Source organism: Pinus tabuliformis, chromosome 7, assembly GCF_031772625.1.
Source record: "Pinus tabuliformis cultivar Carrire ecotype Pingquan chromosome 7, CPIR1, whole genome shotgun sequence".
Taxonomy (NCBI): domain Eukaryota; kingdom Viridiplantae; phylum Streptophyta; class Pinopsida; order Pinales; family Pinaceae; genus Pinus; species Pinus tabuliformis.
In genome coordinates, this window is record NC_142293.1 from 267442254 (window position 1) to 267514342 (window position 72089).

General features: G+C 40.7%; 1 protein-coding gene across 1 annotated transcript; it reads right to left on the reverse strand.

Annotated features, from left to right (window-relative positions):
* Positions 1 to 14040: 14040 nt before the first annotated feature.
* On the reverse strand, positions 14041 to 15787 carry LOC149246898 (putative F-box protein PP2-B12). Its single transcript, XM_089455783.1, has 3 exons — positions 15406 to 15787; positions 15192 to 15313; positions 14041 to 14982 (listed from the first exon to the last, which is right to left on the reverse strand). Exons 1-3 carry the CDS (start codon positions 15709 to 15711, stop codon positions 14448 to 14450), a joined length of 963 nt encoding a protein of 320 aa, XP_089311909.1. The 5' UTR covers positions 15712 to 15787; the 3' UTR covers positions 14041 to 14447.
* Between the last annotated feature and the right edge of the window lie 56302 nt (positions 15788 to 72089).

A 72089-nucleotide genomic window follows, 5' to 3' on the forward strand; every position in this document is an offset into this window, starting at 1 on the left:
TTTTGGGCCATAACACCCAGTGGTGTTCAGGGCTATGCAGCGAGGAGTGATGACCTGCAGAGGAGCATGGATATGCATGGTGGTATGCCACAGTGTACGGGTTTACATTGTGGGGTAGGGGGAGTGAACCACATCGTATTGAGTACCTATAGGGAGTGTCGGGTACAGTGACTCAAGTAGGACACGAGATGGTATAGCATGGTGTAGCTGTAGTTGGGGGTATCCAGTGGTGTATAGGGACAGGTTGCGGCATACAATGGCATGTCAAGGAGTACAGTGATACTTGGTTGTATGTAGTGACACATGATACAACGCAGGTGACTCTTTGAGCATTCCCTCCAAGGAGACTTATGGATTGGGGCATTGGGTGTACCATTGGATACAACTCACGTAGGATCGATGAGGACATTGTCGAGCATCTAGGGACACCATGTCTAGTGGATACAAGGCTTTGAGGGGGTTATTAACAGATCCAAGGTGGAGATAGTGTTGTTCGTAGGATTACTCTTGAGCATTCCAATAGACTTTTGATCATACCCTTTGGGACATACCTGCCCATCATCCTCTAGTGTTGCTTACAATAATAGAGTGTTTGGTTATTACCCTTGACACTCTCCATTCAGGTAGTAGGGCATAGGAGGCTCACCCTAAATGGTTGGTTGAGACATCATCTGTCATAATTCGGGAGGAGACTCTCTAGTTGAGACACTAGGTAGGTGTACAAGTTGTCCAATACAAGCTTAGGGATGGTGTAGTTGATTGCTGAGGTAGCATATGTTCCACCCCTAGGCTCACACTTGAGGGATGGTGGATGGTAGACTTTGTCTACAAGGGAGTACCCAGACTCCGAGAAGAGGCTAGGTGTATCAACGGGAGTTTGGATAACGGATTTCACTGTGTGGTCTGGCAGGAGTAGGGTAGGTTTGAATGCACGGGACATACTCTTGATACTTGGGGTCTTCCTAAGGAATACATACAAGGATCAGAGATGAGGGCCATATGGGTTTTAGAAGGTAGCAGTGATACACAACAACATCCTATGAGGAGTGGGAGTTATGAGCTCCTCGTATATTTGGGGGATCCAGGGATCTAGTTGGAAGGTGGATCACTCCACTTTGTGATGAGTAGGGTCATGGTAGAGGGTGATCTGGTTCACTTTGGGTTTGACTCATGGGGGATCACTGAGGCCTCCACTGCATGGCGAGGCAGACTTATCCTGTTATGGCTCAGGGTTGAGATTAGAAATGGAGGGTAGATATTGGCATCATGGAGATGCCCAGGCAAGATGAGCTTGACTCTCACATATTTTTTTCCACTAGGACTCAAGAGGGGAGGATACAATCTGCACATGATGTGGAGTATATTATAGTTAGAGTAGCACAACGTCACAATGGTGGAACCACTTTAGGACTAGCAGGGGACCAGAGCATCACAACTATTCACAACTCAATAAAATTTAAGGATGAGCTGGCTACTATAGGGGAAGATCATGCAAATCTTCCATTGGGATTTAGCGAGTCACTAATGGAGTGGGGAACTTAGTTTGCATGACAGGTGGGCAACCAAGAGGATATCAGGAGAATCTCATGTCAACAAGATGTTATCTCTACAGGGATTGGGTGGTATCTTCAAGAGTATACTCTTGGAGTGCATGAGATGGCCTACATCGTAGGACAACTTCACGAGGGGTTGGGAATAGTGCCACATTATCATGAACCCCTACTCATTGATGGTATACAAGGGACTTCTAGTACTTGCACCAGGCAAGATCATGAGTGGAGCAAGGGGAGCTTCACGTTGGATAGGATGGTATGGGATCCTAGTATTGGAGGATTCTTTCATGTCGGGGCAATGTAGAGGTCAGGGATGATTCAGTGGCACATTTGGGACCCTGACGCATTTTTAAGTGACAGTGAGAAGAAACAGCTAGAGAGGATGCTTATTCAGGCATTACTTGAGGACAAGCAATTTTTTGTGTGGAGGACTGTGATATTCCCACTTAGCAACATTGTTAAGGGAAATATCAATTTTTGGCGAGTTTTGAATTATTTTGCATTAACACTTAGGAATTGTGGGTTTAGAGGCCCCACATATATTTTTGATCAAGTGTGAGCCCAAACATTAGAGGATGGAGGAGAAAATCAAGCCACTAGTGGTACGTGGGGACCACTCATAGAGAATTGCAACCCACATGGGCAACACGCTCTCATTGGAGAAAAGTTGGTGGGGGAAAGTCGAGCTGGGCCCACATGGGCATCTTGGAGGCTCTTTGATAAAAAGAGAAAGAGACACTCATTTTCATCATTCATTCATCTTTGAAAAAATTGTCTTTGACATAACACACTTGAGCGGAAGCCAAGTCTGCAAGTGTTGTTTAGCACATGAGTGTTTCTGAGCAGAAATATCAACTCTTGCCTCAGCGGAATTTGAGTGCTAGCCCAAGGAGGGAGTTCCATCTATTCTCTTTCATACTAGTAGCAAGGATTTTGAGCTTGTGGAGAGGCTGTTATAGACATTTTTGTGCCTTACAGCATGAAGCATGAAATGTCGATAATCCGAGGGATCCAAAGTCCCTAAACATGTTGTTCCTACCCCTAGAGGAACAAGGTCAGCAAACCACAGCACTAAAAATCAGTTCTCCACCTGAAAACACTCAAAAACAAGCTAATTCTGGATCATGTCAACTGCTCCACTGAGCATCTGCACTGAATGTCAACTGCTCCACTCTGTACCTGCGCTGAATGTCAAATCTAATGAAGGCTACCTGCGCTGGGCGAGATTGGCCAAGTGTCACAGTCATTCTGCAAGGTGTCAAATGCCCAGGAAGCTTCCAAAATGACACTTGGATCAGGGAATTCGCCTTGTGATGAGTAAGAGGATCTAGATCTCCAAGTGGAAGCAAGAAACTCCAAGTGGACTCAAGAACTGAAGTATAACTGAAGTGGGAGAGGACACTAGTCAGCTTCATGCCAAACTCAAGCTGACTCATCCTTTCTCCAAAACTCCTATATATAGAGCTCTCTCATGAGGTCTAGGGAGGCTGGAATCTTGTGAATGTAAGGAAGTGCTGTTGGTTTGAGTATAGAACTATTGGGTGATTGCTTTGAAGGAGGTGAAGAGGAGATTTCTTTCCGCTGGGAGGTGTTGCTGGATTGGGCCTATTATGGTTGTAACACTCTCAGAACTTTACTTCTTCCATTAATAAAGCATTTGAGGTTCTTCTATATGCATGTGTCTTTGTGGCGTATTGATGCTTGTATATTTGATTTATTCTAATCCTTGAATCAATTATGGATGTATGTTTCTTGTAGTTTCCCTTTCTTGTGTTTTTGCAGGATCTTTGTGTAGCTGGGCCAGTGAAAGAGCAAGGAGCTGGGAGCAAGTAGCAAGGAGAGAAGATTGGATCAAACATTAGCGGAAGACAACGGTTAGTGGATCTCTCTCTCCCCTCTCTTACATCTCATAAAGAAGTAATTTTGAATAGCTTTGCATTCGGTTGTTGCTGAGGTACTATCACCCTTAGAGTGGGATAGGGTCATTCCGTATTGGATACTTTTCCCAACAACAAATTGGCGACTCCGCTGGGGATCGTATCTTGTTGGTTGTTTGTGTTTTTGCTATTCATTTCATAAACAAAGGGAGTACCGAATCGAACTACATTTGGATCTTTCAAATGCAAAGTAGAGGGCAGCTACTCTAGCTCAGTTTCTGGGCAAGTTTATGATTTGAAGAGCTGATCCACAAGGACTCTAATAAGCTCTTAGTGATAGCGTTTCATCCTCCTTGTCATCCCTTAGTGTGTCCTTGACTGATAGCTTCTGATTTGGCCAAAAACTGTGAATTTTTGAGCAATCTGTGACCTGGAAACCAAGAGAAACGAAAGTTTCGTTCTTCAGTGCAACTACTGTGAAGGCTGTCTGCATTTCAGCGCAGTTCCCGAAGGGGCTACCTGCGCTGAAGGTCAAACAGACAGTGTCCCACCTGCGCTGGACCAGTCTTGCCTTGTGCTACTGGGGTTTCCTGCTGTTTCTTGCCCTGTTTTCACCCTTGTTTTTGCTGCCTATTACCAGTCAATGTGCCTATCTGAAACCAACTTTCCTTGCCACTATTCCGCCTCGGTTGTATAAAGAAACTGTGTTTGTTCTTTGTGTATTTCTTGTATCATTTACAGTTTCCCATAACGAAAGTGAACTAGTCTTGCTGTGGCCTCTTAGATCTAGACCTGTGATAAAGTGTCGTTTTGATCTTAAGAGTTAGTTTGTTTGCTGTTCATAGCTGATTGAGCTTTTCCTTTCATCATATGGTTTGAATTTATATATTTCTAGTGTCAAAACAAGTAAATCTTAAGGTGTCTTTTGATTTTGGACAAGCTTGTTTGCTTTCACTTGAAATTGAATTCAAAGTTATACAACAACTTTCTTTCTGTGTCGCACAAACATTAAGAAAGGGAAAAGAAATACTTGCATTGTGCATGTGCATTATGACAGCTTGCATGATTGATTTAGGAAAAAGTGCATTAGTGTGTGCTCTATGATTTGTGTGAAAAGATGTTATCTTTCTTTTCCCTCAGTAGTTAAGATTTTCAAAGTTGAAGGATTGAAAAGCTTGCTTATCATCTTAGACTGCATTTAGGAGTGTTATCATACATCTCGTGGTGATCCATAAAGGCAAACTGCTAAACAAGATCAACCTTAAAATAAATTGAACTTACATAACAACGCATTGAAACATAACGCAAACACATAGAGGTCTAAGCTAGAGACGTGTTCCGGCGTCGTTAAACGTGATATCTTAGCGTTGAGTGGTTGGGTGATTCCTCCACGGTGAAGCGATAAGTATCAATACAGACTTGTGCTCCCACGCACCGTCGCGTATATATTGGGAGACCCCTATAGGAACAAAGCCTTTATCCAATAGGAAATCGTGTCGGCCGCCCTACTGATCGCAATGCAGTGAACACAGCATTCACGAAGATCGACCACTCGTACCGTAAAACGTATTCTGTGGTTTTGCGAAAAGTTTGGCACACCCTCTGCCTAGAACTCCAGAGCAGTTTCTTTTGGCCTTTTTCAAACTCTATAACTGAAAAAGTCCATCCGAGCATTTGTCACTTCGGGCTCGTTAAAACATCGAAGGAGACTAGAGTCATCTTTAGCTTTTTCTCGACTCTTAAAAAGTGAAAAAGCAAGTTGTGTCTAAAGCGTCGTTATAAAATTTATTTTAAACGGAACATAATCACCTCCTATTCCCGCGTTGATCTGTAGGTTGAGAACATGGAATGCCCCAACTAAGGAATTCCACAGGATGGAAATCCTAGTCCTTTCTCCTCTTGGGGAGAAGTTGGTGCGCCCCACATGGCCACATTGTCGCTTCCAGGACTGACAATTGGCCTGCCAGTTTGGCTATTCTCAACCAATGTAGTTCAGAACACCATGGTTCCTGAACAGTCGAGTCAACAGTTAGATCAGTCTAGAGCTGCCCACCAGCCTTCTACTTCTTATAACTCTTCCTCCAATCCTTCATCTTCGCAGGGTAGAGCCGGCAAAAGCCAAGCTCCCATGGAGAAGAAGGAGAAGAAGAAGAAAGAGAAGAAGAAGAAGGAGCCTAAGGCGACTGGGGGCAAGCAAAAGACATCTGACAAAAATCCACACACAGCACAGACCGGGCCTAAATCACCATGTGTCATATGTAGAGGAGACCACTTCCATAGAGATTGTCCCTGTATTCCCCGGATACTAAGGGACTGGTCCCCTCGTTTGCACAATTCGGGAGCATCAACCTCTGATAGCCATGTTGATTGCTTACCGTCAACCAGCGAAAGTGAAGGTTCAAGACAAAGAGGGGGAGCAAGATCCCCCTGCAGACTGTGTGAAGGTGATCACGCCATCCACTGTTGTCCCTTCTTAGACGAAGCGAAGAGAGTTTTGGAAGATCGCCCGGTTTCACCGTTGAGACTTCCTCTTGGATACAAAAAACTCGTGCCAAGTCCTTCGTTGGTTGAAAATACAGCTGGCCCGCTCAAGTGGTCAGCTGAAGCGTCAGTCATTGAAAATGAACCTACTGAATCCAGACCAGACGAAAGTCTAAAGGTCGATACGGCAGTTGACCCGGTTCTTCCTTCAGAGGTTTCATCTTCAAATGACACCGTCACTGAAGATTCATCTTCAAATGACACCCTCACTGAAGAGAATAAGGATGACACCATCCAGATTCTTTTCATCAACACCGACTCTGATGAGCATCAGGGCAATGCACCCATTCCTTTATCGCAGGAAGGAACATCGTCAAGGTCATATCCGGCCGTGTATTCGGTCCCACCACCAAGCAATCTGGTTGTATCCTTTGATTGGAACCAACTAGGCAGGCCCCGGTTACCAGCCAGTATACCATTCAGAATCATAGTCCAAATTTACAGGATGGTAATGGCTGGAACTATCATTGATGAAGGGGCATCTGTGAGTATCCTTTCCTCTATTGCTTGGAAAGCACTGGGTTCCCCAGAGCTTTTGCCTGAGATAAGAAATCTCTCGGGTTTTGATAAAGGAACCAGTCGACCATTAGGGATCCTCCCCAATGTACCTGTTACGTTGAAAGGGAAGACCGTTCAGATGAACGTGATGGTTGTTCAAGGACCCTTGGATTATAACCTACTCCTTGGACGAGACTATATATATTGCATGGGAGCTATAGTCTCCTCACTCTTTAGAGTAATGTGTTTTCCACACGAAGGAAGAATGGTCAAGCTCGTAGACCAACTTTCATTTCCGGGATCACGCATAGCAAATAGTCACATACCAACCCTCAATGGTCTATTCACCCAAGAAATGTCTCCACCCCCAGTCCTCCTTCCCGATGAGTGCGAGTGATTCGGAAAGATGGGACTGGAACCCAGGGGGCATGCATCGTGGTCTGCTTTGGGCAGGGAAAACCTTGGGTATAGAGTAGATTTCCGCGGGAGAATATGACTAGTCCGTACCCCGTCCGTCTAGGAAGAGGGGTTGTTCTAGAATAAGATTCTTTTGTCAAAGTTATGTGAGTGAAATAATCTGTTTTCCACCCACCTTTGTCTATTTCGGTAGACATCGCCGAAGAAGTGTTCAGTTTGAAAGATTAACAGAACAATCTTTGGGTAACCTGAAAGAGGTAAGCCTCACCCTTTAAAACAAATGTTTTATCGGATAAGTAGGGGCAGCCTTGAAATTGTATTTTATACCTGGGGGCATGCAAACCTTTTGGAGTGCAAGCAAAGAGCGGTTATTTATCTATTTTTTGGATTAGTCGTTTCCTAACTTGCATAAAGAAAGGATGTGGGGCAAAGGTCAAAATTTGCCAAATTAGGAGCATAGCTTCGTGAGATAAAGCTCCATAAAAAATAGCTATCTCACAGGAGACATTCTTATCTTACGACTGGTATAATCGAGCAGTTTTACCGCGGAATTTATGCTCGTTAAAAAATAGAAAAGCGAGATCCGAGCAGTTTTAACGCGGAATTCATGCTCGTTAAAAAATAAACATAAGCATTGAGCAATGTTTTGGCACATTCAAGATCTTTAAAAAATGAACCCAGTCCCGGTAAATAACCATTGTGACCGTAAATTTATTAGCCATAAAAAGCCTTGGTCGTGTTTGCACCCGCCACCTCCATTTCATTTGGCCAATCGTTCACCTCCATATGATTGTTTACCTATTTTGAGGAACAGCTGCGAAGAGTGATTTCACCTAGCCATCCTTGTGACACTGCCGTGATTGGAAAATTCCAACCTGTACCTGGAATCTGCTGCTATCCCTCTTTATCACTCGTTCCTCAAAAGACGAGTCTTCTTTGAGCTCTTTTCATCTGACTCGTAAAATATGAAAAGTTTGCCGAGTTTTGGCCTTCCAGCTCGTTAAAGTGACCGGAAGAGCTATCCCTCCTCTAGATTTTAATCTTTTTGGACCTGAGGGATTATTACACAAAAAGGTCAAGCGCTTGTTTTATTCGGCTCGTTAAAGTTATCGAAAACTCATCCCTTCTGTATTGTTTTATACTTTTTCGGACTTAAGGGATTAGATGACGAAAAAGGAATTTTGGAGTTAACTTTCTGTACCTTTTCAGACTCTCTAAAATTGAAAAGGACCGAGTTTTCCTTGTTGTTAGACTCGTTAAAATGATTAAATAGCGACAAACTTGTCTTTAGACGAGAACAAGTTTCCCTATCGCTAGGCTCGTTAAAACATAGCGATGGGCTTGCCCGAAGGGCAGGTTATAGAACAAGCATATGTTATCCTCCTCAAGCTTGACAAATATAAAGAGGTACTGGTCAGAAATGACTGGGGAAAAATTGGGAGAACCTCAAAGCTTTAATGGTAGCAAGTCGCTCTTGAACATGACACTTTGTCCTCCGTATCACATCGGGTTGGGTTGTTTCATTCACCGGTCTCATCACCATGGTCCTCGCCAAACCATCCGCATTTGGGGTAATGCTACCGATCCATCACATCAGTGTCATTATATGTTCAAGAGATGTTGTTCAGAAAGAGTCAACCGTGTCCCATCCACTACCATACATTATCCTTCATCCACCCATGATCGCCACCCTGAATCATATTTCACAGATTGTTTTCACCTCCACTAAAATCATTAGCTCCGTTCCGTGTCACTGATGTGGGATTCATTAAGGCCCTCCTTTGACGGATCGCTTCTTGTCGACTTCAGCTCATTATCCAAGAAGTTGATCTAGGAACAACCCCCTCAGTACTTTGAATCTTGCATGCCTCAATGGCAAGTTTCTCACTTCCGGCGACAGGTATACATCAATGACCTTCGACCAGAAGATTTTGCGTGGTGTTCGACGCCAAGTCCTTTATTCACACCACGTGAATTGTACTGCAGTACCTTGAGGATCATTGTCATTATTGGTGATTCCTCTCGCGCTTGTTAACGGTTTACATTATTGACCAGTAATCAAGCGATGTCTTTCCATGTTCGACTTCAGCGTAATTCTCACATGGATCGACTTGTACTTAGAGTGAAGATCGAACGAGTTTGAAGACCTCGGATCTAGTTTCATCCATCCGGGCTGCGGTATATATTCAGGAAATATAAAGACATTTGACATGTACATCATTGTAGCAGATGATCATCCTACTCAAAGGATGATAATTTCAGCAGAGAATTATCAGTCTACCATCAGACGATCGTCTGTTCTATGTACTAAAATGAATTTATAAAGCTGAGCATGGGAATGCCCACCTCAGCTAGATCATGAAAGCAGAATGAAAAATAATGTATTGTATTGTATTTTATTACAGGGCACCTCTCAGCGATTGAATGAACTTCGGATCCTCCTGATAAAGCATTTCACCCGATAAACGACCTCATACTTTAGGGGGCAACTGTTATAGACATTTTTGTGCCTTACAGCATGAAGCATGAAATGTCGATAATCCGAGGGATCCAAAGTCCCTAAACATGTTGTTCCTACCCCTAGAGGAACAAGGTCAGCAAACCACAGCACTAAAAATCAGTTCTCCACCTGAAAACACTCAAAAACAAGCTAATTCTGGATCATGTCAACTGCTCCACTGAGCATCTGCGCTGAATGTCAACTGCTCCACTCTGTACCTGCGCTCAATGTCAAATCTAATGAAGGCTACCTGCGCTGGGCGAGATTGGCCGAGTGGCACAGTCATTCTGCAAGGTGTCAAATGCCCAGGAAGCTTCCAAAATGACACATGGATCAGGGAATTCGCCTTGTGATGAGTAAGAGGATCTAGATCTCCAAGTGGAAGCAAGAAACTCCAAGTGGACTCAAGAACTGAAGTATAACTGAAGTGGGAGAGGACACTAGTCAGCTTCATGCCAAACTCAAGCTGACTCATCCTTTCTCCAAAACTCCTATATATAGAGCTCTCTCATGAGGTCTAGGGAGGCTGGAATCTTGTGAATGTAAGGAAGTGCTGTTGGTTTGAGTATAGAACTATTGGGTGATTGCTTTGAAGGAGGTGAAGAGGAGATTTCTTTCTGCTGGGAGGTGTTGCTGGATTGGGCCTATTATGGTTGTAACACTCTCAGAACTTTACTTCTTCCATTAATAAAGCATTTGAGGTTCTTCTATATGCATGTGTCTTTGTGGCGTATTGATGCTTGTATATTTGATTTATTCTAATCCTTGAATCAATTATGGATGTATGCTTCTTGTAGTTTCCCTTTCTTGTGTTTTTGCAGGATCTTTGTGTAGCTGGGCCAGTGAAAGAGCAAGGAGCTGGGAGCAAGCAGCAAGGAGAGAAGATTGGATCAAACATTAGCGGAAGACAACGGTTAGTGGATCTCTCTCTCCCCTCTCTTACATCTCATAAAGAAGTAATTTTGAATAGCTTTGCATTCGGTTGTTGCTGAGGTACTATCACCCTTAGAGTGGGATAGGGTCATTCCGTATTGGATACTTTTCCCAACAACAGAGGCTCAGTAGCAGCAACGCAAATATTGCACAGTTCTTGGAGGAGGCACGCCGGGAGGTTGAGGAGTGAAGTGATTTTGGGGTTAAGACTTGAGGTGGAGTCTGAGGAGGTACTTTGTTGGATATTACAACTATTTTGGGGATTTCTTCCAATATGTTGGAGGAGAATCATACACCGAATCTATTTTAGGTTACTCTTCTACTTATGGAGGAGGGCAAAGCATTTAGGGTCAATTTTGGAACTTCAAAAGTAGGATAAACCCTTTCTGGGTTTTTCTAGGTTTATTAAAGAGAGACTAAGAATAATTTGGAAGAATTTTATAGGGATATTTGAGGGGTCAAACAGGGGTTCCAACTCAGTCAACAACTAGAGGAGGTATGAGAATTTGGGCCGAAATTCCAAGGTCAACATTTGGTCAATTCCTTCATGGGTCATTCTTGGTATTTGGTGGATAGGCTAGGGGTATTTTCCAAGAATTTTTTGAGCACCAAAGGAGGGCCTAGTAGCAGATCTTCTCACCCATTAATGTATTTCTTGGCAGTTCATTGCAAAGCCAGGAGATAGAGCAACAACGTACCTGAAAGGGATTTCTCATTGTTCATTTGGGCTTAGATAGCTTGCCTTGACCAAACCCAGGCTCACTCTTTCCAACCCCTGATTTTACCCTCTAAAGGTTATGATAAAATGGCTCAACAATGCAAATTTTGGTGCATTTATGTGGTCTGATTCATGTGTTTAAATTTTGTGGCTTTTTGTCTATGTTTTCTTTGTTATTTACTGTAAAAATTCTCTAAGAATATTAAATAGAAAGATAGAGGATGAGAGAGAGAGGGAGTGACAAGGGAGAGACTAAGAGAGAGTGAGTGAGAGAGGAGAGGAGGGAAGAGAGAGAAGAGGATAGGAGAGAGAAAGGGAGAAAATAGAAAGAGAGAAAGGGAGACACAAAGATGGAGGGGTGAGAGAAGGAAATAAGGAGGGAGATAGTGATGAGGTGGAGGGTAAAGAGAAAGAGAGTGATGGGGAGGAGAGAGAGAGGGAGGTGGAAGAGAAAGAGAGAGAGAGAAAGGAAAAGAGGGAGGACTTGAAAGAGAAGGAGAGATGGAGTTGTAGGGGGGGAGAACAAGAAGGAAAAAGAAATACATAAAGATAGAACGCTAGAGAGATAGAGGGTGATGAGGGGGAGATGGAGAGAGTGTGGGGGATAGAGTAGAGTGGGAGGGGAGAGAGAGAGGGTGACAAAGGAGAGATGTAGAGAGAGTGGGGAAGAGAGTAGAGCGAGAGGAAAGAGAAAGAGAGAGAGGAGAGTGAGAGGGAGAGATAGATCCAATCTAGATATGGTATGTGTGTATATAAAATCCATCCTAGATCCATTTTAACCCTGAATCTATCAAGTGTCGAGAGTGATCAAATCTATTTTCACTTTAAAAGAGGTTTGTATCTCAAGAGATTTGATCCCTCATTATGGGAATTTTGAAGTCTGAAATGGGCCTCCTAGGAAAAATGTACAACCAAAATAAACTTTATAAGACCAATAGGATTCAAGGTAATGATGTAATCCAAGGAGTACCCATGTTGCATACTTTAGATGGACACTGCTACAAGAAAAAATGAGAAATACATGAAAAAACATTCTTGCAATCACGGTTTTCACATATTTCTCATTTTTCATGTAGCAGAGCCTGCTGAAAGTATGCAACATAGGTACTCTTTGAATGATGAATCAAGTTTTGCATCCGACGAATGTTTCCGCTTGAAATTTGAGTAAACCCATAAGGAGATAAGTTGAAAATATGAGTCAATTTTTTTTTCCTTTTTTCCCTCTAAAATTTGATGGTGTAATATAATCTTATTTTATTATTTCAACTATTATTTTATAATTTCCTTAGGAGGCCCATTTTAGACCTCAAAACTCCCCTAATGCTCCACGTGGGTTTCACTTAATGAACTTCTGACATAGCACGTGTGTTCGTGGCATACTAAACAATACCCTTAGTTTGACTATATAATGGAAAATGCTTCTAAAAATCATATTATTTAACCCCACGAACACAATACACCTTCCCAATTTAAAAAACCCCTACTTTCACTAAATAGTGTAGGTATCCATTTTTTTGATTAATATATTTTATATCGTTTTATATTTTTTCATTAACTTTGAGCTCCATTTTTTATACCTACCAATATAAAAAGCCTTTACCCCCTATTATATGCTCAATATATTATGTCATTTTTTCCTCAATATATATCCCCCAATATTAATGCACGTGGTATGGTATTTCTCTCCAGTGAAGCCCTTGTGCCTAGGGTTAAGATGGATCTAGGCTGATTATTAATAATTATTAGGTGGATGGTAGGGATTTAATCTCCATAGAATATTTTTAGTAACATACACAAATAAAAAACTGAGATTTATTTCCAATGTACTTATGCCTTTTTTTCCCCTTTAATTAAATTCATTAATTAAAAAAATGTCATATGAACAAGTGTCATATGAAATGAGTTGTGATATATGATAATTGTTTTGATTCTTGTTATGAATTGATACTTATCTACATTTACCTGTTATATAATATAGATGGCTGCCTTAGTTATTTTTTAAATGTAATGTTATATGACAAGATCTTCCTCATCTTGGATTGGAGGGACATCAAAACACTTGTCTCATCACAGATTTCACATTGTCAACATTAAAAATCCTAAAAATAACTAAATTATAATTTTATTTTAAATTATTATTACTATTAATTAGACAAAGCATTGATAGATTTAGAACAACATTCATGTCTATTTTATTATGAAAACCTTAACCTATAATAGACTTTGTTACAACTTATCAAAACAACATGTTCAAAAAACTATAACTCATTTCATAGTCAAAATATTTTATGTACATATATTATTCTAATTAATTTTATAATATAATGCAAAAAACACATAAATACTTTTAAAATAGATCTCAAAATTTTATGTGGGTTATTATTAAAAATATTTTGAATATTCTCTAACATCTTGCCATTATTAAAAATATTCTCTCCCATCTATCTATTAAATATTTAAAATTAAATATTAAGCTGGAAACTCCAAAAAGTCTCACATATAGACAGCTCCATTAAGTACCATTCACTTATTAATTATTCATAAATAAATTAGGCAGCTTTTGAATTGTTTTTTATAGTGAAAATGGATTAGACACCATCATAAACTCCATTGGGTACCCAAAACCTTGAACCTTACAACTTTAATGAGGATTTCCAAAAATTTCTGTTAGAAATTTTCAAGATCAGCAAGATTTCCAAAAAATTCTGTTATATTTTTTTAAAATCTTGCTAGAATTTTCATGGTTTTCCAAGCTAAATTAAAATGCTAATAATAAATTCTAAAATAATCCAATCTCAATGGACCCAATCCCAACAATGTGATTAATCAGATATATACATTATGGATCACAAAAATCTTAGATCTAACATAAACATACCTATCAATATAATATATTACAAATACAAGTAATATTGCTTCACTCAATGTAATATAATACATTACGTTACCTATGTCAAAATTGTACTTGTGTAAAACTCGTTAAATATAATATTAAGTATTACAAAATACACATAATTTCCAATCAATATAATACATTACAGATGTCAAAGTTGTATTTCTGTACAACTTAATTTGAGGATTTTTGAGAGACAATCACACCCAACATTTTCAATCGATGTAATGCCTTCTTTCACAACTTGTTCCTAGTAAACAATCTGCACCCAGCAGCGTTAGGTTAAGTGTTTTCTTCAAACATACGAGGAATGTTGAACGAAACAGGCCACCGAATGCCAGTATTGCGATATAATTTATGCTCAAACATCCTTCCTCCACATGAATGATGAGGCCCACTTTTCCAAGAATCAAATTCTTCCCACCAAAATTCCAAGTGAGGAGAAAAATCAACATTTTCTTCATTTGCTATCGCTCTCAATTCAGCTGCAACCAAGAGTGTGATAGAAGAAATGCCTTTAAGCATATTTGGGTTCGATCCTGACTCCATCTATAAGAAGCCCGCCTTTCCAACGCCCCGAATCAACTTCTTCCATACAAAATTCTATGTAAGCCGAAGCAGCCGCATCATCACAATAATCTTCTCCTCCAACACTGAACTCCCCTGCAACAACTTCCAGCCATCCGCCATCATAATGACAATAATCAGCATCGCAATAAGCACCATCTTCATCGTCGTCTTCAGATTCTGCAGAGGAATCATTTACATCTCTGTGTACCCTTCGTCGTCTACTTTCCAGTAAAGCCCGGCTCATTTCAAACACTTGTTCATATCTCGTTGTAACAGAAAATTTAATTGCCACTTCACTGGTTTCTCCATCTGGCGTCGTGATCGAAAACTTAATTGGCAGTTCTTTCCAACCGAAGGAACGTTCTCCAAATTTAAGTACAAACACCACTCTGTACTCTGTATTCGCAGATAAAAGGCCGCAGTACATTCTACCCCGGACCTCCAACCAGCTAACCGCTCTTAACTCCGCAAGCTCACTGAATCTGTACTCACAATACATAACAAGAACAACATTATGTCATCATCCTATCTGGTACAATGTAACAAGAACAATATTATGTTTTCGAATCTGATTGAAGCTTTAAAAGCAAAAGAGATGTAGCTTAAATGTGTTTTCAATTTGTAAAAATCTGCTATCCTTATCTCGCTTGTAGCTTATGTGGGAAAACAAATTTATTAGTAAAAACCAAACCTGGAGTCGGGAAGAGAAACCCAATGCCAATGTTCATATTCTTCTTGGGCAAAAGCTATAGATAATTCTCTTGCAGAGAACATGTAGCCTATTTTCCCACTGGATCGGTCGAGCCAAAACATCTGTTGTTGATCCACAGTAACATGAATGACATGGTCATCTGCCAAATCTTGTGACCAAAACAAGTGAATAAGGGATATAGAAGTACATATACCTTTGTTCCCCCATCTATCAGAATTGGATCGCAGAGACAAAAGTAGAGTTCTCTCTTTGAAGAGAATTCTATTGGAAAGATGACTTCTGATAGGATGTGGTGCAGGCATTGTTGAGTGAGGAATTTGTTCCAGAGAGCGTCGGAATTGGCGGCAGAATTGAAGAGTTTGGAGACGGCTGAGAGTCTGCAAATGTGGCGTGGAGTAGTGAAGGAGAGAATGGCAGATATACAGCCCTCTGGTAACTCCGGCAGATTGGTCTCATGCTTAGGCTGATAGTGTACCAATTGTGCAATTAAATTCCCCATGGCTTGTTCCAGTGAACAGCGCTTCTGCTGAAAAAGTGCAGTAAGGTGTAATCATAATGGCAAGGGTAGAATATAGAATGGGTTATTTGTCAGTAAATTCATCGCGTGCATGATGGTGGTTATTTGTATCTGTCAGTAAAATCATAGCGTGTATGCTAAGAAAGTAATGTGGGGGTGGGGGCGCTTGGGCCGCTTTCTCAGGGGTGGCTCCTCCAGAACAGGCCAAGGCATATACCATGCAAACATGGAAAGGAAGGTAGCAATGAGCATCAACTTTCACCAATAATGGTCGGTATGGCCGTCCCGCAGATTGATGCATCTTTTTAAAGGAAGAAAACGTTGATCCAAACGATTGGAGATGCATGGGTCCATTTTTCCAAAATGGAGGACATCTTATTCGTCACTGAACTATGGATTGGGCCCCTCCAACGAGTTTTGTTTTTCGGAAACACGCACTTTGCGTTTGTCTTAAGCGACTGAAGGTCCAAGAACGAACAGAGATAATCTGCATAGAAAATGACAGGATATTCGGTCAAGAGTAACTATTGAAGAGTCACTATCAAAGGATGGCAGCCTTAAAACAAGCTGCGAATTTACAATCAGAATGTTTGCGCAAGTATTTTGTGCAAATTTACCGAAATTATACACGCAGATATCTGTTGTACCCTCCAGCACTTTATCATCGTAGTTAATAAGTCGCACCATCTTTTCAGTAAGTAGCATTTACATAATAAATCACCTTTTATCCACAAAGTTACATTTTACTTTGCATAATAAACCACCCACCCTCATGAAAGTTACTTTGAACCTTACACCTATATTTATTTTCATTATAAATCGCTTTTTTAGTCATGACAGTTATGATTTACTTTACAACGATGTTTACTTGCGAAATTATACATATTGTAAATACTGGAAGGAATATATATATATATATATATATATATATATATATATATATATTTTTTCTTAATTTTTCTAAAATTTAATATTCCCAAATTTTCTAACAATGGGTATTAAAGAGGTGTTTGTCGCACTTTTAATGTAGGAGAGTTTATTTTACATGTGGCTGCAATTGAGTTGGTAATTGTCACGGCCCTACGCTCTAGAGCGTCAGGCGTATTGTGTGGTAATGGTGAGATTTCGCTTCAAGTTAAATTACTTTTTCCTGGACTACGTCTAACACTTCATTAAACTTTTTTTTTATGTTAAATTATGTAGCGGAAATAAATTTCATTCAATTCACTTTACTTTATTTACATTCAATTGCATAAAAGTGAAATAAACATAATAACAATACGATATCGCAAATACAACAATGAAAAAAAATCTCTACGATGGGATGGGGCAATTTCTCAAAGTAGTTTGCCCTTACTTTTATTAAACTGTTCCAAATAATATACAACAGTAATTTACATGTACAATGGGGTGGAATTTGCCTAGCCCAAACCAACAAACTCATCCACCCAATCTCACAAGTCACACAGTCCTCCCCTGCACTCTTGACCTCCCCAAAAACCACAAGTTATTCGCCCCAAAACAAAACCAACAAATTTTCCTAGTCATGTAGGCTCACTAGGAGGGCCCCACCTTGCATGTGCCCTCATTTGCTTCATCCTTCTGCAATGTGCGACCTTCTTGAGTTTCTACGATATCGCAGACTCACTCCTTCTTATGCGACCTATTTTTGCGATCTTCCTTACTTGGTCAAACTTGCTTGGATCTCCCCTTGGTCTGACGCCTTCTCTCTAATATATACACGTGCTCCAAGTTGTTTATGTGGGCCGATGCCCCTTAATTCAATGAGTTGACCCTTCAACTTTTGTGAGTGTCCCTTCATAAGCGAGAGCGCCACTGGGCCAACCTACCTGTGGGCTTGCAAGTGCCCCTTTGCTGGGTGAGTGCACCCTTGCCTTGGTGCTCCGCTTGCCGTGCACCCCATGCTACCTCTTCTTGTCATTACTGTGTCATTCACTCCATGTCATGCGTTGCCCCTCACTCGCTATGTCATGTCACAATAACACTTCCTTTCCTTGCCCACCATGACGCTCAGGTGCCCCACCTTGGGTGTGGGCGCGCCTGTGTGTGGAGGTCGCCTAGTTGGTTTGTCGTTATGTTTGTGCTTGTGCTCTCCTCCGCATGCTCTTCGCCATGTTGTTGGGTAGGCACACCCCTCATGATGTGCTCGTTATGCTTCGCTCGATGCTCCGCCTTCGTGTGGGCCCGCCCATGGCATGCGCCCCTCAACTCATGCACATTGCTCATTGTTGTCGCATCGACCTGGGCACCCCTTCTCCATGTGGGTTGCTCATCGCACTTGGGCACTCTTGTGTTGTGCATCCCAAGTCTTTGCTAAGTCTCTACCTCGTCACATGGGTGGGCACCTTGCCTTGTATCTTCGTACCTTGTCATGTGATCTCCCCTCAACTCGGTTCCAATTTATTTTTTTGCCACCTCCAAGTGTTCATGGGCAGTCATGGGCACCCATTGGCCTTGGTGCCAACTCGGGGATCTGACATCCTCCCCCACTTTAGAAAGGTTGTCACCCTGAACAACACCATATTAGCAAACTCCTTTCCAAAGTCTTCCATTCTCATTGAAATAATCAAATAGCTTCTCCTATGACATTCTCCATGCCCATAACCTGTTGCAACCCTGAAAGAACATCATGTGTTGGATCCCCTCATGTTCGTGACTATTCAGGTAGCTAATTCGGCCATAACACCTCCTTCACAAGAACATATGCATCTTGGAATCATTGCAAGTGTCATCGCATCTTGCTATCATACAATCCTCCATCTACATTGCCACTATGGTCTGCTCATCACTTCAAGTTGTCTCATTGCCTTGAGCAGATGACAATGAGCCCATATTCAATCTAAGTTCAGAAACATGGTGGGAAGTGAAGGCTAATGCCTCTCCATTCTTATCATCATTGTGTTCCAACATCTCAATACAAGTATTCATATCTTCTGCAACCCCAAAGACCTGATTGGTGGTGAGTTCACTACTTTAAGACGTGCTTGAGTTGGAACAAACTTCAGTCCAACCTTCCTTGCCACCTCTTCTCTCATGAAGTTGTGGGTTTCACTATTGTCCACCATTGTGAGCAACGCTCCTTGCCCAACATTCATCTCAGCATACTCCAGCTTGTGCCTCTTAGGATCATGTTTTGGGACAACCTCCATCATTGCTGCAGCATCCAAAATATGCATCACACCAGCTATTGTTTGTTCGTCTTTCTTATTTCCATCTGACTGTATAATGGATGTGACACTTGGTCTCAAAGGAAAATTATTGGCCACATGGTTGCCCTCGCACAAACGACACTCCAATGGTTTCTTCCCTTTCGGTTTTCCATTTTTCTTCGCTTCATCTTTATTTGAGGTCTTTTCCTTTCGCTTATTGACTTATTCTTCTTATCTTCTACTCTTTCTTCATGATGGTCCACTAACCTATTAACAAAGGCAAATTCCTCCTCAAGTGTGTTGATCTTCTACCGCTTTACCTCATTGTGAGCCCAAGGTTTCAGCCCAATAATGAAGTTGAAAACCTTGCCTTTCTCTGCCATGTCAGGTGACTCCAAGATCACACTAGAAAATTTGCATTGATAAGCTTGCAGACTTCTAATTTTCTTGATATACTTGATTTTCCTACAAGCATCCCACGTTTCATATTGTGAACTGAAGTGAGCCAACAATGCTTCCTTCATTTCTTCTCAAGTCACAATTTCCTGAACATCACCATGAGCAATCTGGTCCATCCTTCTTCTACAAAAACATTTTGACATACTTCGTTAGGAATTGTGCAACTACCTTCACCTTCTCTTTCCTAGAGGCAAGCTCCAATATCTTAAGGTATTGCTCTATGTCCCATAGAAATTTTCCAACAGCCTTGGCACTCCTTACTCCATTGTATGAATTAGGCTCCTTTATTTCGATGTGGGAAGCTTTGCCAATTGAACCTTTCCCAACTACTTTCATCAAAATTGCAGCCTCATTCATAGCTTCAGAAATTCTCTTCTACAACTTTGTGACCTCTTCCAATCCTTGATATTTGGAAATCTCAAGTTCCTTCACTTCATTCACGGTTTGATCATACCTCCACTCAAGGTATTCATATCACACCTTAAGTTCCTCGTGACCTATTTCCTACTCAATGACCTTCTCTTTGAGTTCAACATTTTGTGCCTTAAGTTTAGTCACCCTTGTTCCCAACTCATCCATTTGATCCAAGACTTTCTTCAACAAAATCGCCTTTGTGGTCATGTTGGACTCACTTGTCACTTATGGTTAGTCACCAACGTTTTCCATAAGTCAAATTTGTGACCATGTTACGACCATAAACAACCCTGTCGCACTCCGTTCAGCTTGGCCCTTACTTGGTTCATCTTCTCCCCTGGTAAAATGTTAGGATATTCCGAAACATAGGAAATAGTTAAGTACAACTTGGTCTAGTATAGAGTTAGGTAAAGTGTGTTTCTTTACCGTTGTACATTTTGTAACCTACAATCCGACGGTCACGATATGTAGTGATCCGACGGTTCATTCTCTCCTCGGTATTACCGACACTTGATCCATGGCTTGACACCTGATTGGTCCATGATTTCTATTTAAAGGGCATGGAGGGTCATTTGTAGGGTAATCCGTGCATGAGAGAAACATATGTAAATTTTCATTCTTTTATTAATAAATTGCCTGAAGTGGCCGCATTGGCTCAGGCCGTGGACTGTTTCCCTCTTTGAGGGTTTTAACCACGTCAAAAATACTGGTGTATTGATCTATGATCTGGTTGTGAGCGGTGCCCTTTGGTGTTCTGTCCGAGGAACTTACCCTGTAAATTCCTACATGGTATCAGAGCTATTTGAGGGCCGCGTCCGTTGGTGATCCAAATCTGAAGCCGGTAGAACTGCATCCGACTGCTGTTTCCTAGATCTATTGTTTTTGACTGCTTTTGGGCCGAGAGGACTGCTCTGTTGTGTTTGGAGCATCTGTTCCAGTGAAGAACCCCTTTCGTTTCACACGAAAAGGTTTCCGGTAGCCCTAGCTACATCATTTTTAAGATCTGGAGGTATATAGTGTTTATTTGCAGTTTACTGTTATTTTCTCTCTGTTTATTTCGGTTTCGGTTTATTTAGCTTTTTTTATTACTGGATCTATACCTTTCATTTCTGCGTATGCTCTTTGCCCTGCGACTCTGTGCGATCTGGGCAAATCAGAAACAGAAAGGAAGGATTTTTCTCATGCGTATGCTCTTTTCCCTGCGCCTTAGGGTGATCTCGGAAAATCAGAAACATTGAGGAAAATATTTAGTTTCCTGCCAAAGCTAACTTTGAGCCGCAAGGTTCATTTTTGAAAATATTTAGTTTTTCGGCTAAAGCTAACTTCGAGCCGTAAGGTTCGTTTTCTTTGCATGTCCGTGTTGGGTTTTGTGTTTTTTGTTTTGTAGGGAAAAAGCACCTTCTCAAAGCAAGCACGCAACCCAAAGCATCGACCCCCGCCCTCTCTCAAATTTTTTGTATAGATCAATTGGTTCAAAGCTATTCTAAGAGAGTAGAGGTCTTGGGTTCAAGTCTCCATTTTTTTGGGGGCGGATTTTTTCATTTCCGCACATTCCTGCACTTCGTCGGCGACTTCATCAACTTTTTTCAAAAAGCCATAACTTCTTCATCCGGAAGCCGTTTTCAGAGCCGTTTTTTTTAAACCATCCTAATTTTTCGAGATCTATCCATTGGAACACTTAGTTTTAGCATCTTTAGCTTCAGTTTCCGTTAAAATGGAAAGTCAATACCAAGTTACCCTTGACAGCACCAACTACTTCCAATGGTTGGCCTACATTGAGGATTTACTTAGAAGTAAAGGTCTCTACAGAATAGCCTCAGGCCAAGAAAAGAAACCGAAGGATGAAGATAAGGCTGCTAAATGGGAAAATAGGCAAGATCAAGCACGTGGATTGATAGGGATGTCTATTTCTCCAGATCTTAGATTCCATATTGCAGAACTTGATACTCCTGATGAAGCAATGAAACAAATCAATAAAGTATTTGGGATTAAAAATGAACTTAGACCCCATCAACTTGAAAATGAGTTGCTTACATTGGACCCTAATAATTTTTCTTGCATTGAATATTTCTTGTCCAAATTCAAGACCCTTAGATATCTCTTGGAAGGTGTTAAAGTTAAGAAAGAAGATAGTAACCTTATCTATTCCATTCTTACTAAGTTGGGACCAGCCTACTCTGTGTTTGTTTCCACCTTCCATTCCACAAGAGAAACCTTCATTTCTCAAGGAACATACTACAAGCCCCCTTCCTTTGACTCTTTTTGTGATTCTTTAATAAGAGAACAAGAAAAACTCTTACACCTTGGTCTTCTTAATATTGGAAACTCTTCCAAGAAAGCGTTAGCCACCCAGCAACAACCAAATTCAAAGAATCCTAAGAAGTCATATCCTAAAAAGAATGGTCCTAAACCAAACAAGGGTCCTAATCAATTTCAGCCCCAAAATGAAAAATAATTTCAACAAAATGATAATACAAATAAAAACAAAGGGAAGAAGACTGATAGACATTGCAATTTTTGTAATCGAGATGGCCACTTAGAATCAAAATGCTTTAAGAAGATGGAAGCCTTGGAAGCATCAATGAAGAAGCATAACATCCATTTGGGGCAATCTTCAAATTCAACTTCATCTTCAGGAATGGCACTTTCTGCATGTGGTTGTCAAGCATCTCGGTCTGGCTATGCATTAAATGTATCTTCTTCTTCTCATTCTCATGAGTGGCTCATTGATTCTGGAGCTTCTTATCACATGGCCAAAAACAAAGCCATGTTTTCTTCTTTAAATGATTGTAACACCAAAAATATATATGTTGGTGATGATAGATCTCTTAATGTTGTAGGGACTGGAACTATTCATCTAGACAATGGTCAGTTTAATGATGTATTATGGGTTCCAACCTTATCCTGCAACCTTCTATCTGTATATCAGATAACTCATTCAGGTGACGGTAAAATCGTTGAATTTTCACCTCATGATGTTGTAATCAAGGACTTAAGAGATCCTAAACAGATTTTGGCTACTGGTATTGCTGATGATTCTACAAGGTTGTATAAGTTTCACAACTTTGGGTCATCAAATCTTCCCTCAGTATTTGTTGCTCATAACGATGAAGTGAGCAAACTTTGGCATGAGCGATTTGGTCACTTAAACTATCACTCCCTTCAACATCTATGTAAATAAAATATGGTGATAAGTCTTCCTATGGTATCTTGCAGAGATGGTGTTTGTTCCGGATGTGTACTCAGAAAACATCATCGGGATAGTTTTGAAAAACGTGCCTCTTGGCACGCCTCAGCCCCTTTACAGCTTGTGCATAGTGATTTATGTGGTCCACTTCCAGTTGTGTCATTCTCTGGCTGCAAGTATTTCTTAACTATCATTGATGATTTCTCCAGACGCACTTGGGTATACTTCTTAAAACTCAAGAGTGAAGTATTTAACACTTTTTTGGCCTTCAAGGCCTTTGTTGAAAAACAATCTGGACATCAAATTCTTAAGTTAAGATCTGATAATGGCAGAGAATATGTTAAAAACACATTCATCAACTATTGCACTGAGAATGGAATTCAAATGCAACATATTGTTCCATATACTCCACAACAAAATGGTGTAGCTGAAAGGAAGAATCGCACCTTAAAGGAAATGGCTAATTGTATGCTATAATCTAAAGGACTTGGTCTTAGTTTTTGGGCAAAAGCAATTAACTGTGCAAATTACATAATAAATCGCACTCCTACTAAGGCTTTAAAGAATATCACTCCAGAAGAAGCATGGAGCTCAATCAAACCAGATGTAAGTCACTTTCGTGTTTTTGGAAGTGAAGCGTGGGCCCATATTCCAGATGAAAAGCATAAAGCTTTAGAACCTAAGAGTGAAAAATGTACTTTTTTGGATATTCTGAAGATGTCAAAGGCTATAGACTTATTCCATTTAATTCCAAGAATGTTATCATTAGAAGAGATGTAAAATTTGATGAAAATATATCGGCCTGTGAGCCTAGTCCAGCGGATGTGCCACCTCTCCCTATCTCTTCTACCTTTGAAAAAATTTCTTCTTTAGATGATGAAAGTGAGGATAACAATCCTCCCCCACCATCTCAGGATCCTCCTTCAGCTCCTGAGCTTCCAAAATGGGTTCGTTCTACTTGAGATGCAGCAGGTGATCTTGTCGGTGATCCTACAGATCAGCGACGCACACGTTCTCAGTTCGAGAGAGCCTCTTCTTTACTGGCTCAAGCTCCAGTAAATTATGATCCTGACACCTTTGCAGAAGCTTCATACCATCCAGATTGGGAAGAAGCTATGAATGAAGAATATCATTCATTATTGGCAAATGATACATGGGATCTTGTTCCTCTACCAAAGGGACGAAAACTTGTTAGATGCAAATGGGTTTACAGAACCAAGTATGGACCAGATGGTAAAGTTGATAAACATAAAGCTCGTCTTGTTGCTAAAGGTTTTTCACAGGTTGAAGGCATTGACTACAATGAAACCTTCTCCCCTGTTGCCAAAATTAACTCTATCTACCTTGTTCTTTCCCTTGCTGCCTCTTTCAAATGGGAAGTCCATCAGATGGATGTTAAATCTGCCTTCTTGCATGGGGACTTGCATCAAGAAATCTATATGGAACAACCCATTGGCTTCATACAAACAGACTCCAGCCTTGTATGTCGACTTAAGAAATCCCTTTATGGTCTCAAGCAAGCTCCTCGGGCTTGGTATGCCAAAATGGATAGCTTTCTTTTAGAATCTGGCTTTTCTAGGTGTCATTCTGAAAATATTGTCTACACCAAGAAAGTGGGCAACTCTCTTATCATCCTCGTTCTTTATGTTAATGATCTTATCCTTACTTGTAGTGATCCCAACCTTATAAACCATGTGAAGTCTAGCCTTAAAACGAAATTTGAAATGACAGACTTAGGACACTTACACTATTTTCTCGGTCTTCAAGTCTTGCAATACAAGGAGGGTATTTCTCTTTCCCAGTCCAAGTATGCCTGTGATATTCTACGCCATTTTCACATGGAAGACTGTAAGCCAGCCCCTTCTCCCTTTCAGTCTGGAGTCAAACTTCCAGTCACTTGTACTTCTCCTGAAGTTGATGCTACCTTATACCGTCAACTTGTAGGAAAAATTTTGTATCTAACCCATACTCGTCCTGACCTTTCCTTTGCTGTTGGCCTTGTTGCTCGGTTCATGCAAAACCCCCGTGAAAGTCATTGGAAAGCAGCTAAAAGAATACTTCATTATGTTCGAGGTACAGTTCAGTTTGGGATTCATTACAGTGCCGAAGCATCTCCTCTATTGGTTTGTTTCACTGATTTCAATTGGGCTGGTGACCCTGATGCTAGGAAGTCTACTGCCGGTTATGTCTTCACTCTTGGTTCAGGACCTATTACATGGGCTTGCAAGAAACAAGGTGTCATTTCTCTTTCATCAGCAGAAGTAGAGTATCGTGGTGCCATAGAAGCTAGTAAGGAAGCCTTGTGGCTTCGTCAGATCCTGTCAGAGTTTGGCTTTGAGCAGCAGCATCCGACTACACTTTGGTGTGATAATCAAAGTGCCATTCAGCTATGCAAAGATCCAGTCCAACATCAGCGCAACAAACACATTGAACTGTACATGCACTTCATCAGAAAGCTCATTCACGACCCTGTTCTTGAAGTGCAATATTGTTCAACAGATGATCAAGTTGTAGACATCTTCACAAAGGCTCTCACAGAGGCCAAGTTCACTGAACTTCAATTTATGGTTGGAGTTCAGGAAGTTGTCACTAAGGGGGGATAGGCTCTAGTGCCTCCTTCCTTCTCCTATTGTGTCATATTTGTAAATCCTTCAATCCTACCCCAAGTTGTTCTTAAGGGGGGATGTTAGGATATTCCGACACATAGGAAATAGTTAAGTACAACTTGGCCTAGTATACAGTTAGGTAAATTGTGTTTCTTTACCGTTGTACATTTTGTAACTTACAATCCGACGGTCACGATATGTAGTGATCCGACGGTTCATTCTCTCCTCAACATTACCGACACTTGATCCGTGGCTTGACACCCGATTGGTCCATGATTTCTATTTAAAGCGCATGGAGGGTCATTTGTAGGGTAATCCGTGCATGAGAGAAACATATGTAAATTTTCATTCTTTTATTAATAAATTGCCTGAAGTGGCCGCGTTGGCTCAAGCCGTGGACTGTTTCCCTCTTTGAGGGTTTTAACCACGTCAAAAATACTGGTGTATTGATCTGCTATCTGGTTGTGAGAGGTGTCCTTTGGTGTTCTGTCTGAGGAACTTACCCTGTAAATTCCTACATAAAATAGACTTCAACACAATAATGCTTTAAAATTTTGTTAACGCGAACCTTTGCAAAGTAGGCTCTGATACCAACTGTCATGGCCCCCACGGTATGGTGCCTTAAGACCATTGTGGGCGTTGTATGGTTATAATTCTTATGCAGATAATTTCTTTACAGAGTTAAAACCTACACTAAGTCCATTGTGGGTGTTGTACGACATCGACACAGTTTCACCTTTTCAAACTACATTTACCCAAATTACACCTACTTCCAACACTTAGCCAATTTGTCTTTATGTTTTCACTTCTTTACTTATGCAACATAATTCAATTTACTTTAATTTATTTAATATCTACTTCATACAAGTGTGATATCCATCAATAAACATAATATTTCAACAACAATACGATATTGTAAACATAAAAATTCATGCAAGTGTACAATGTAAGGGGGAAAATCCCCAAGTAGTTCGCCCCAATGTTTTATTAACTGTTACAAATATCATACAATAAAAATTTTACAAAGTTCAAAGGCATGGATGTTTCTTGGCTTGGGCCAACAACTCATCCACCCAAGTCTATTAAGTCATGCAACCCTTTCCCACATTCTACCCGAGTCTAGTTATGCGCTCTGCCCAAGTCTGTCAAGTTATGTGACCCTTGCCTGCAATTTTCCCAATGTCAAGCCGTGTGACCCTTGCCTGCATTCTGCCCAAGTCTTATTGCATGCTCTACCTAAGTTTGTCAAGTCATGCGACCCTTACCCGCATTCTTCCCAAGTCTTCATGCACGCCTTGCCTAAGTCTATCAAGTTATACAAACCTTGCCTGTGTTCTGCCCAAGTATTCTTAGACGTCGATTTGCCCAGAAACCCTAATATTTTCACCCAAATTTGATTTATGTAGTCCTTCCCAGTCATGTTGGCTCACTGGGCAAGCCCCACCTTGCTTGTAGCCACTCTACTATGTCTTCCTGCCCTTAGTGTGATTTCTTGGTTTTCCACAATATCACAGTTCACTTTGTTCTGCAATGAGTCTTGGTCGAACTTGTCTCCCCTTTGGCCAAGCTCTTCACTTCTACTTATATGTGTTCAACCATCATCATTTTCATGGGTTGACTCCCCTTCAACATTTTGATCTGACCACTCACTTTTCTAAACTCCCCTAAGCTGAGCTCCCTATGGGCAAGCAAGAACATTTCTGCGAGGGGGCACACCCCTAGGCCAACCTACCTATGGGCATGTGTCACCCCTTTTGGGCAGGCAGGCCCCTGCCTGGGCGCTTTGGTATGATGTGCTACCCACGCTACGTTGTGGGCTCCAGTATTGTAGCAATAATGCTACAACTCCTAGAGCTTCCTATATCTAATTTTATCAACCCGGTAGTTCATACAAACTTGGAAGCGACGGTGCTGTATGCACAAGTACTAGCTCTTGTCGCAGCTGTCACTTGGTCAGCTGGCACAAGTCCGCTAGGGCTCAAGCCAACTTCTATATGCTCACAGAAGAAGCTTTATGAATGATGGACGAAAGCTAACTCAAAGGAGACTAGTCTAATTGCAGAAAGAAACTGAAATCCAATAAAGCATGAAAACCCTAGTAAACCCTAATTTGACTAGCTAGACCCTAACTATGCAAAACTGTGAATGAAACCACTACCAATAATGCCATTACTTGCAGTGAACTGAAATACATGCATCTAAGCTACTTGCATCTGAAAAGACATGTTTTTATATTTTTTCATTAAGTGGTTGGATTTATTGTGATGATGCTTTTGATTAGGGTTTGGTTGTGCAGGAGCGTTTTGAATGGAAGGAAAGCATGGGAAAGGTCAGGATGGCTAGGGGAGGTCCCAGAGGGTCTCTAGCATCAGTCCACAGAAGTCTACCACGTTCGGATGCTCAGCAACCGAGTTTGCAGGCTTCTACAGGAAGTCTGCAGGGGATCCTACAGGAAACTCAGGGATTCTACAGGAAGTCTGTGCAATTCTACAGGATATTTGCCCGAGGAAGCTTTGGGAGATGGTGAAGTGTTGGAGTGGTGTGGGAGGATAGGTGAGATAGAGATGGAACTGGTGATGGCTCAGGAGCAGAGAAATCAGATGGAGGAAGAGTGCATGCAGTGGGTTGATGGCTGGAAGGATGGGATCAACAAAAGGTTAAGTAAATGAAGCTACGTGGCAATGGATGAGTTGGAGGGTAAATGAGCTGGACAGAGGCCGAGTAGGTGGCTTGAGGAGAGGTTAAGAAGAAGAAAAAGGAAGTGGAATGATATGGAGCAGTGTAAATGAAACAAATGACTTATGTCTTGCATCAACGACAAGAATTCATTAACCTATGATACCTGTGCCATTAAACCTATGAACAGCAATGGAAAACCAAGAAAAGAAACTCGTGCATGGAAGTGGAATGTAGAAGTATGGTTCAATATCAAAAGTGCATGGATGGATCTTCAACGAAAATGTCTATGTTGCAGCTTGCATGGAAGTGAGAAGAACTGCGTTTCTTTTTGGTGGTTGGTTATGGACTGCACCCCAATCCCTAACAGAGATGGAAGTGAGCCTTAACAACCTTTTTTTGGAGCTCCAATGAATTATATCTATCCTCTTCTAACCTAAGAAACTAGAAACAAATTCACCATAAACTAATCCTATTCAATCTCATGAAAAAGACTAAATTAACAGACTGTAAATTCGAATTGCATGTTAAAGTAAAAACTCAAAGTGCTGGAACGAAATGAAAACAACATTACAACACCGAGGAGATCTATTGCTCTCAGGTTGGGCCCTAACCTGAGATCTATAGCTCCCTTAGAAACTCAGAATGAGATCAAAATCTGCCTGCCTTTATTCATAAACGAAAATCTGATGTCATGCCAAAACTGGCTTACAAAAGGAACAAACACCGAGCTGTAGCTCGTACTTCCCAATTACAAGAGCAATACAAAAGTTCAAAAAGCTTCTCGCCAAGGCTACGGCCTCAGTATTTATGCAAAATGATCATCCAACAGGTGTCCTTGATTTTTGGAGCTCGGCTGTCCAACTGAAGGTTAAACTGCTGATCCTGTAGAACAGTTATAACTGTTGTTCCTGTAGAACAGTTGGCTGCCTCTAAGCTCGGTTGGGAGATTGATTGGAGCTCGGAGCTATGGTGGGAATCACGAGGAAGGTCCCCAAGACTGTGGACATCCTCTCCTAAAAACCAGCAGTGCCACCTCATTGTCTCCTTGTCTCCTTTTTCGTGGTCTTTGCTCCCTTTTAATGCCAAAAACCTGAAATCATCATGTATTAGTCACGTAGATAGAATGCCTACCCTTCTTCCTACAAACAACACGAATAAACCAAGAAATGAATGCATAAGCAATAAAAAATGAATGGTTTGAGCAAAGCAAGTAGGCCAAATGAGCCCAAATTGTACCAAAAATTGGGGCTCATCATCACCCCCCAGCTAAACTATTTGCTCATCCTTGAGAAACTTTGCACTGGCTCCTCGTCTTTGGCCGAGAACTAGAGCCCGGAGCATGCTTTTCCTTTCCTGTTTTTGGTGGCCCTGCCTTTTCTGCCGAGGGTGGCGCTGCTTCCTCCTTCCCCATTTCCTTGAGCCGGGCTTCAGAAGGCGATTGGCCTATTTTTCATGTCCAGGAAGTTATTTTTGGGCTTCCCTTCTCAGGGGTGGCTGATGTTTTAGAGGGGGTTCTTGCACTGGGTGAAGTAGGGACATCCCCTAAAATGGTTTGGCTGCTGGGTGGAGGCTGTGGCTTGCCCGTGGCCATCCTCTTGCTTCTCCTGGCTTCATATGGTAGAGGGGTCTCCCTCTCCCTCTTCTCCTTCGGTTTTGGAGGTGTACTGAGGGCAGCCAGCGTCGCTGCTGCCTCCTTTTCTAGAATACCAGCCTTCTCTTTCTTGTGTTTTGCTCTCTCAGAGCTCCTTGTAGAGGGCCCCTCCTTTTCAGATTTCGGGCTTCCTGTAGAAGAGCCTGCTTTGCCCACTTCCGGGCCTCCTGTAGAAGATTATTTCTTTCCCGATTTTGGGCTTCCTGTAGAAGACCCGGCTTTAGCCACTCCCGGGCTTCCTGTAGAAACCCCTGCTTTGGTAGTTTTCGGGCTTCCTGTAGAAGGCCCTTTCTCTGTCTTCAGGCTTCCTGTAGGAGCCTATTTCTCAATGACTTTCGGGATTCCTGTAGAAGCCCCTTTTTCCAATTTCGGGCTTCCTGTAGAAGCCCTTGTCTCTGTCTTCGGGCTTCCCGTAGAAGCCTGTTTCTGCAATTTCGGGCTTCCTGTAGAAGCCTTTGTCTCCGTTTTTGGGCTTCCTGTAGAAGCCTTTGTTTTTGTTTTCGGGCTTCTTGTAGAAGCCTGTTTCTGCTTTCCTGTAGACACAGGTGTCTCCACCTCCGCTTGCTTGCCTGCCTGAGTTTTGCTTTTTGCTTTGGTTGCAGGTGCTGTTGAGGTACTTAGGCTGACGTGGACCACCTCAGCTTTGTCCATTCTGCTCTTCATCCTCTTTTCTCTTGCTGACAAGATAGGTGTGCCACCTTTTTCTTTGTCCTCCTTTTCCTCATGCTTCTTCCTTTGTTCTCTCTTCTGTACTGTGGTCGGGGTCTTCTGGCCTTCTTCTCTCTGTCCCTCGGCCACTGCTTCTTGTTCCTCACTGCTGGAGGAACCCGTTTCTTCGATCAACATTTTAATGTCTCCATCTTTTGTTAAATTTCGGAAGGATTCCCATAAGAGGGGGACCTTATATGAGTGCAGCGCATCCTCCACAAGAAGCTTGATCAACCCATGGTGGGCTATCTGATCTGGTATACCCTCTTTCAGCTTTGTGGCACACTCCATTAGAGACTGCAGTAGGTAATAAGGGATGCTCAGTTTTTTTTCTACAGGAAGATCAATTCGGTGCCTCAATTCAGTGAGCAGCCGAAAGTGATATGCATACACGATGCTGAAACGGCCTTCACAAGTGATATATTTCATGATTTGCAAACTGACTTCATTCCATGGTGGCAACAGGCTCGTTCTTCGCACCCCATTTTTTTCCTCCGAGAATTCTTCCTCAGGTGGAAAGAATTCTTTCTTTGCCTGATGGCTCAGCTTTCTTTCTTCCTTATCCCACGGCAAACCCATAGGAAGTTCTGTGATCTGACTGATATGTTCCGGGGTGAGATTGAGGCTTAGACCTCTGAAGTTCATTGTGGCCAGTGTTTGGGATTTAGGCTTCAGAACCTGCAAGAATTCTTCGGCCACTTCATCATCGTAACCCTGCAGCTTATCACAAAAAGGCATCCATTGTGCTCTGGTGAAGAGCTCTACCACTGCCGGGTTTTCCCTTAATTTGGTTGAATCAGTGGGTTCCCGTCTTATAAACCCACCTGGCATGATGAACACGGTTGTTTTAATTAAAGGTGGCAAATGCAAAAGAGATTTGGCCTATTAAGACAGAGCATGCACATAATCCACAAAATTCAACACAGTCTACTTATACTGACATCCTGTAGAACGACAGCATAGGCACAACAAACAACAATTCCACCAATATCTTTATGACCAGACTGTGGACGATGGCCTTGCCACTCTTACTAACCAGATGCATGAAGAGTTCAGGGTTACCTCTTTAATTGGCCACCTTTTTTTTTTCGTGAGGCACCCGCTTCCCTGTAGAAGACTGCGTTCTTGTAGAGACTGCGTTCCTGTAGAACTGCGTTCCTGTAGAAACTGTGTTCCTGTAGGAGCAGTGCGCAATTCTCGGGGAGGACTGTAGTTGGCCCGCGCTCGAGGTGTGCTTTACTGGCGTTCTGGTAGCCAACAACTCGGCGTATCAAAGTGCAGAGGAGATCAGAATAGCCACCCGAGTTTGAAGTGGTGGTTGATAAATGCATGCGCATGATCTAGCCGATTAGATTTTGAATCGGCGCAATCCGTGGCGCGGGGGGTGAGCTGTCCCCGCCGGACCGTTGGGCGACGTCATCCATCATTCGCCTGCGTATTCACTTGCTGCCGCATCCATTCCCACAGATTTGTCGCCGCCTTTTCCTGTTAAACTCATGCTTCCGACGGGAGTGTTCTCACGTGCGTGCCGCTCATTCTCTTTGTCGTGGCCGCCACCCAAACATCCAATTACACTTTAACTAGCCGACGTGGCCAGTCGACTGGCCATACGGCCGCTCAACCATTCACTTTTACGCTGTGCAAACAATTTCAAAGTAAAATTCATGCGATTTGATGGAAGGAAGGGTTGAGACACTTACCTGCGTGGCTGCACACGATTTTTCCAGTTCTTGGACGATGGTGAGTGGATCTACCTGCTGCATGCGACTTACACATACCCGGAGGCTCGTGGTTACAGGCTGCCAACGATGGAGTGGATGCTTTGGTTGCATGCGCCCTCGTTTCGTTGCAGATGGCGGTGCTGTGAATGGTATCCACTCGAGCAGGTTGAACTGTTACAGGATTCCCGCGAGGTGTCTCGTAACAGTTCTTCCTCCTTGGGTGCATGCTGCACGACGGAGGATCTGGCCTTTCAATCACATTCCCGGAGCTTCTGATGCTTGTGGTATGAGATCTCAGCATTTGTTTATCTTCGAAAATGGCTTTTCCCGCGAGAACTCATCGATCTTCTTTGTTGGTGCAGGGAACTTGGTCGCATGTCGACAAGGATGGTGGAGCAAGGTGACAGCAATGTGCAAGGGTGCCAACAGAGGCTTACATGCATCCAAACCAATCCATAGTCGCTAAATCTCCTTTTAAGATGAATTCTGGGCCGTCCCAAACTCCTACAGGAAGTTTCCTGTAGAACACAGAGCTTCCTGTAGAAAGTTCGGCCTTCCTGTAGAAAGACTGCATCTTCCTGTAGAAAGACTGCATCTTCCTGTAGAAGATTCAAACCACGATAAAATTGCACATACCTTGAAAAAACATGGGTACCCTTGGAGGAGGTGCTGGTAAGGTCTCTTGACAGCAACATAAGGACCCTTGGCTTTGAGTTGAAGGCTTCCTCTCCTCCATAGAACATCTGCAACCTGCATGCAATTTTACCATATTTTGCTTATTGTTTTTTTTCTTTTTTTTTTTTTTTTTTTTTTTTTTGAGAGAGATAACAGGGGCGCCTCAAAGAGGTTTTCACCCGTGCCATCTGCCCTGAGCGCCTCAGAGAGGTTTTCACTCAAGGATCTTTTTCAAACCTTTTCTCTTTTTTTTTTGAAAGACAATAGGGGCGCCTCAATGAGGTTTTCACCCCTACCACCTACCTTGGGCGCCTCAGAGAGGTTTTCACCCAAGGATCTTTATTATTATTATTATTATTATTATTTTTCTATACCTCAGGGTATGCTAGAAGCAGAGGCAGAACCCCTCTCTAGGACCAATACAGATTTCTCCATAGTTTTGATGAACTCTTGTCTTGAGAGAGGTCTCCTGTAGATCTTCAATCGATGCCCATTGACAAGCATGGGAATGGCTTCCTCATCAATGGTTCGAATGAGGACAGATCCATTGTCATGGCATTTCTCCACTGCATATGGTCCTAGCCATCTGGTTCTCAGCTTCCCCTTGAAGTCTTTGTATCTGGAGTCATGCAACAAAGCCCAATCTCCCGGCTGAAATTGCTTGTCATGGAGATGTTGGTCATGCCACACCTTTCTCTGAAGTTGAACCACTTCTGAGTGAAGGAGGGCCTACATTCGGTGCTCATCCAGGCCATTCAGCTGTAGTAGCCTTTCTTGTTGTGAATGGCTGAGATCTAGGTCCAGCTGAGCTGCCATCCTCAAAATGTTGTATTCAAACTCAATGGACAGCAAAGCTTTCTTCCCATAGACCAGCTCATACGGTGTGAAGCCGGTGGTGGTCTTCCAGGTGGTGTTGTAAGCCCATGTGGCTTCCACCAGGCGATCTGCCAAGTCCTTTCTGCTGCTACTCACCACCTTAGTCAAGATCCCTTCTAATGCTCTATTGGTGACTTCCACCTGCCCATTTGCTTGAGGGTGATAAGGGGTGGAAGTTCTATGCTTGATCTTGTGATGAGCTAGTAGATCTTCAACCAGGTTGGAGGTGAACTGGCTCCCTTGATCGGTGACCAGCTCTCTTGGATAGCCAAACTTATAGAAGATGTTTTCTCTTAGGAACTCGGCCACCTTTTCTTCTGTTGCTGCTTTGATTGCTTTGGTCTCTGCCCACTTTGTCAAATAGTCAGTACACACAATGATGTAAGTCCTTTGCCTCGAAGAGGGGTTGATTGGGCCCACAAAGTCCATGCCCCACTTCTCAAATGGCTCAAGAGTCACTTGAGGTTGGAGAGGCATCTCATCCCTTTGGGTCGGTTTCCCCATTCTTTGGCATTGGTCACACTGACTGACATATCTTCTAACATCTTGATGAAGTGTGGGCCAATAGTAGCCTGCCTGCAGGATTTTGAAGGCAGTTCTCTTTGCTGCAAAATTTCCTCCACAAGGCCCATCATGACAAGTGAGGAGGATATCAAAGACTTCCTCCTCCCTTACACAACGCCTTAAGATCTGATCGGGGCCAAGCTTGAACAGGTTGCCCCCGATCCAAGTAAATGAGGCACTTTTTCTGATGATTCTGCTCTTCTCTCTGGAAGATAGGTGTGGAGGGAATTGTGCTGAAACAAGATAGTTTGCTATATTAGCAAACCATGGAGAGAGTACTGAAATAGAAAACAGATGTTCATCGGGCATCTGGTCATCCACTGTTTCATCCTCATCTGCAGACAAATCCAATCTAGATAAAAAGTCAGCAACAACATTTTCTCTACCTGGTTTGTCAACAATGGTCAAATCAAATCGCTGCAATAAAAGTAACCATCTAATAATACGAGCATTCACATCTGGTTTATTCATTAAATATCTAATTGCAGCATGGTCAGTATGTACAAAGGTCTGGTAACCAGTAATATAATGTCGGAACTTGTTCAGTGCATGGACCGCAGCCAAGAATTCTTTCTCGGTTACAGTGTAATTCAGCTCAGCTTTGGACAAGTTTTTGCTAACAAAGTAAATGGCATATGGAAGTTTTTGCTCAACTTGTCCTAAAGCTGCACCTATGGCTTTGTTCGAGGCATCAGTGTGGATGTGGAAAGGTAGGGCCCAGTTTGGACCTCTCAGGATTGGGGTTGACACCAATTTGTCCTTCAATTCATTTAAAGCCCTCTGACAATCGTCAGTCCAATTAAACTCCACATCTTTTGCCAACAGGCCAAACAATGGCGAGGCTAGCTTGCTGAAATCTTTAATGAATCTCCGGTAGTATCTTGCTAATCCCAAGAAACTCCGGACATCCCTTACCTTTTGAGGAGGTGGAACCCTCTTGATGAGAGCAATTTTGTTAGGATCCACCTACAACCCTTGGCAAGAAATGGTATGGCCTAGCACGGTCCCTTCAGTCATTAGGAATTCACATTTTTCAGGACTAAGGGACAAGTTCATCTCGGTGCATTTGGTTAGGACTTTTCCCAGGTTGGACAATGCTTCCTGGAAGTTGGCCCCATAAGGAGTAAAGTCATCCATATAGATTTCTACTGCATCATGGACCAGCTCCGAGAAGATGCTCAAGACAACTCTCTGAAAGGTAGCAGGAGCATTGCATAGCCCAAAGGGAAGGACTCGATAGGCAAAGGTACCCCAAGGACAAGTGAAGGTGGTCTTATCTTGGTCTTCCGGGCTGATTTGGATTTGGTTGTACCCGCTAAACCCATCCAGGAAAGAGAAGAACTTCTTTCCTGCCAGTCCATCCAACACTTGATCTATGAAAGGTAGAGGGAAATGGTCCTTCTTGGTAGCTTTGTTCAGTTCTCGGTAGTCCACACAGATTCTCCATTTCCCATTTTTCTTGGGAATCAACACTAGAGGGGACACCCATTCACTATCTAAGATGGGGTAGATGAATCCGGCATCCAACAGTTTTTGCAATTCTTCCTTGACAATGTCCTTAAGGGCTGGATTCATTCTCCTCTGAGGTTGCCTAACCGGTTTACAATCCTCTTTGATGTATATATGATGGGTACAGACCGAAGGATGGACTCCTTTCATTTCCTTATAGCTCGAAGCAAAAGCATCTAAGTGATTGGCCAATAGACTACACAGCTCCTTTTCCTGGGAAGGAGATAGTGAGGAGCTGATATTCAATGCTTTCTCAGGGCCGAACTGCACATTCTTGACTCTGGGAGTAACAGGGTTGGTTGTACAAAGATCCACTAAGGTGCTGGCTTGGGCATCGTCCACCAATCTCTCTAAGGGTAGTGCACTGGAAGGTGGATTTTGGATCAAGGTCTCGATCAAGTCATCCTCGGTTGGGGGGTCTCTTCTAGTGATATCTAAGGTGCACATAGGTGCTGAGTACACCTCGTCTTCCTCTCCTTCTTCCAACCAGAGTGGTAAGTCATGCTCTAAGGAGGGTTGGGCAGGAGGGTATAGGACTAGCTGCTTGGACATGGGACCATTTTTTATGGTCATGTTTCCTGCACGACAACTTATGTAAGCATCTGCAGTAGCTAACCAAGGCCTTCCCAAAATGAGAGGATATCCGGTAAGCTTGGCCTTTGGTTGCAGAACCAGGAAGTCTGCAGGGTATTCCCAAGAGTCAATAGAGACCAAGACATCCTCCACAATCCCTTCGGGAGTCACGGTGGAGCGATCTGCTAATTGCAGTACTGTCGAGGTCTTCCTCAAGGAACCCTGAAGATTAAGCTTAAGCATGGTATCCCTAGTCATCACATTAATGGCAGCCCCCAGATCAATCAAGGTGTGAGGTATAATGGTGCCATTGATGTGAACATCTACTACAGGACTTCCAGGATCTAGGTACTTTGGGTAGATGACTTGTCCTAACATAAGGTCAGACAGTTGTCCTATGACATTGATAGTTGAAGCATCTTTCTTCCGTCTGCCTGGGTGTTTGAAACACTTCTCCTTAACCAGTTTGTTGTATATTGGCACATCCTTGATGGCTTGGAGAAGTGGTATTTTTACACACAACTGCTTGAGCTCACCCAGAAGCTCATCCTCCTCTGGGTTGGGTTGTGTGGTGGCTGTTAGTCTCTCAGGAAAGGGTGGAATAACCTTCGGTTCACTTTCCTGTTTATCTTCCTCATCCTCTGGGGGAGGAGGTTGGCGATCTGGTAGAGTCTTTCCAGATCGAAAATTGATCTCCTGGATCTCCACAGCATAGGTAGGGCATGAGGTTTCCCCAGTGTATACCTGCTGGGCCTGTCTATTGTTGGGGTTCGGGTTCGGTTGAGCAGGCATTTGAGGTTGCCTTGGAGGAGCAGGAGGTAATGGCTGAGGTTGAACTGGTGGTGGAGGCAAGATGGCAGGAGGAGTGTTGTATTGGGGCCTCCACCCCGACTGAGGTGCATTCCATTGAGGCTGTGGCTGGGCATGTGAGTGATATGAATGAGAAGTAGGTTGAGTGGTGTACTGAGGTGGATAAGACCATGGAGGAGGCATGGACCATGAAGGATGAGCAGGGGGACCCCAGGAAGGCATAGGAGTCGATTGGTTGGGGCTGTAATAAGCTTGAGATGCCCCTTGCATCCCCTGCTGATAAGGTCTAGATCCTTGTGGCCTCCTTTGGTTGAGGTAATAGAGAGGCTCTGTGGGAGCTTTTGTCCCTTGGTACATGGCTTTAAACCCAGGTAAGGTTGGACACTGATTTGTGGGATGGTCCTCCTCACAAACGAAACACACTTCAACCGAATGCAATGGACATTCGTTCTTAGGGTGTCTCCTTGTGCACCTAGGGCAGAAGACAGCCAAGGCTCTCTCAGCTTCTTCTTTCTTTTGCTGAATCTTGAATGTGTCAAGCTGCATGGCAATGGTCTATCTCACCTCACTCTTAAGATCTTCTAATTGATTTGCAAGCTCATGTTTGGAGAAAGGGACACTAGTTGAGAGGTGGTTTCCTCTACCTCGTTTCCGAGCTGCCCTGGAGTGGTTTCTAAACACAGTCTTGATGTCCTCATAAGGCAGTTGGTAAATGTCCCCCCTAGCTAACATGTGAAGGGTATCTAAGAGGTCTTCAGGGACTCCTCGGAGCAGGACCAACTTGAGGGATTCAGGGTCAAGTGTGCACCTGGCCCGCTTATAGCTTAGTTGGAACCTCTCCTCATAATCCTCTAAGGACTCATCATTTCCCATGGTCATCCGAAAGATTTCCCCCTTTGTTTCCTTGGACCTACAGTAATCCCGGTACTTGGTATTGAAAGCTTGCTGCATCTGAGCCCAAGTGGTGATACTATTCCCAGGTAAGCCCATGAACTAGCGTAATGCTGCATCCTTAAGAGTGGAAGGGAAAAGTTTCAGCTTTTGCTCATCTTCAGTATAGTCATAGGTTCTACAAAGGACAGCAAACTCAAACAGGAAGGTATCCGGATCTTCAGTGGTCAGCCCATGGAAGTGAGGTAAGGCGGAGGGGCTAATGTTCTTCATTTTCATCTCTCCATTGGTCTCTCGGATGGGGAAGACACCTTCTATTCTCTCATCTTCTCTTCTATTGTCAGCCATAGCTTCAGATGGAGTGGTCTCTAATTCTTCTTCTACTATAGGATCTTTGTATATCTCAGGACGTTCACCTATAGGTTCTTCTGGGTCACTGTCACCAAAGAAGAGAGAAGGGTGACTCAGTGATGTGGTGGGGGTGTTTGGTAGGAATTTGCCTGATCTATCTCGGTTCCTATGAGGCATGAAATGGAAAAGACTTTCTTTTTCTTTTGATTGTTTTTTCTTTGCTTTTCTTTTGGTACCTGCAAAACTGAGACAGATTGATCTACAACTAACTATGAAAGATGCAGAATTAAACTGAAAGTAGGAAAGAACTATTCTACTTTGCTCAAATGAAATTGCAAGAATGGAAATGCTAGTCTACGCTTGCAGAAAGGAAATGCTAATCTATGAAAGCAGGAAATGCCTATGCTACTTTTGCAGAATGGAAATGAAGTAAACTACTTAGCAGAAGGCAAGAGTAAGAAAGTAGAAGAAAAGCAACAATTACTAATACTCTGACGCTTCCCCGGCAACGGCGCCAAAAAGATGGTGGGCTCCACTATTGTAGCAATAATGCTACAACTCCTAGAGCTTCCTATCTCTAATTTTATCAACCCGGTAGTTCATACAAACTTGGAAGCGACGGTGCTGTATGCACAAGTACTAGCTCTTGTCGCAGCTGTCACTTGGTCAGCTGGCACAAGTCCGCTAGGGCTCAAGCCAACTTCTATATGCTCACAGAAGAAGCTTTATGAATGATGGACGAAAGCTAACTCAAAGGAGACTAGTCTAATTGCAGAAAGAAACTGAAAGCCAATAAAGCATGAAAACCCTAGTAAACCCTAATTTGACTAGCTAGACCCTAACTATGCAAAACTGTGAATGAAACCACTACCAATAATGCCATTACTTGCAGTGAACTGAAATACATGCATCTAAGCTACTTGCATCTGAAAAGACATGTTTTTGTATTTTTTCATTAAGTGGTTGGATTTATTGTGATGATGCTTTTGATTAGGGTTTGGTTGTGCAGGAGCGGTTTGAATGGAAGGAAAGCATGGGAAAGGTCAGGATGGCTAGGGGAGGTCCCAGAGGGTCTCCAGCATCAGTCCACAGAAGTCTACCATGTTCGGATGCTCAGAAACCGAGTTTGCAGGCTTCTACAGGAAGTCTGCAGGGGATCCTACAGGAAACTCAGGGATTCTACAGGAAGTCTGTGCAATTCTACAGGATGTTTGCCCGTGGAAGCTTTGGGAGATGGTGAAGTGTTGGAGTGGTGTGGGAGGATAGGTGAGATAGAGATGGAACTGGTGATGGCTCAGGAGCAGAGAAATCAGATGGAGGAAGAGTGCATGCAGTGGGTTGGTGGCTGGAAGGATGGGATCAACAAAACGTTAAGTAAATGAAGCTACGTGGCAATGGATGAGTTGGAGGGTAAATGAGCTGGACAGAGGCCGAGTAGGTGGCTTGAGGAGAGGTTAAGAAGAAGAAAAAGGAAGTGGAATGATATGGAGCAGTGTAAATGAAACAAATGACTTATGTCTTGCATCAACAACGAGAATTCATTAACCTATGATACCTGTGCCATTAAACCTATGAACAACAATGGAAAACCAAGAAAATAAACTCGTGCATGGAAGTGGAATGTAGAAGTATGGTTCAATATCAAAAGTGCATGGATGGATCTTCAACGAAAATGTCTATGTTGCAGCTTGCATGGAAGTGAGAAGAACTGCGTTTCTTTTTGGTGGTTGGTTATGGACTGCACCCCAATCCTTAACAGAGATGGAAGTTAGCCTTAACAACCTTTTTCTGGAGCTCCAATGAATTATATCTATCCTCTTCTAACTTAAGCAACTGGAAACAAATTCACCATAAACTAATTCTATTCAATGTCATGAAAAAGACTAAATTAACAGATTGTAAATTCGAATTGCATGTTAAAGTAAAAACTCAAAGTGCTGGAACGAAATGCAAACAACATTACAACACCGAGGAGATCTATTGCTCTCAGGTTGGGCCCTAACCTGAGAGCTATAGCTCCCTTAGAAACTCAGAATGAGATCAAAATCTTCCTGCCTTTATTCATAAACGAAAATCTGATGTCATGCCAAAACTGGCTTACAAAAGGAACAAACACCGAGCTGTAGCTCGTACTTCCCAATTACAAGAGCAATACAAAAGTTCAAAAAGCTTCTCTCCAAGGCTACGGCCTAAGTATTTATGCAAAATGATCATCCAACATGTGTCCTTGATTTGTGGCGCTCGGCTGTCCAACTGAAGGTTAAACTGTTGATCCTGTAGAACAGTTATAACTGTTGTTCCTGTAGAACAGTTGGCTGCCTCTAAGCTCGGTGGGGAGATTGATTGGAGCTCGGAGCTATGGTAGGAATCACGAGGAAGGTCCCCAAGACTGTGGACATCCTCTCCTAAAAACCAGCAGTGCCACCTCATTGTCTCCTTGTCTCCTTTTTCATGGTCTTTGCTCCCTTTTAATGCCAAAAACCTGAAATCATCATGTATTAGTCACGTAGATAGAATGCCTACCCTTCTTCCTACAAACAACACGAATAAACCAAGAAATGAATGCATAAGAAATAAAAAATGAATGGTTTGAGCAAAGCAAGTAGGCCAAATGAGCCCAAATTGTACCAAAAATTGGGGCTCATCACTACGCCCCGCTAGTTGTTCACTCGTCACACATGCTACCCAAAATTTCTCTCTCGCTTGTTGTGTACTCCACATCGCTTCTTCTCGTTCCACCCGTCACACCCATTTGTTGCATCACAATGCTTTCCCACTATGCCTTGTCATCACATCACACTACCTTGGTGCCCACATTGCACTACCTTGGCGCCCCTTACTATGGGCATGCTCGTGGGCATATGTCCAGAAGTCGGTCGCTATACGTTTTCAATGCATTCTTCTTGCTGAGTGATGTGGCACCCTTCTCTATATTGTCCTCACCTCTCAACTCGCCCTCCAATGCACACTCGTCATCAAGTCATCTCGTTGCATAGGTGGGTACCCTACCTATGTGTGGGTGCACCCACCATGCATATTTTCGCAACTCAGTTTGAATTCAATTTTTTGACTCTTCAAGTGCTCGTGGGTGGTCATGTGTGCTCATTGGCCTTGGTTCCAACTCGAGGCCCTGCATCCTCCCCCACTCTAAAAAAGTTGCCGACCTCGACAACACCATCTCAACAAACTCCATCTCCAAGACCAAATGTTGAACCTCCATAAAGGCTTACGAATCTTTGTGGGTAAGACTCCTTAATCCATGGTCATCAGGCACAACTCGTCATACTCCTTCATACTGCTTCAACTCATGGAAGGCTGATCCCTTTAACTCGATTGCATTATTTGGTCACAACTTATATTGTGCCAATCCACCGCATGTCATCATTGTGTGAACTATTGTTGCCATGCTTCAACTCAAATCCACTATGCATCTGTGAACTTGGTCACCCCATGACTCGTCCTAGTTGGATGGCCAGTCCAAACATCATCTAAATCCATGATAATTCACCTCCTCATGCCTTCGTCGATCATTTCTCCAACATTTTTTCACATCTTCAACTCGATCAAGAACTCTTCCCATCAATCCAATGCTCAACATGCCATATCAAGGTCCATGAAGGAAACTCCATCTTATCTAAAATATTCTTCCCATCAATGTTGTCAAAGGGTAAATTCTACAATTGCCTCATCTTCTCGTCCATGTTTTTCCCATGGTCATATATCAGTAGCCTTCATGTCCATGAAAATGGTTAAGTCTCATCAACTCAACTAATGACTAATTTCTCCCAACAAGGCACCTCCATTGCTACAACCACCATCCAACTCCAAAGTGTCTCACCTCTATTTCATCCATCAAGTCACTCCTCACAAACACATCCCATAATGTGCCCAAGGTATGAATCCCATACCGCATCAAAGTGAAGTGCAAACTAACCTTAGCTCCTCAACGAACCAGATACTTCAAGACCACCATCATACGAAGTCTTCATCAGCTGCAACTCTCTCTCAAGTCATCATAAGTTCCCATGAACCATCTCTATCCAACGCTTTAGGCATACACACTTGTCTCAGTCACAAGTGCCATCACAAGTTTCGTTTATCCCCTTCATCACATGAATGCTCGCATAGGATGCCTATGTCTTCCTCCAAAAATGACCATGGACTTGTTGTTAGAATGTGCATAACATCTCCACCAGTTCATTTGCAAAACATATTCATGTTGCATTGGCAAGTCCATCTTGCCCAATATCCTTGATTGGAAACTTCTCCTTGATGGCAATATACAACATCTCTACAAGTTCTCTTCAATTAATGAGTCTACACAAAGTATGTCATCCACCCTTCTTCAAGTCGATGCCCAGGACATTGGTTTCCTAACTTGTTTGCAACTTCAGTCATCACATTCTTTCTTTTTTTTAGGTTATTACCCTTGGTCACCCTACCTTCATATTGTTATTGCAGGTTCCTTCCTTCATCGTTGTCTACCCCACTAAAGTTTCACCAAGGCTGCCTCTTAGCTCCAGTGAAATTGCAATGAAGAAGTCTACCCAAATATGTGTATGTCATCTTTCCCTATGGTTTGGTGTGTCTTTCCTTTGTTCTTTCCATGATTCATGTTGGTCACTTAGCAAAATCCCCATTCGACTGATAATGATTCATTCATCACAAATTTCATTATGTTCCACCCTTATCATGGGAATCCACACCTTCGGCTCTAAGGTTGCATGCTACCCCAACAAGTCCTGTAATAGCCAATGTTCCTTGCTACCCAACTACACAAGGTCTCATCCTAATCTTCCATCAGAGGTATTCCCATTACACCGACAACCAATTAATTCCTTTACCTATTGAATTATCTTTATGAGGTCTCTCCATGTGAGTGCCTCATTCCTTCAATGACTGGAACGTGCATGAATCTGGTTCAACTTGGGCAAGTTTCATTGCACCAAGTTCTGCCTCTTCTGTTGGCACATCTCCAACATATTCTTAATATATCACAACTTCTCCTTTATTGCAATTGGCAGCTTCATACTGCTCAACTACCCAACCAAATCGAAGAATCTCTGCTTTAAATTCATCATCCAAAACTTCAAGTTCAACTTGAATTCTCAGCCTATCTTCCCTCATATGTTTCAACCTAAACAAGGTTTGCAAAAGTCTCTCATGACACTCTAACCAACTTGCCATCGTTTATCGTTTAGCTCAGTGCTTGACCTAAGTCTAATCCACTTTCAAACTAACACATAACACATCAAAAAATAGGTCATAGTGTGAATACAAATCAACCTTTACACTTTGACCTATTCACCCAACTGCTCATGGCAGTTGTGCCTCCAAGTACCCATTCCGTTATCTTGGCCCTGAACCTGACGTGCCTCTGCCATTGCTAAACTTCAACACTTCAAATTATCTCAATCCTACCTAAACCAAGCTCTGATACCATGTCTCACAACCCCACGCTTGTGTGACCTAAGTCCATTGTGGGCACTGTGCAGAACTGGTATAGTTTCACCTTTTCAAGCTACTTTTATATGGACTATTCCTATTTTCAATGCCTAGATAAATTTTCTGTAAGTTTTCACTTCTTTACTTATGCAGCAAAATCCAATTTATGTTACTTTATTTAAAATATACTTCATACAAGTGAGATATCAGTCAATAAAAATAACAGTTCAACAACAATGTGATACCATAAACATAAAAAATAATGCACGTCTACAACAGGAGGGGGAAACTTGCCAAGTAGTTAGCCCCAATGTTTTATTAACTGTTACAAATATAATACAACAACAATTTTACAAATTTCAAAGGCATGGCAGTTGCCCGGCCTGGGGAAACAAATCGTCCACCCAAGTCTGCCAAGTCGTGCAACACTTTCCTATGTTCTACCTATGTTTGCCTACACGCTTTTCCAAAGTGTGTCAAGTTGTGTGGCCCTTGCTTGAATTTTCCCCAATTTTTCTTACACACTATGCCCAAGTCTTTCAAGTCATGCGACCCTTTCCTGTATTCTTTCCCAGTTGTGTTGGCTTGTAGGGGGAGCCTCACCTTGATTATGGCCACTCTACTGCATCCTCTTGCCCGTAGTTCGACTTCTTGGTTCTGTGATATCACAGTTCACTTTATTCTATGATGTCTCTTGGTCAAACTTGTCTTCCCTTTGGTTGAGATCTTCACTTCTACTTATATGCGTTCAACCATCATCCTTTTCACGGGATGATGCCCCTTCAACATTTTGATCCAACGACTAACTTTGATGAATGACCCTGGGTTGAACTTCCTAAGGGCAAGTAGGCACCCTTCCTCGGGTGGATGCGCCCCTGGATCGACCTGCCTATGAGAAGGTAGCATTCCCACCCCACCTGGGTGTTTTTTGTTGAAAATAGAAACAAGAAATGCTAAAAATAGCATTGCTATAAATAGCATTTCAGGTACTAGTGTTGGACATAGCAACAAGGAATGAAAAATTGGAAGTGCTAAAAATAACATTGCTATAAATAGAATTTTGGGATAGATTCCAATTTTAATTAGTCCCTAAATTAAAATTGAGAAGTAAAATTTGAATTTGATCTTAGCAGCTGTTTGTAAAATAATTAATTAATTCATCTTGAGTTAATTAGTTGTAAGAAATCAAACATCAAGTCTATGTGAATACATGCAATAGCTTCTCCATTGATTGAGGAAGTTATCCCTTGATCAAAGGAGATTAGGATGAGTTGTATTTGAGTTGTAATTAGTTAGCTTAGTTAATTGAGTTAAGTCTAGTTAGATTAGTTTAAATAGTTTGTTGAACTAATTGTGAGTTCAGTTAGTTAATGCATGCATGCATGTAACCGCTGCACTTCAGATAACTAAATATTCTCTCATAAGTAAGTCATGCATGCCAGTTCAGTTAGAGACCTAGTTGAGATCAGAGGAAAGGACATTGTACTATCAGTTGGAGGAATTTTCCTATATAGGAAACTCATCCATGCATAAGGAATTATCTCCTTCATGATTGCGAAGTTACTTCTGATTTTAGTGAGAAGTGTGAGAGGCTAATTCACATAGGTGTTAGCATTGGACCCTAGGAGAAACTGCACAAGGAAATAGGAGGCTTGGAGGGCAAAGGAGAAGGTTTATGAGGAGCCTTTGACTGTCTATGAGCAGCAGAGGGATTGTACTGAGAGCGGGATAGCTTGTGAGTTAAAGCTTTGTGTAATCCTGAGATAATTCCACTTGTATCATAATACGGCTAGCAGGGTTTTTATCTGAGGTTTTCCCCAAAGTATTCTTCTCTGTTTCATGTGATTGATTTCTCATTCTTAGTTATATGTGTTCTATTTGATATTTCTCATATTCGATTAAGATTCCGCAAGTTTGTTGTAGAAGTCGATCTTGTATTTTGCTTTAGTGTATTGCATAATATGTTGATCTATAATGGGAAATTCTACATGGTATCAAAGCAAAGGTGATCAAAGCAAAGAACAATATACAAAGAAGGGAGAAGTTTCAAGTTTCAAGTTCCTGATTATAGAATTCGAATTCTTATCACATCTCAAATTTCCCCAATGGCGTTGAGCGATTTAAGACTCGAGTATGCCCTTGGTGGCAGCTCGAATTATATAGCCTGGAAGGATCGCATAGAAACAATATTCGAGGACAATGGTCTAAAGGAATTCATTGATCAAGAAGTCCCCATGCCAGCAGCAGCTAATGCTACAGAATTGGCAGAATGGAAGAAATGTGTGGCTGGAGCGAGGAGAATCCTCCTAGAGGGAGTTTGAGACCACATTGCCTCGAGTCTCCATGGGAAGGAGACACCGTTTTCAATGTGGAAAAAATTGAAATATCTATATCAAAACAATAGCAATCAGAGGAAGCTAGCGCTGAAAGACAAGCTTCAGAAAATCAAGTGTGAAAATGGCGACACTATCTCTACATATCTGAACAAGCTCACCACCTGCAGGGATGAGCTTGGAAGTGTAGGGATCCCAACAGCCGATGATGACATGGTGAGTCTTGCTCTCCTAGGTCTTCTTAAGAGCTGGCATAGCTACCAAGACATGGTAAATGGAAGAGAGAAATTACCAGATTAGGAATGACTTTGGTTGGATCTGATGCAGGAAGAGATAAGAAGAAGCACCAAAGATGGTTCTTCATCTGAGGAGGATGAAGAAATTTGTGCCTTAGCGAGTAAGGTGAAGAAAGGAAAAGAGAAGGATTCTCATCCCAAATCGAGTTCTTCCCATGGTGGGAAGAAGTTTGAAAAAACGAAAGTGCGATGCTTTCATTGTCATGAGGTGGGCCATTATGAAACAAATTGTCCACATAAGAAATCCAAGAAGGGATCCTTGGAAGGATCAGAAGGTGAGGCACTAGCCTCACAGTTTGAGTTGGATTCACCCTCTTCACATGCATGGTTTCATCCATGGTGTGATGTGGTTGGTTTCTTGATAGTGGAGCTTCATTCCACATGACCAAAGATAAGAGTTTGTTCAATACCTTGAAGGAGAAAGATCTCCAAATACTCATAGTGATGGGTAATGATGAAAAGTATAGTGTCTCAGGAGTAGGCACAGTTGTTTTTCAGAGGGAGCATGGAGCTTGCATTACCTTGACTGATGTGAAGTATGTGCTAGGACTAAAGAAAAACTTGGTATTGATCGCAATGCTGGAAGACAAAGGCTATGATGTAGTCTTCAGTAAGGGAAAGGTTTCCCTTAGACATGTCACCACAAGATAGGTGAAGCAGATTGGTTCACGAGTCAAGAAACTATATGCTCTTGAGGTTAAATATGCTTGCAAAGCCTTGAGGATCAACCCAACTGTTTTAGACTTGGTGGTTGAGAGGGAGAGTACCTCTCAACATGCAGTGCCAGAAGAAGTCTTAGACAATTATGGAAGAGCCACAATTTGTGAAGCAGCTTCAGGAGGTTGTGGAGTAGCCACAACTGGAGAATCCGAGAGGAGATTGAGTGGGGCATCCACTTATGCCGAGACCTCCAGTAGGGGGAAATTTCAAGCCAATTGGGCTGAGGGAGCACATGCATCCATACCTCCAGGTAGGAGGTGGGGCGATGTGGAGTGACAGTCCCAAGAATACTAGAATAGGCGTAGGATCATTGAGGTACCCAACATCTTTGATTAGACCTTGCTATGGAAGCCCTGGCGAGGAGTAGTAGGACTGGCTGAGTGGGTAGAGACAGATGCGGATGGAGCCGTAAAGAAAGCTATAGTGCAGGAATCCTAAGACAATGCAGAGCTAGCAGACTGCAACAATGGGAGAGGCACAAGAGTGTAGCACCAGTGCAGGATGACACAGAGAGGTGTGCAATGGTGCAAGATGCATGGAGTGTTGTAGTAGTTCAGAGGTCACATAGGGTGCACTTTTTAGCGGTAGAGGGAGCTTCAGCATCAGCCGGTGTTTCTAGCCCAATAGGGAGGTCAGTTGGGAGATTTTTTGTTTCTAGAGTTACTGGAGCAACAACACTAGGGAGAAGTGTTGCATGCAGAACATTCCAAAGGTTTAGGATTGGGTTCGAGTTGAATGCCTTTCTTGTTGAGAGGGAGTGTTGAAAATAGCAACAAGAAATGCTAAAAATAGAAATTCTAAAAATAACATTTCTATATATAGAATTTCGGGTACCAGTGTTGGAAATAGCAAAAAGGAATGAAAAAATGGAAGTGATAAAAATAGAATTGTTATAAATAGAATTTCGGGATAGATTCCAATTTTAGTTAGTCCTTGAACTAAAATTGAGAAGTAAAATTCAAATTTTATCTTAGCAGCTGTTTGTAAAATAATTAATTAATTCATCTTGAGTTAATTAGTTGTAGGAAATCAAACATGAAGACTATGTGAAGACATGCAACAATTTCTCCATTGATTAAGGAAGTTATCCCTTGATTAAAGGAGATGAGGATGAGTTATATTTGAGTTGTAATTAGTTAGCTTAGTTAATTGAGTTAAGTCCAGTTAGATTAGTTCAAATAGTTTGTTGAACTAATTGTGAGTTCAGTTAGTTAATGAATGCATACATGTAACTACTGCACTTCAGATAACTAAATATTCTCTCATAAATAACTCATGCATGTTAGTTCAATCAGAGACCCAGTTGAGATCAGAGGAAGGGACAGTGTACTATAAGTTGGAGGAATTTTCCTATATAGGAAACTCATCCATGCAAAAGGAATTATCTCCTTTAGGATTGCGTAGTTACTTCTGAGTTTAGTGAGCAGTGTGAGAGGCCAATTCACACAGGTGGCAGCATTGGACCCTAAGAGAAACTGTGCAAGGAAATAGGAGGCTTGGAGGGTATAGGAGAAGGTTTGTGAGAAGCCTTTGACTGTCTATGAGCAGTAGACGGATTATACTAAGAGCTAGATAGCTTGTGAGCTAAATCTTTGTGTAATCTTGAGATATTTCCACTTGTATGATACTACAAATAGCAGGGTTTTTAGCTGAGGGTTTCCCTAGAGTATCCTTCAGTGTTTCATGTCATTGATTTCTCATTCTCAGTTACATGTGTTTTATTTGATCTTTCTCATATCCAATTAAGCTTCCTCAAGTTTGTTGTAGAAGTAGATCTTGTATTTTTCTTTAGTATATTTCTTAATTTGTTGATCTACAGTGGGAGATTCTACATTTTTCCATGTCGTGATGTGCATGCCATTCCCTTCTGGTTGTTCACTCATTGCACACACTACCCGAACTTGGTCGCTCACTCGCGATGTACTCCATGTCGTTGTCACTCATTCCACCCATTGCATTTTCTTGTCGCATTGCGTTGCTTGTCCATTATTCCTTGCCTTCGCATTGCACTGCCTTGGTGCCTAAGTGCCCCTTGGTGTGGGTGAATTCATGGGCATGGGTCTACAATTCGGTCCCTATAAGTTTACGATGCACACTCTTTACCCAATTCATGCGGTGACCTCTTCTATAACGTCTACACCTCTCAACTCACCATCCAATGCATTCTCATCATCAAGTCACCACGAAGTTTCCTCGTTGGATAAGTGGGCGCACTACCTATGTTTAGGTGCACCTGCCATGCGGTTTTGTCCAACTCGGTTTGAATTCCATTTTTTTACTTTGTAAGTGCTCGTGGGTGGTCATGGGTGACTGTTAGCCTTGGTTCAAACTCCGGGCCCTCACATATGATATTTTTCTTCGAGATAAACTACTTTCACCTAGAATATGGCTAACACGTCAACACTTACCTAATTTTGCATTCAAGCGTTCTTACATTCAATTATGCAATGGAAATAAACTTCATTAAATTCACTTTACTTCATTTACATTCAAGTTCATAAAAGTGTGATAAACATAATAACAACATGATATCACAAATACAACAATAAAACCAAATTTGTGATGGGAGGGGGAAACTCCCCAAAGTAGTTCGCCCATGCTTCTATTGAACTATTTCAAATAATATACAAGTATAATTTACATGTACAATGGCATGGCAGTTGCTATATCACATGTCGTGCAGTCATGCCCTACACTTTAGACATGCCTAAAAACACCAAGTTATTCACCCCAAGATAGAACAAACAAATATGCCTAGTTATGCAGGCTCGATGGGTGAGTCCCACCTTTCTTGTGTCCTCCTTTGTTGCGTCTTTCTGCAATATGTGACGTTCCTGAGATTCTCTGCTATCGTAGATTCACCCCTTCTTGTGCAACTTGTTTATGTGATCTATATTTCTTTGTTGAACTTTCTTAGATCACCCCTTGGTCAAATTCCTTCTCTCCAATACATACATGTCCTTCAGGAATTGTTTAATTTGTCCCATGCCCCTTCCTTCAACGATCTAATCCCTGAAATTTCATGGGAACCCCTGCACTGACCTACATGTGGGTGTGTAGGCGTCGCTTTGTTGGGCGAGTGGACCCCTTCCTAGGAACTTCGCCTACCATGCACCCCACACTACCTCTCCTCATTGTTGTTATGTCATTCACTCCATGTTGTACTCCTTGCTCACTATTTCATGTCACGGTCGCACTTCCTTTCCTTACCTACTACACCTTGACCATCATGATGACTGGGTGCAGGTCACCGAGTTGGTCTACCACAATGTTTGTGCATGTGCTCTCCTTAAATATCTCTTCACCATGTTTTTGGGTTTGTGTAACTCTCATGATGTTCCCTCTATGCATCACCTGACACAACGCTCAATGCCTTGCATTTGTGCTGACATGCCCAGGGAGCACACACCTAAAATCATGCACGCTACCTGTTTCCACTATGTCGACCTGGGCGCCCCTTCTCTGTGTGGGCATGCTCATCACACTTAGGCGCTCTTGTGATGTTCATCCCAAGCCTTTTCCAAGTCGCTGTATTGTCGCATGGGTGGGTGCCTATCCTTGTGTTGTCACGCCTCGTTGTGCGATCTCCCCAAAACTCGGTTCCAACTTAGTTTTTTGCAATCTTCAAGTGCTCGTGGGATGTCATGCGCATCCATTAGCCTTGGTGCCAACTCAGGGTCTTGTGAGTAATCAACACGAGGGTAAACTTCACTAGATGGAAATAAAAAATGAAAGATATATTAACCGTCAAAGATATGAAATTGTTGATTGAGGAAATATAAGAGACCTTATCAATGATTGGCAAAGAGTTGAAAGAAATTAGATAGAAATATTATTGATAATATCAAGTCTCAAATACTATATGGAAATATATACATCCATTATTTGTAAATAAAGATAGTCCAATTATTATGGAAAAATCTTCATGATTTATGCAAGTAGTTAATAGATTATTTATTATGAAGAAATTATTTAACTTCAAGATTAAGAAATAGAACCTAATAGTTGAAAATTTAAATGAGTTATACATAGTGTTGAACCACATCACTTTGTTTGAACATATATTTTATAATGAGATCCAAACAATCCTACCTTGAATTCAATGCCTGGTATTTCGAAGAATTTAGTAGCCATAGTAAATAATGTCGCACTAAAGGGTAAATTTTGTTTTGAAGGTGTTTCCTAAAAAAATATATGAGAAAATAAATGTCTAATATGGAGGCATTAACACTTGGTGGCAACAAAAGGGTCCATTAGCAAAGTAGATGTTTATATGTGTAAAAATAACCTACTATTATTTCTGGAAACTTGGTCATATCATACAAAATCGAAACATATTAAAAAGAAAGAAAAATGAGCAAAACAAACCACCAATAAAAATAATGAAGAAGCTATTATTGTTACATTTGATGGTGAGGTATTAATCCCTATTTTTGTGAGGATGCATACCTTTATACTTCCATTCAAGATAGTGATTACATTTTAAATTTTGAAGCATAGTATTGTGCTCTCTCTAGCCCAAGTAGACAAAATTTTATTTCTTACAAATTTGGTAACATGGGTAAGGTTTGTTGGGTTAATAAAAGTCTTTGTAATATGAAGGGGTAAGAGTTGTTCTAATAAATATAGAATATGGTTATAGTTTATTGCTTAAATGGGCTAGGCATGCACCAAAGCTTAAAATGAAATCAGTTTCAGTTAGGAAAATACATGATGAATACTACCATATAGCTTTTGGCAAGGGTGGCTAGAACATTGTAGAGGGTTCATTAATTTTTGTAAAGAGGAAGAAAGTGGGCACTCTCTACACATTAAAATCAAAATTGCAGAAATAAAAAAATGTTGTTGTTGCAAAGGAGAAGCCTCTAGTAGATTTGTAGCACAAAAGACTTGGGCACATAACTAAAAGAGGCCTAAAAATCCTTATTGGGAAAATATTTTTTCTTGTAAAAATGGTATATTATTTAAATTTTGAAAACATTTTATTATGGTGTTGATGGTGTTGGACATGCGAACATGTCGGGGGATCTCCTCGGTAAGAAGTCCCAATTAGACCTCAGACTGTCTAGTGTATGAGTCCCAACAGTGGGTCGTATAGTAATGGCTTGACCACGATTTGCATAGAGGAAAGTAAGATAACTCTGTTGGTAGCAAGGGTGTGACAACTGCAGTGAGTCAAGGAAGGTGATGAGAGGTTCTAATACATGTGGGATGAGATGAGTGCACCCCTTGGCAACCTGTAATAGTACTCAGATGGGAAGGGATAACATGAGCGAAGATACATCACAAGCTGGAAAGCAAGTTAGCTGGAAATCCAAAGTGATGGTTAAACCAACAACACATTTTAGAAAGATTCATACATACTCATACAGAATAGTCCATACATGCATGCGTAAGAAAGCAAATAGATATGTCATTTAGAGTAAATAAGATAACTGGAATATAATACAGCATATGCATGAAACATGTTATCTCTTATTATATAAAGAAGTGTAAGTTCTATTCATACAATACATGTTATGAAACCAACTCACAAAAAGATAGAAAACATAGATCAACGCCTTAGAATTCAGCCTCTTTGAGGGGGGAACCTCTTTTACATTACACAAATGAAAATTTCTTGGATGATACAAATGACTAAACCTACCTTCTATATATAAGAGTCTAAGGGGTCATAATATAATCAAGCCGACATAACAGTAATAACATAAGGGAACAACAATAACAATAGTGGGTTTCTATGGGGCCACTAATGATCTGAAATGAGGTTTTAACATCTTGGTATACTTACAAGAACCTCCCAGTCCAAATATTAACAAATATATGATCTAGCTTATGTTGAAAATTGTGGTATTAAGTACTTGAAATAGGTGTATGTCTTTGTTTTAACTGTTTAAGTGCTTAATTGTTCATGCTAACATTAAACACATTTAAAAATAATAAATGCAACAAATAAACAACAACGCATAACAACAAAGTTAATCTAAGGGTTCACCCTAACATCATGGGCTACGTCTCCTTGAGCTCTTGTCAACTTGACTTGGCTCTTTAGGATTATGGTAAATCTTCTTTTACAACTTCCACACTTAACTCCAAAGGTTACTAAACTGAACCAATGGGCTTAGAATACCATCTATATCCCTCGTTGTCCTCACTCTGCAAACATATCTAAGCTTCCTTGGACTTGATTCCTTCAATCAGTGCTATGAGCTTCCCTGATCTTCTTGATGGCACTAACTCCCTTAGAATTCTTCAATTGTCTCTGAAACTTCTTCTTCTGTCTTCAACACATATCAGACACCTACAACAGACTGATCATTTGTTGCATGAAACTTCCCTGTAGCTTCTTGTCCCTTATAAGAATTCAGTTTCTTCTGCAAATCCCTGCAATGGATTTAGAAGGCTCTTTACAGTCAGAATTGACTATTGGATCACCGAGAATGAGTAATGGTAGCTCCTGCAACTGCCTCCAACCTCTAGTGGCTCTGAACTCTAGAATCAACCTTCTTGGATGGGATTCTCCATGAATATGACTTATTTAGCTTCTATGGACTATTCCATCAGCCTTAGAAGGCTCTAATTAGCCTAACGAGCCTCTTGTTTCACTCTCTCTAAGTTTCTCTGGATCTTGGGCTCTACCTCTGTCTCTCTAGACTCTTACTCTATTTTCTCTGAAAACTGCATTAAAACTGCTATTTCAGTGCTTTTATGCTATATCTCCACCAATATTGGTGACTGCACCTGACTCCAACTAAACTCAGCATATCCGCTAAACTTTAGCCGCTCAACCAGGCTGATTGTCAAAGGTAACTGTTTCCATAACCGTCGGGTGCGTTCATGAAGGATAAGTCCTTATCGCGCGTATATTTGGTGGTTAGGGATACTCCCCCATAGAGCTTGTGATCGGGTTAACTCTCAACCGTTGATCTACCCCGTCCATCTAATGGTTGTCATGTTGTCCGCTAGCGAACTTTCCTAGACAATCTCCACCATTGATGTGACCCCTCTCAATCCAACGGAAATCGTACGATCTCACGCAGATTCATGCACGAACAATATCTAATAAAGGGTGCATGAGAAAATCAGTTTTTCTCTGCTACGTGTCAACCGCTGAGTGGAATCACGTGCTTTTGGTAGATTACTACTTCCAGCCTTTCGCCCGTGCAAGAACATGTTTAATGCTTGGCTTAATACGGCCCACGTGGTTAATTCAGAATGTAAAGAAAAAGCACTTTTATAAAGGTTTTAGTGCTTAACAAAGGTTTTAGCGCTTAAGGACAATATTAACATTTTAACACTAATTCACATAGAACTGGCATTCATGTGAAATGCAATCACATGCACAAACATCGTTCTTAACCTTTTTTCTTTTCCTTTGTGCTTAACTTTGTTCTTAACCTTGGTTAAGGTTATTGACCAATTTATCATCACTCCTCCCCATTGAGAATCTTTTGGACCCCAAAACACTGATATATTGATCTATACAGTAGATGAGAGTAACAACACCCTCTTCTTTTAGCCTCCATATACTTGCCTTGCATAGCTAGTGCCTCTGAACCAAAATCTTTGAAGGTAGTCAACACTTTCCTTCCTGGATGCGCTTGTCCTCCTGTTAAGAACTGTCTTCCTTGATCATTGATCCAAGGTGGCTCAAACGAATGTGAGATTACATATTCTTAACAAAAATTTACATTTGTACCAATTAAATTATGTTTTACTGACATATTGTCAGGAACAACATAAACTCTTGCTTCATCAAAAGAAATGGATTTCACATCATGTGAATCATCATCATGTCTTTACATCTTGTATACAAATGATCGACTGAATAACAAGCTGACAAAAACATGCCTTTTCAAACAATTGACCCTTCAAGTCAAGCATGTACAAACAAAACTTAATGATTCTTTTTCAAAGATGAAACACTTCATCATTATCTCCCTTTTACAATCTTGGAGACAAAATCAACTTTTCCAAGTCAACATGAAATTACATGCATGTTTTAAACAAAGCAATCAACCATCAAGTCAATTACACATACATGTTCAAATACAAGGAAATCATCAACATCCTTGTGTTCATACATATCATTCTCATGCATGTATTCCATCCTTCAACTTTCTCTTAAGCACACTGTACTTACAAAGCTGAAATGAATATAATTTTGCTGCAATAAAGTGAGTCTCATACTCAACTTTTCCATTCACCTTATTGGTAAAACCCTGCAACTTGCATCCAATTTGAAAAGAAATGCATCAAATCAAATTACATGCAACCTTAATTAGATAAGAACTGTAACCATTTCTTTCCAATCCATATCAAAGGTGCTTCCTTTGTCTACACATTGACATCTACATGTGAATCATCCTGCAACACATCAATTATGGAAACTTCCTTTCAATCCTTGCCATTCTCCCTTTCCACCTTCTTCAAATTTTCTTGAAGCATTGTTGGATTCAGAGTCCAACACTTTTCAGCAATATGTCTCTACCTATGGAAATAAGTGCAATGCATGTGCATCCTATTCACAACATGATTTTCCTTGTCCAATGGACCTTTGGCTTCTTGCCTCCTTTTCTTCAATCGTTTCCTATATGTGGCCATTCTCTTCCAACATCTAGAAACACTATGGTTATCCAAACCAAAAAAGGTACATACAATTCTTTTCCAATGCTTACGTGGAAATTTACCATGCTTTACATGATCAAAGGAAATATGATTGAAATCAGATTTATCACCTTTATTACCTTCTTGAGGAGGTGAATTGAATGAAGAAGTAGCTCCCTTTGGAACACCATCAATCTCTTCAATGCTTTTAGAGCTTTCACAACTCTCTGGTTCAAGTGCATGCTTATGAACACCTTCTTCTTTCAAAGTATGTTTCAAAATATTGCATTCCCCACGAATACAATCTTTACACTCTTGAGGTAGAAGACTTGAAATGAAACTCCTTCTAGGAACTATTTCAAATGCCTTCATGGCTACTTTGGAACTTTCACCATAAGATTGTCCATAGCCAAGACCCAAATATTTAGGCCTTTCTTCAACCATTATTGGCTCAACAATATCCTGTGCGTGTTTTCCCAATCCTTTTCCTTCATAGCCCATTTGTGACATCAACTTGGATCCTATGCCTCTTGTATGTTTTTCAAAAGAATCAACATAAACATTCTTAAAGGAAATTGAATAAAAACTAGAATCGTTTACCTCTTCTTCAAGTTGATACTTGACTAAGTCTTCTTTGGAAACAAGGAGCTGTGTCTCCAACTCATGCATCCTTTCCAGGTGCATATTTGCAATATGAAGTTCGCTTTCCACTTCCTGCAATTTGTCAGAAAGCAATTGCTTCTCTTCGCTCATGGAATTCAACTGCTCTCGAAGTTTGGTGCTCTTCCTTTCATCCTCATATATTTCTCTTACCATATCCATCATGATGAACAAGTCTTGTTTCATGTCTTCATCAAAGAATCTTGTGAAGGAGGAATATTTTGAGAACTCACTTGTAGAAGTTGTCATTATAATAATGAACAAAATAACTTCAACAAAATTCACAAAGAGATTATTCAAGCAACCTTTTGCAAACACACCTCTTGTGCTTCAAGGATTGCCTTGAGGTCCTTGGGGTGAGAAGAGTGCCTTCAACCCTTCTTCCTTCTTATCCTCTCCTGGAATTAGCTATCAATAGCTTTCCCTTCACCTTTGCAAACTCAAACAATAGTCAGTTTACAAACAATCAAACAGTCAAATCCTTTTTAATGTTTAACACCTTTCAAGTCAAACAAGTAATCTATTGCTCTGTCAATCAAGCAACTATGCTTTGGCAATCAAGCAGCTAGCTCTAACACCACCTGATCGAAAATCAGATTTTAACATCTTGTTACACTGACAAGAACCTCCCACTCCAAATCTTAACAAATATATGATCTAGCTTATGTTGACAATTGCAGAATTAAGTACTTGAAATAGGTGTATGTCTTTGTTTTAACTGTTTAAGTTCTTAATTGTTCATGCTCATATTAAACACATATAACAGTAAATTCAACAAATAAACAAACACACATAAAATCAAATTTAATCTAGGAGTTCACCCTAACATCATAGGCTATGTCTCCTTGAGCTCTTGTCAACTTGACTTGGCTCTCTGGGATTATGGTAAAGCTTCTTTTACAAGTTCCACACTTAACTCCAAAGGTTACTGAACTGAAACAATGGGCTTATAATACCATCTATATCCATGGCTATCCTCACTTTACAAATAGATCTAAGCTTCCTTGGACTTTATTCCTTCAATTAGTGCTTTGAGCTTCCTTGAGCTTCTTGATGGCACTAACTCCCTCAAAATTCTTCAACTGTCTCTGAAACTTCTTCTTCTGTCTTCAGCACATATCAGACACCTACAACAGACTGATCATGTGATCATTTTCTACTTGAAACTTCCTTCTTGCTTCTTGGCCCTTAGAAATCTTCAAATGCTTCTGCAAATCCCTGTAAAGGATTCAGAAGGCTCTTTACAATCAGAATTGACTATTGGATCACTGAGAATGAGTATTGGTAGCTCCTGCAACTCCCTCCAACATTTGGTGGCTCTGAACTCTAGAATCAACCTTCTTGGATGGAATCCTCCATGAATATGACTTCTTCAGCTTCTATGGATGTTGGGCAATTTATTGGACTTAAATTGCTGCATAAATTATCGACCAGGGAAACTCGTAAGCTTGTGATGATGCCAGCACAATATATGTAGGAGTAGGCAACTAACCTATGTCTAACTAAATTATTTATGATTCAATATAATATGAAAGGGAAGAGGCTCCTAACTAAGGAGGTCCTAGTTGTCCTTCCCTACAGTATCATAGAGAAACCATATAAAACTAAAAACTTGAAATAAAGACAAGAGAATGAACTTTAATTGTTGCTCAGATTCAAGTAGAGAGAGAGACTAACTTAGTCTCTTGATTGTCCTCTCATGCAATAATCCAAACTAAACTAAGATTCATTCATAAGCAGAAGAAATGAAATAAAAGCGCAAAAGAATGAATTTCAATTACCATATAAATCATTGGAGAGAGAGCCTAACTTAGACTCTTGGTATCTCCTCATATGATACTTGAAACATAAAAGCAAAAGAATGAATTTTAATTATCATGCAAATCAAATGGAGAGAGAGAGCCTAACTTAGACCCTTAGTTGTCCTCTCATATGCTGATTAGATTCTAATTTAAAACTCATTCATCAACTACAAACAAATTCTCAAACATCTAAGCAACTAAATGAAATAAGATCTAATATGAAATAACATGTTTCTCTCATCCTTTTAGAGTGAGCTCAATTCTCCTAAGAAGAAGACAAATTATTCCATATACTACATTAAGAAAACATATCTAAAAACTACATAACTTTCTATCTACATAATGGAAATATATGAAAAATGAAGCCTTATTCTATTCCATCATCAATTGGATACAATGCTCTAAGAGTCCTCCCCTTTTGGAATGGAGGAGGTACTCCTATTTATACAAAAACTTATGGTAACAACCTCATAAATGTAGACCCACTATTCTCTCCTTTGAGCCACATATTTCTCAACCAATGATGACACATAACCCTATCCTCCATGATCTCCTCCATGAGGTCCATGATCTTCTCCATGAAGCTTATCTTATCAAATTCGAATTTGATCATTCAAGGCCACATAAAGAGGCCCTGGAAGCTTCCTTTGTGCCTACACATGTCAACAAACTCATGCTAAATGTTAGGTATAAGTTTAAGCATATTATTTTCTAAAGTTTAGCCATAAATTCACTTAAAAATGTTAAGAATTAATAAACTTTGGAAAAGCATAGTTATAATCCAATAATGAGGTAAATGGAATGATGTGGAGGTGGAATGGAGGTAACATGAAGGTAAAATGTGAAAATATTGGTGAATAATGGAGTGAAAATAGGGACTATTTTGAGGTCCAACATCTCCCCCAAACTCAAGATATTGCATGGTCTCATGCAATCTATTACATTACTTTTTGAGCTTTGGCTTAAACTCTGCATGATATCATTTACATAACTTTTGCAAAGCATTATTTTGATGAATTACAACTTGGTTGGTTCTTGTGTTTCAACCATATTTTGTTTGTTGCATTCAATGTATGATCTTTGCATATTGATAATGTGATTTTTGTTGCAGATTATTTTTGTAGGAATGCATCATGGTTGGTTCTTGTGTAACAACCATGATTTGTTGGCATCCAATTAACTTTTAAATACTTTTATCAAAGCCACTTGTAAGCTCATGTAATAATGGCAGAGTATTTTTGTTGGAATGCGTCATGGTTGGTTCTTGTGTAACAACCATGATTGTTTTCGCATCCAATTAACTTCTAAATACTTCCGACAAAGTCATTTGTATGCTCATGTAATAGTGAATATACTTTGAAGGTAAGTGGGGTTAAGTGGGGTTGTGATATATGAATGTGGATATGAATGTAACAAAGCATGTATGTAAGTGTATCCTTCCCCTTAAACAGATGGTTTGGGCAGTTATGTGAAATGGGGAAAAGAAGGGAAAAGGAAGTGAAGTTTTTCCAAAAATTATTATTCTAACTTTTCAAGGAATTTAATGGTTAAAAGTTAGAAAATATCATACCTTAACTTACCCTTCCAAAATGGATGAGAGCTGTGCACGTGTGGCTGCAAGAACTTTTTTTCATGGTCTTCTTTACTTGTTTGGAAAAATCATGCATGAATCATGCATGTGCAGCTGCCACAATTCTGCTCTAAATCTGCTTCTTCAAGCTGTGGATGAAAGACGAATCTGTGTTATTGTATCGGCTGCTGGGTCCTCTGCTGCTGGATGAAAAATATGAGGAGTCTGCTGAACATGGCTGAAAGTTGTATCTGCTGCTGGATGATGAATCTGATGAGTCTTACTGAATATGGTTGAAAATATATAAGGCTTGGAAGGTATACAAAATATAGAAGTTACATTTTCCTCCCAGCCTTATTTGTTGACTTGACCTCAAGTGAAATACAATGTATACAATGAATGGAAATACAATGAATGGAAATTGGCTTCATCTGCTACAAAATATGGGTCTTCAAGTCTTCAATGCTCGATGGCACAAATCTTACTATGCGATTAAATGTGTCGATGTCGAACATAGCAAGAAGTTGTTGACTTAGTGGCCGTTAATGAATGCCCCTAGCCAACACAAGAGCTCCCACCATTGATTCCAATGGGAGTCAGGATGACTAACACATCTTTGTAGGTACGAATAAATTTGTCGTAGTCGAGTCACCTACAAGATCCAACGAACAAGGGATATTAATGTACTCCCATTGTTCATTGGCAAGAGTACTTGCCATTAAGGCATGCAAGCCTCTAGGTGTTTTTCAATGATACATAGACTCTAGGACTTTGACTCAAGCAGAGTTTTATTGGTGGAAATGAAAGGGAATGGTGAAGACAATGGAAAATGACAATAAGGAAATGGTTGGTGTATGAATAAGAACTCTTGCTGTGAAAAATGGATATGGAAATGGAATGCTTTTATGGATTGACAATTGGTGGAAAATGTTTTGCAAAAAGGGAGTTGCAAAGGAGTGGTTGTAGAGTTGGATTTGTCTTTGGAATATGTCATGACTTAGTCTTTGGAAGACTAATTGTGCACATAATGTAATCTCCTTATGATCACTTGATTATCCTGTAACCTGTAAAAAAACTTGGTATAAAGAAAACATAAGTGTGCTCATGAAGAAATGGCCATTTGCTTCATGTTTCTTATGCAAAAAATTTATACCAAATAAATCAAATTAAGGACAATCAAAGTTTTGAATTTGACTTAATCATGATATTAAAATCATTCCATTCTTAAAATAACCATGGAAATGTTATACTCCCTGTTTGTGTCAGCTGACTTTGTGCATGGCGAAAAGTTTGACATTTGCTGTGTCCTGCGGATTAGTACATTGTAAAAGCATACAACAATATTACATTGTGCATTATATGCAAGTTAATAAGCAAATCCACCAAATGGTCTTTTAAATTTTGCTTCCAAAAGTTCGATTATTTGTTTTCAAACCGACGTGAATTTTGTGATTTTTTTTATTTTTATTTTTTATTTTTTTTAATGATTCTCTCAATTTTTGTGCCCCCAAAGTTTTGTTTTATGCTAGTACCCTTCACATGCCAATGTTTATTATTATTATTATTTTTTTTAAAACAACAATGGTTAATTTTTTTTTTTGGATAACAAAAGATATTATATTAATATGATTCATATATTATTAAAATCATAATATATTAATATAGTTAATATATTAATATATTAACATATTTAATATTTTAATACAATCATAATATATTAATGTATTAGTGTATTAATATATTAATATAGTTAATATAATTATTAATATATTAACATAATTAATATGTTATTACAATCATAATATATGTATTAATATAAATCAAAGATTATATAAATATAAAAACATATCAATCTATATTTATTAAATTATATAACTAAATATATACAAAACTTACAAATCAATCATAAAACAAATTGATAACTAATAATATACCAATACAAATCAAAAGAAATCCAATCATTAAATGAAAATATATAAAACTATGATATATTACAATAAATACAAAACTATATTTATTAAATTATATAACTAAATATATACAAAACAAATCTCACAAATCAATCATAAAACAAATTGATAACTAATAATATACACATACAAATCAAAAGAAATCGAATCATTAAATGAAAAATATAAAACAAATATAAATAATAATAAATACAAAACACATGTAAACTAAAAAATGGAAAAGAAAAATCCAAACAAAACGTAAAGCAAAATGGCATTTGGAGGGTTGGCGGCTTTTGAGGAGAAGAAGGTATTCGTTCAAAGTACTGAAGGTGAAGTTTTTGAGCTGAAAAGGGAGCGTTTCCAGAGCCCGAGTAAGATGGAAAAGAATTCCGTGTTCCTGCTTGCACCGGATTCGAACCTCCACAATGCTTTCTTCCACGCGGACCTCAACCTGGACATGGTACTTGCGATCGGATCCATATCTGTTGGCAGCATCTAAACTCACTGCTAAAAAAAATCGGTTTCCTCAACCCGAGGATCCGCCGAAAGGGCCGAGACGTTGGTGGATTGAACGTCAGACTCAGCTCTCTCCACCTGTTGCTTCAGCTTCTCCACATATTCGATGGCGTCCGCTAAAATCGATGCCTTGTCACATGCTGTTCGACTGTGCAGCCCTTGCGATCGGGCTCTACGCTTCGTATATATCGCGGCTTCCTGCAAACAGCAAGTTCAATTATGGTTATGGGAGGTTTGAGGTGCTTTCTGGGTATGTGAATGCTGTTTTCTTGGTGTTGATTGGGTCTCTCATAGTTTTGGTGTCTATTGAGAGAATTCTAGAACCCCAAGAGATTTCTACAGATTGTTTACTGATTGTTTCGGTCGGAGGACTTGTGGTCAATCTTGTGGGGTTGGCATTTTTCCATGAAGCACATCATCATGCCCATGGTGGGGGTTGTTCCCATTCTCAGTCTCATGAAAGCCATGGACACAGCCATTCCCATTCTCATTCTCATGAAAGTCACGGACACAGCCACACTTGCACAATTAGTGCTGCTCCTTGCAGTGGCAGGGAGCACAATAACTCGAAAGGCGGTGATAGTTCGGATGAGGTAAATAATTTCCATGACAATCATGACCATAGCGGTGGTGTTCATAGTGATGCTCATATTAGATGCAATGATCATGATCATCATGAGGACAAGTTTTGTCATCAAATGTCACATGATAATACTTGTAATAGCCATAGTCACAGTGCCAACGGTGGGCAATTGAACCATGAGCAGCAAAGACAGGCAGATCCTCCGGCCTAAACCCCCTCATCGCATGTGTTGACATGCCCTCACTCATGTTTTCCGCTTGTTGGGCAAATCCATTCGTGGGGGCTGGCCTTGCTGAGGTATCCTCTGACCCAAGAATCTGCTCCCTTATGGCCTAAAAGCGGTGGCCTGGATCACAATGAATGTAAAACAAAAACCGTTTTTTATTCACGCAGTTACTAAAATAGGGTCTCGAAGAACCACGATTTATTCTTAGACCGTTATGAATTTAAGCAAACGATTTCTGGGTTATATAATTCATTCTATTATGGAAAAAACCCATGTCTTCGTTTGTCCAGATTTTCCCGGGTTGGATCAAAAACTGCCTTTCAAAACTGATGTTTTTAAGGGGTTGCGTTTTGAAGATGATCTTTTTCTCATTCACAAAATTCTTTATTTCTTTTTGCAAATTAATTCTTCAGCAAGAGTTTTTTTTTATTTAAACCAAATCAATGGACTTTTTGATCTTCATGATCGCACGAAGCGCAGGAAGAGAGCATACTCATCGCTCGATTTGTGTTTATTTATGCAGGGGGGTGTTTTGGAAAAGACAAAATTTAAAACTAGCTAAACACTAAACCATAAAAAACTCAAACTTAAACTTCTTTGTGAAGATCCTGCTGTCACGAGGGTTCACAAATTATTCTGTCTAAAGAAAAATAAATACTGAATTAAATTCTAATGCCTACTCCCTTAGCACCATTCCCTGGCAACGGCGCCAAAATGTTGGGCAATTTATTGGACTTAAATTGCTGCATAAATTATCGACCAGGGAAACTCGTAAGCTTGTGATGATGCCAGCACAATATATGCAAGAGTAGGCAAATAACCTATGTCTAACTAAATTATTTATGATTCAATATAATATGCAAGGGAAGAGGCTCCTAACTAAGGAGGTCCTGGTTGTCCTTCCCTACAGTATCATAGAGAAACCATACAAAACTAAAAACTTGAAATAAAGACAAGAGAATGAACTTTAATTGTTGCTCAGATTCAAGTAGAGAGAGAGACTAACTTAGTCTCTTGATTGTCCTCTCATGCAATAATCCAAACTAAACTAAGATTCATTCATAAGCAGAAGAAATGAAATAAAAGCGCAAAAAAATGAATTTCAATTACCATATAAATCATTGGAGAGAGAGCCTAACTTAGACTCTTGGTATCTCCTCATATGATACTTGAAACATAAAAGCAAAAGAATGAATTTTAATTATCATGCAAATCAAATGGAGAGAGAGAGCCTAACTTAGACCCTTAGTTGTCCTCTCATATGCTGATTAGATTCTAATTTAAAACTCATTCATCAACTACAAACAAATTCTCAAACATCTAAGCAACTAAATGAAATAAGATCTAATATGAAATAACATGTTTCTCTCATCCTTTTAGAGTGAGCTCAATTCTCCTAAGAACAAGACAAATTATTCCATATACTACATTAAGAAAACATATCTAAAAACTACATAAATTCCTATCTACATAATGGAAATATATGAAAAATGAAGCCTTATTCTATTCCATCATCAATTGGATACAATGCTCTAAGAGTCCTCCCCTTTTGGAATGGAGGAGGTACTCCTATTTATACAAAAACTTATGATAACAACCTCATAAATGTAGACCCACTATTCTCTCCTTTGAGCCACATATTTCTCAACCAATGATGACACATAACCCTATCCTCCATGATCTCCTCCATGAGGTCCATGATCTTCTCCATGAAGCTTATCTTATCAAATTCGAATTTGATCATTCAAGGCCACATAAAGATGCCCTGGAAGCTTCCTTTGTGCCTACACATGTCAACAAACTCATGCTAAATGTTAGGTATAAGTTTAAGCATATTATTTTCTAAAGTTTAGCCATAAATTCACTTAAAAATGTTAAGAATTAATAAACTTTGGAAAAGCATAGTTATAATCCAATAATGAGGTAAATGGAATGATGTGGAGGTGGAATGGAGGTAACATGAAGGTAAAATGTGAAAATATTGGTGAATAATGGAGTGAAAATAGGGAGTATTTTGAGGCCCAACAATAGACTATTCCATCAACTTCAGAAGGCTCTAATTAGCCTAGTGAGCCTCTTGTTTCACTCTCTCTAAGTTTCTCTAGCTCTCGGGCTCTGCCTTTGTCTCTCTAGACTCTTACTTTCTTTTATCTGAAAACTGCATTAAAACTGCTCTTTCAGTGATTTTTTTTTATATCTCCACCAATATTGGTGGCTGCATCTGACTCCAACTAAACTTAGCATATCTGTTAATATTTAGCCACTCTTCCAGGCTAACCAAAAGTAGTAACTGTTGCCATAACCGTTTCACGCGTTCATGAAGGATAAGTCCTTATCGCATGTATATCTGGAGGTTATGGATAATCTGCCATAGATCTTCTGATTGGGTTAACTCTCAACCATCGATATATCCTGTCCATCCAATGGTTGTCGCATCGTCCACTGGCCAACTTGCCTGGAAAATCTCCACCATTGATGTGACCCCGCTCAATCCAATGGACATCACACGATCTTGCGCAGATTCATGCATGAGTGATATCTAATCAAGGGTATGCGAGAAAAGTAGTTTTGCTCTGCTACGTGTCGACTGCTGAGTAGAAAAGCCTTTCACCCGTGCAAGAAACCGTTTAGCGCTTAGCTGAATACTGTCCACATGATTAATTTGGAATTTAAAGAAAAAGCACTTTATAAAGGTTTTAGTGCTTAACAAAAGTTTTAGCGCTTAAGGCCAATATTAACCTTTTAATGCTAATTCATGTAGAACTGGCGATCATGTGAACTGCAACTACATGTACAAACATTTTTCTTAACCTTTGTTCTTAACCTTGTTCTTAGCCCTAGTTAAGGTTTTGGATCAATTTTTGGTCAACTAGTAACAATATGGGGACAATAGGGGCACAATAACAATAATAAGGGCTACAATGACAATAGTATTGGGGGAATGACTAGTATTATAGGACCTCACATGCCCCTCTCCTTCTGAAAAGCATTGTCCTCAATGCTTGAGTAGTTCTAGATGCTTCTATATAAAATTATCATCCTCCCATGTGGAATATTCAGCGGATAAGTTCTTCCACTTGATGAGATACTCTGAAATTGATCGATTTTGTAGTTGTTGAATTCTTGTTTTTGTGACTGCTTCTGGTTCTAATATGATTTTTCCTTCCTCGTCAAGTTCTAGCAATATTGTTTGAACTGGGATCTTGTCACCTATAACCTTCTTTAAACATGAAACATGGAAAACTAGGTGCACTCGGGAAGCTACAGAAAGCTCCAATTTGTAAGTCATAATACCAATATTTTGCAACACCTTGTATGGACCATAATACTTTGGTGATAATTTATTATCCTTCTTATCTTGCTTGAGGGACATTTGTTTATATCGTTGTAGTCGTGGGAATACCCAGTCACCTACATCAAAAATTCTTTTGTTGTGATGTTGATTTGCCTGTTGTTTCATTCTATTCTGCACCAACGTGAGGTTATCCTTTAAGAGTTGGAGAACTTGTTGTTGATTCTCGATGTGATGTTCCACTACTTGAACTTTAGAATTTTCTCTTAAATATGATGTGATGGATGGTGGATGACATCCATATAGTGCCGTAAATGGTGTCATTTTTGTTGTGGTATGGAAGGAAGTGTTATACCACCATTTAGCCAGAGGCAACCATTAGATTGAGGATGATAAGATGAGCTATGAGCTAACTGAGTACTGAGACAAGAAAATAATTTTGTCCAAAAATTTCTAGTGAAAATGGGATCTTTGTCGCTTACAATAATCTTTGGGTTTCCATGTAGCTTTTGAATTGTTTCCATAAATGCAATAGAAACTGTACTGGCTTTAAATGGATGCGATAATGTACAAAAGTGTGCATACTTGGTAAGTCTTTTAACTACCACCATGATGACACTCTTTCCTTTGGACTAGGGTAAACCTGTGATAAAATCCATTGGAACCTCCTCCCAACGTTAGCTTGGAATGGATAAAGGTTGTAATAGACCAGGGCTCTTAATTGTTTGAACTTTATTTTGTTGACAAATCAAACATTCCACCACAAACTTGTGAATATCCGATTTAAGTCCATCCCAAAAAAATTCATTCTTAACCTTGTGGTAAGTTTTTAAAAATCCCCAGTGCCCTTCTAAGGGAGAAGTGTGCAATTCTATAAGAATCTTTTGTTTGAGTTGGGAATTCTTACATAGATATAAACGATGTTTGTACCATAACGAATCATTTTTCCAGCTAAATGTATCAGATGTACTGGGATCTTGTTGTAACTTTTGAATGAGTGCCCACACTTCTTCATCATTCTTCCATTCATCCATTGCTTTGTTTATCCAATCTGGTTAGATAATAGAAATGGCACACAACAATGCTTCCACATCCTCATCCTTTCTTGAGAGTGCATCTTCCACAACATTTTGCTTCCCTTTTTTGTAGATGATTTCAAAGTCATAACCCAAGATATTTGTGACCCATTTTTGTTTCTCTTCAGAGGATAATCTTTGTTCTAAAAATTATTTAAGACTATCATGATCCGTTTCTACCTTGAAGTGTCTTCCCATTAGGTAATGTCGCCATTTCTTAAGTGCATGTAGTATTGCCAACATTTCCTTCTCATAAATAGCTTTGTGTAAATATTTTCCTTTCATTGGACGACTTTTGAAAGTAATGGGTCTTTCATCTTTCATTAAAACAACACCAATACCATTTCCTGAAGCATCACATTCCACAATAAAGGTTTTTGTGAAGTCTGGCGTAGCTAAGAGCGGTGCTTGGCACATGATGAGCCCCCAAATTGGGTAACTTATTGGGCTCATTTTGCCTAATTTTCCTTGTTCAATCATCCATTTTTCATAGATTATGCATTTTTTTAGTATGTTTGTGTTATTTGAAAGAATAAGGGTGGTCACTCTACCTAGGATGCTAATACGTGGTTATTTTAGGATTTTTGGACAAATTTTGGAGCAAAACCAAGCAATCATGGGTTAGCCGATAGCCAAGCTTGAGGTGAGGATTCGTAGGGAGGTTATCTCTTGCATTAAATGGCCTTCCTTGAAATCTCCACCCTCAACTCCGTACTCCACAAGCCACCAAAATGAGTTTTAAAGGCAACCAAGCAATTTTGGGAAGAGTGACTATTTACTAGCAGTTGGGACAACCGAGTCCCTTGAATCTAGGAGGGTCGCTAGCCCCCTAGTATTGTACAAATAGGAAGGCCTTAGACTTCGTAGTTTACTTTTGGAACTGTTGGTATTTTTGCACTATAGTGCTGTCATTTTGCTCAACCTGTTTTCTTGTAGCTACTACTGTACAACTTTCATATGATGATTATTTATGAATAATGAGAAGCAGATTTACTTGGCACCAGATCTGAGTTCTTTTTAGGAGCCTACAGCTCTTGGGGTTGGGCCCAACCCAAGTGCTAAGGCCTCCTTTATGTATTGTTAGTTGTTCTTTATGCATTTGCAAAAACATTTCTGTTAAGTAGATTAAAGTTTGCTGATTAACTAGGTCACTGTTAATGGTTAAAAAGACTTCTGATGCTCAAATTTAGTTGATAGGTTGTTAACAGGGAAAAGATTCAAAAAAGGGCCATCAAACATCTTTGGTTTCACCTCTCCCTCAGTGGGATTAGGAGCTAGGATCAGGGTGACTTTGTTGGCCACAAAAACACTGATTTTGCTTTGCCATGCAAACACTAGTGTTTGATTTTCATGTGTAGAAGTTGGTTACAAGTTCAGACTTTTGCTTGCTTAGTTGTATGAGTTAGAATACTTGGTTTCATTGCAGTTCAAACTTTTGTTCATTCTCTTTACTGACAACTAGCACATATTAGGTCAATGTAACTAGGTCTTTGAATTTACAAGTCTTTGTTGGTTCAGATTGGAAAAACGACTTGCAGAGCACCTGTACCACTCCTTCATCTACTTATTCTCCATCAGCACCATCCACTCCACCCTCTACTCAGAATCCTTGCCTCACATTTTCATTTTATCCAATAACCCTAGTTTTGTGTAACATTGCTTCAGTCTTCTTTGAACCAAATCTAGCCATCTACACCTGTCCACAACTCCATCCACCAAGTCCTGGACCATCTCCAACCCTCACCCTACCTCCACACTCACTCCTTCACTTTTTCCTCTCCATCCATCCACCAAAATCTCACTTCTGAACATCCTGTAGAAAATCACAGATATCCTGTAGAAAATCACAGACATCCTGTAGAACCCCTGTAGACTTCCTATAGAGGCTCACGAGTGAGGGTTCTTGATAGCCAACCTTGGTGAAACTCTATGGAAGGGTGTTAGGGACCCCTTAGGCCCTCTCTAAACCTTCTTGACCTCCTCCAAGCATTCCTTTTTTCCCATCCAGCTCTGCATAGAAAAAAACATTCAGATCATATGCATAATAAGTCTGGCAATTTATTCAAAAATACAAAAAGATGTTTTTTTTGGATGTTACTGTAGAAGTAGCTTAGATACATGTATTTACCTTCCTAGAAGTCAATGGTAGTTCTTTCAGTAGCTCACATCCTCTTTCTTGCATCAGTAGGGTTAGCTGGTAGAATTAGGGTTTGCTAGGATTTACATTTTCTTTTAGCTTTCTAGTTTCTTTCTGCAAGTAGATCATCCTTCTTTAAGTTAGCTTTCGTCCATCAGTTAAAAAGATTCTTCTCAGAGCTCATAGAAGTTGGCTTAAGCCCCTAGCAGACTTGTGCCAGCTGACCAAGTGACAGCTGCGGCAAGAGCTAGTACTTGTGCATACAGCACCGTCGCTTCCAAGTTTTTTACGAACTACCAGGTTGATAAAAGTAAAGAAGGGAGTCCCAAGAGTTGTAGCATTATTGCTACAATACTGGAGCTCACCACTATTTTTGGCGCCGTTGCCGGGGCAGCGTCAGAGTATTTGTGATTGCTGCTTTTCTTCTATTTTCCTACTCTCACCTTCCGTTAAGTAGTTTATTTCATTTCCATTCTACAATTTCATTTCTGCAAACGTAAATTAGACATTTCCTGCTTCATAGATTAACCTTTCAATTCTGTAAGCGTAAAATATAATTTCAATTTTGCAAGCGTAGTCTAGTATTTCCTTCTTGCAATTTGACTTCAGCAAAATAGATTAGTCTTTTCCTGCTTTCATTTCAATTCCACATTCTCATTTTTGCAAGATAAATTTTAGTTAGTTGCAATTCCATCTGTTTCAGTTTTGCAGGTACAAGCAGAGGAAAAAGCAAAAACAACCAAAAATCCATTCATGCCTCGTAGGAACAGAGATAATACTGGAAAATTCCTATCCAACATCCCCACCACTTCACTGAGTCACCCTTCTCTCTTCTTTGGTGGCAGTGATCCAGAAGAACCTATAGGTAAACCTCTTGAGATATACAAAGATCCTATAACAGAAGAAGAGCAAGAAAACATTCCTTTTGAGACCATGGCTGACAACAAAAATGGTAGAAACGATGATGAGAGAATAGAAGGTACCTTCCCCATCTGAGAGACTAACGGGGACATGAAAATGGAGGACATAAGTCCCTCAACCTTACCTCATTTCCATGGATTGACCACTGAAGACCCTGATACCTTCCTGTTTGAGTTTTTTGTCCTTTGTCGAACTTATGACTATACAGAATACGACAAAAGTTGAAACTCTTTCCCTCTACCCTCAAGGATGCAACATTACGCTGGTTCATGGGATTACCTAGAAACAGTATCACTACTTGGGCTCAGATGCAACAAGCCTTTAACAACAAATACCGAGATTACTGTACGTCAAAGTAAACCAAGGGAGAAATATTTCGGATGACCATGGGAAATGATGAGTCTTTAGAGGACTACGAGGAAAGGTTCCAACTCAGCTATAAACGGGCCAGGTGCACACTTGTCCCTGAAGACCTTCTAGATACCCTTCACATGCTAGCTGGAGGAGACATTTACCAACTACCTTATGACGACATAAAGACTGTGTTTAGAAACCACTCTAGGGTAGCCCGGAAGAGAGGTAGGGGAAATCCGCTTTCAACTAGTACTACCTTCTCCAAGCATGAGTTTGATAATAAGATGGAAGACCTCAAAAGTGAGATGAGATAGACCATTGCCATGCCACTTGATACTTTCCGAATCCAACAAAAGAAAGAGGAAGTTGAGAGGGCTTTGGCCATTTTCTGTCCCAGATGTACGAGGAAGCATCCTAACAACAAGTGTCCATTGCACTCAGTAGAGGTATGTTTCATTTGTGAGGAGGGCCACCCCACAAACCAATGGCCAACCTTACCCAGATTCAAAGCCATGTGCCAAGGGATTGAGGCACCCACTAAACCACTCTACTTCCTCAACCAAAGGAGACCGCATGGACCCAGACCTTACCAGTAGGGGATGCAAGGGACATCCAAGCTTATTATAGCCCCAACCAATCTGCTCACATGCCTTCTTGGGGTCCCCCTGCTCATCCTTCCTGGTCTGCACCTCCTCCGTGGTCTTATCCACCTCAATACCATACTCAACCCACTGCTCATTCATTTCACTCACATGTCTAGCCACAACTTCAGTGGAATGCACCTCAACTGGGGTGGAGGCCCCAATACAACTCTCCTCCCACCATTTTGCCTCCACCACTGGCTCAACCACAACCATTACCTCCTACTCCTCCAAGACAACCCCAGATGCCTGCCCAACCGAACTCGAACCCCAACAACTGACAGGCCCAGCAGGTATACACTGGGGAGACAACATGTCCTACCTATGTTGTGGAGATCCAGGAGATCAACCTGTGATCCGAGAAGACCCTTCCAGATCGCCAACC

Excerpts from the sequence above, each read along its gene's own strand:
- LOC149246898 (XM_089455783.1), bottom strand. The coding sequence starts at position 15,711 with ATGGGGAATTTAATTGCACAATTGGTACACTATCAGCCTAAGCATGAG. Across the intron at positions 15,314-15,405 it reads TGATAGATGGGGGAACAAAG|ATGTTTTGGCTCGACCGATC; the intron begins GTATATGTACTT and ends GATCAACAACAG. Across the intron at positions 14,983-15,191 it reads GTTTCTCTTCCCGACTCCAG|ATTCAGTGAGCTTGCGGAGT; the intron begins GTTTGGTTTTTA and ends TTGTGAGTACAG.